A 69411-nucleotide genomic window follows, 5' to 3' on the forward strand; every position below is an offset into this window, starting at 1 on the left:
CTAATGAAGCGTGCTATCACCGAGCGGAGGCACACCAGAGCTGCCAAAACTTCAATGGGTCCGTGCGGGGCGTAAAAAATCTGGCTCCTCCTGTGGGATGGAGCGGAGGGAGACGCGTGGCGGCCCCGTGGGACAGAACCCTGGCGTGGCTTCATGGTGATTAACCCTGGGTGTACCTTATGGCAGCAAGACACACAGACACACAGACAGACAGACAGACAGACAGACAGATTTATCTCTAAGGTGAGTCAGTGCAAGGAGCTGGCAGGATTACCCAAGGACCACAGAAAAGACCGCTGGTCAGAGACCAACCTTTACAGCAGTCGTCACCCGTCACAGCGAGTGTCTCTTATCAGTTCAGTAGTTCAGTCTCACAGCACATTGGCTTAATGTCTCCAACTCTCTTCTTGCATCTCTTTTCTCTTTCTGTGTTTCGACTGTCCTCTTTCAGTCTCTCTCTCTCTTTATCTATCCTTAAATCTCTCTCCCCCCCCCTCCTCTCTGTGTTTGGTGGAGGGGCGCTGATGTGCACTGGAACCTCAGAAGGCTTGTCCGCACTTTGTTCTATTATTCACCAGTTCAGCTTCAGAACTCACTGCATCTCAGCGGGCTTGGAGCTCTTCTCACAGAGTGTCATAGATGGATGGGTAGATAAATAGATGGAGGGACAGACGGATGGGTGAATGAACAGACAAACAGACAGATAGATAGATAGATAGATAGATAGATAGACAAATAGATAGACAGACAGACAGACAGATGAAAGTTATTTACTCTGGGTAGAGCCTGAGAGAGTGAGGGTAGAACTGTAACATTCCGTTTCCATGTTCACAACAGCAGGCCCATCAAAAATAAATCAAAACTGCAGGCGCCACTCATTTGTTCTCTGACACTTCACTTGACACAGGAACCAAAGGCTGGGATGACGAACAAATGGGAGAGAATTCCTTTTACCCTATGAAATCTGTCGCTGACAGTTCTCTCACAAAAGATGACTCAAACGACATGGAAATTCTCCACATCACGGCGTCCCTGTAGAACAATCTGCCCTCAGCCCATCTGTTTTTTTTTCTGGGGTAATTTTTTACATCTCTGAATACTCTCACACAAACTGATATTTCCTCAGAATGCTCATTTGTACCAGCATAAATAGTTATTTGCGAGATAAAAGCAAACATGTTTGTTTTTTGTTTTTGCTTTTTTTTCCCTCTTGACTCCCCATAGGCATTTATGAGCACTTTGGTAATAAGGACTAGTCGAGGATTTAGCACTGAAGGAGTGGAGACGCTTTGATGTGCTCTCAGATTAAGTGAAGTCTACAGCGATGTCTACAAAAATACATATATACACAGAGAAAAACTAAACCCTTGGTCTCGACGGACCAAGCCCTTCACAGTCCCCAAAGCAAAAGCATGAAAGACGGTCTGTGTTGTGCGGTGGCAACGGGAGATTTGTATGGATCGTGTCGACAACTTCTGATAAACCAATCCTCAAAGCGAAGTAAACTGATGCCAGTCCAAAGAGAAATCTTTCCACAACTTACTTTCCTCTCCCTACAGGAATCGAGGGAATGGAAGCGCACACCAAACTTTGAGAGAGCTACTTTGCGGCGTTTGAAAACTCCACGACTAAAAAAGTGGTTTACGAATGAGCGCAACCTCCCGAGAGCCATCACTGGGATAGATGGAGCCCTCCACACAACATTCGGTGTTGATATCTTCTCTCCCCAAATCATTCAGGCCCTCTCAATGTTGAGCTTGTGTGCATCTGCAGATAAATTAAACTTAAATGAATCAAGCCTCAGTCCTCAGGAGGGGCTTGAGGAGGTGACCATGTTTGCAAACAAATATCTGAAAACTAAAAATACACTAGTGAGCTGCTACTGAAGCTGTTTTTCAGATTATACACTTCATAACAGGGTATATCTTTATTTTTTTTCATTGGACGTAATGTCACTGCGAAGTCCTCAAAATCACATTTGGAAGATATGGGTAGATTTAGTTTAGATATATAAAAGATAGTGTCCTTCTGTCTAGTTTTATTTCATTTAGTCTATTTAGGTGGAGCTAGTTTGCACAACACTATATTAATAATCCTGAATAATTGTATTTATACAACAGAGGTGTTTTACAATATATCTAAAAAGAGTAGATAAAAGAAGGCACCAGAACCATTCAGAACAAGATGTTAGACTAAAGAAGAATCCCAATGATCAATCAGTCTATAAACTGCCATTAATGAAAATGAAAGCTGTTAAGTGAAAGAAAAAACAACGGCAACAAAACAGATAGGAAGAAAGATAAAATAACTAATTTAGTATAAAAGTGTTTGGTAAAAATAACAGTATCTGTATGACATGGCAGAGTACAGTTGTGCAGTCATACTGGTTGAATTAGCAACAGTGAATGGGGCATTGCTGACCCCTTCAGGAGCAATGGTTTATAAGACTAGTGTGTGCATTTACACAGCATATACTTAGCAATGGTTTATAAGACTAGTGTGTGTATTTACAAAGCATATACTTTTCAAGTAGGGTTGATATTCAGAAGCCTATTTCAAATAGCGATTACACTGTAACAAAGGGAAGGAACGCAATATCATTATTTTTGAGTGAGTTTGTTTGATTCTTTATGCCAAATTGGTGTGAGTCCTTGCTAATACAAAGGTTACATTTTATTTAGACACAATTTATTTTCTCAGGCAACAGATCACAGTGGATAAGGATTCAGACCAAATCAAATGTCCAGGCCACCCAGCAGTGAAACCATTTAATGTCCGCACACGTTCTATTCCCTGATATGACTCTTTAAAATCCCTTAACCTTGAATTTCCTCTATTAAGAGGTCTATGTCTTCATCCAGAGCAGATCATCTTTTTTTCACCGGTTGCCCTATCAGCTTTTAAGCTCTGTTCCGCTCACCTTCTTGTCACTTATTACAACAGAACAAGACAGAACAAATACAAAAAAGAAAACAGATAAAACATCAGCAACAAAAAAAAAAAAAATAATCTAAATCTGTGCCTTTGGACATTGGCACTGTTTTGAAGTTCAGCGTTCCCATGCTCATCTAAGACTGCCCATTCGTGGTGCGTGCGCTTTCCAGGCTGTGAATTATTTAGTGATGAATTATTAATAAATAATAACAGAGGGCTCGGGGGAGCCAGGGCTCGGTCAATTAGGAGAGGAGAGTGTGAGCGGGAGCAGCAGGGGGCTGCGCGCGTTAGCAACAGCCATCTAGCCGCTCTCGTCATTATCTGCTCCGCCGTCAGACACAATTACCTTCCTTGCTCCCACCATCTCCGCGCCAGCGCAACTTCAAACGCCGGCGAACAACGGCCAGAGCACCGCACCGCAGCTTGACATCTCTCCATTCTCCTCTGCCCCCCCCCCCAGTCTATCCATTTCTCTGTCATCCTACCCCCCCTTCCAACTCTTTGGTCGTTCTCTGCATGCAATGGTTCTCCCTCTCTCTACTCTCTCCAGTTCGAATTTTCTCTGACTAATTAAGAAGAATTTGAGTTATCAGGGTTTCTCTATGATATTCTGCAAGCCTTTGATGTTCTACCTCAGTCAATCTGATATAATTAGATTTTTTTTTGTGTGTTAACTCAATGAGTGTTTGTGTGTGTGTGTGTGTGTCTGTCTGTCTGTGTGTGTGTGTGTGTGTGTATGTGTGTGTATGTGTGCATATGAATGTTTGTGTATATCTCTCTGTGCATGGTTGTAGGATTGTATTGAAAGAATATATTCAATCTTTGCCTTATTATTTACAACAAGTTGCTAAAACAGGCTCACCATTATTCACAATTATGTATACCCTCTCTCCTTTGATGCTTGCATACAATTGTACTGCTGAAACCATACTGTCTATCCCCAGCTTGCCTTTCGATGTTTTTCTTTGTTAGTGTATCCATTTTAAATAATACCTATTCCATGAGGTACTGTGAATATTACTGCAAAAAAAATCAATGTTGTTAGATAGGCACTAGATGGCCCTATCAGCATCAAATCCAGTCATCATCTTTTCATCATGAAGTAGCCTACTGCCTGTGAGAGCATTTTTTTTTCTTGTTTGTTTTGCTGTTTTGCATTTTTAGAAAAAAAATGTACACTACTGAAATATTGTATGCCATGTTATGTTTTGTTGGCGAAAACTGTGCTGTCAGCAATTTGTAAATTGAATGCTAAAGTGTGACATAGAATATGATGTCAATTGTGTGCTGTGTTCTTTAAAGTTATGTCACAGTTATGTAGATGTATGTCCCATAATTAGAGGTATAGTCGCAAAGGTGTTTGGAAATGTTGTTTGTGTGTGTAAGAGACATCAGATGTGCATATTGCTTTATCTTCCCTGATGATAATGTTATAATGTTGGCTCTGAGAGCGATTACAAATTCTTTAAAGTCACACTGTGCATCTGACTCTAACCTATAGGACTTGGATTATGGGCAGGACCATACATTTCTCCTTCACTACTACTATAAATATCCACTAGAGGTCGCTACCTGCTTGCTGTTATTTCCAAGGCCCCATTTGCTTTCAAAGAACACTCAGTGCATTACTGAATCATTTGATGAGTAAAATGAAATTGTTATTTGCCCCATTTTTCTTATATTCCAAGGGCTTTTAACAAGGTGGACAAAGTGGCCATGGCATGGAATAGTTGTGTTAAAGCATGCATATGTCTAATAAACCACAGAAGAAACCCTTCTAAAACGGAACCAAATAAACCACATTCTGTTTTATCCAGTGTGTAATTATTGAAAACAATTATTATAAAACCAAAATACAACTGATTCATTCCTCTATCCATCCTCAATTACTTCTGTCAGCTATCAGAGTTGAAGATTATTCCATTTTCTGCAGTTTGCCTACCGGGCGAACAGGTCAGTGGATGATGCAGTCAACATGGGGCTGCACTACATCCTGCAACACCTCCACTCCCCAGGGACCTATGCAAGGATGCTATTTGTGGACTTCAGCTCGGCGTTCAAAACCGTCATCCCAGAAGTCCTCCTCACCAAACTCACCCAGCTCACTGTGCCTGCCTCCACCTGTCAGTGGATCACAAACTTCCTGATAGACAGGAGGCAGCAGGTGAGGCTGGGTGAAATAGCATCCAGCACCCGGTCAGTCAGCACTGGTGCACCTCAGGGATGCGTGCTCTCCCCACTGCTCTTCTCCCTCTACACAAACGACTGCACCTCAGGAGACCCATCTGTTAAACTCCTAAAATTTGCAGACGACACATCAGTCATCGGCCTCATCCGTGATGATGATGATGAGTCTGCATATAGGCGGGCCCTGGCCCTGTGGTGCGGTCGCAACAATCTAGAGCTGAACACGCTTAAAACCGTGGAGATGACAGTGGACTTCAGGAGGAGCCCCCCTGCACTGCCCCCCCTCACCATACTCAACAGTACTGTGTTGGCTGTGGAATCCTTCAGGTTTCTGGGATCCACAATCTCCCGGAACCTGAAGTGGGAACCCAACATCAACACAATCATCAAGAAGGCCCAGCAGAGGATGTACTTCCTGCGCCAGCTTAGGAGCTGCCTCAGGAGCTGCTGATCCTGTTCTACACTGCAGTCATCGAGTCTGTTCTGTGCACTTGAATAACTGTCTGGTTTGGATCGGCCACCAAACAGGATAAGAATAGACTCCAACGGACAGTCAGGTCTGCAGGAAAGATCATCGGTGCCAACCTGGCCACCATCCAAGACCTGTACACCTCCAGAGTCAAGAAACGGGCAGGAAAAATCACTGCAGACCCCTCACACCCTGGACACAACCTATTCAAACTCCTCCCCTCTGGTAGGCGCAACAGATCTCTGTTCGCCAAAACCTCCAGACACAAAAACAGTTTCTTCCCCCTCGCCGTCTCACTACTGAACAGCTAACCCACTGTGGCACTGTGCAATATCCATGGATCAATATAATAACCACTGTACAATTACTCCCGGAATCATATTTATTTATTTCACCCTTACTGTATAACTGTCATACTCATACCTTCTAATATTTATCCCTGCACTTCTTGGACTCTCCACTTCTTTGCACTATTGTTGTGTTACAATTCACAGCTCCGGTCTATAGGCATTCCTCCTTGTATATACTTTTTTAGACTTCTTAGACCGTTGCACTGTTTGTATTGTTTTGTGTTGTGTTGTGATGTATATTCTGTGTAAGCACACTGAGAGCCACTTTACCAAGTCAAATTCCTTGTTTGTGCAAACTAACTTGGCCAATAAAACCTGATTCTGATTCTGATTTACTTCGTAGGGCTATCAAAGTCCCCATAATTGCTCAAAGAGAATGGCTATAGCTCTGAATGACACAAACAATACCTAAATTACCTTAAACACAACAGAAAAAGTCTCAGGTGCTTCGAGCCACAGAGAATGCAATGTGTGTCATAAGTTAGTAGATCATATAACAGTCATGGAAACCTTTACTTTTTAATCCTAAACATTTTAAAGAGAAAATGTTCATTCAGCTTTCTTCAACTACAAAAAGAGTACAATGTGCTTTTCTGGGATGTCTGACAAACCACTATGGCCGCTGTGTAACTGATGCAAGTATATTTACAGTAGGCCTCTCATAACAAACTAAACAGCATAGACAGGCTTGACACAGCACGCACTGTTCAGATACAAGAACTGACTGACTGCACAAAATGCACTTACCATCCGTTTCAGTAATGTCATCAGTTTTACACTATTGCAGGTAAAAAGATCTTCCCCTCCCCTACACAAAGAAACAATAATAATCAGAGATTCAAATTTCTTATCTTATAGAATTCATTATGACCTGTATTATATTCCTCTAGCTCATGTTGCCTGTCTCTTTGCTATCCCCTCTTTCTCTTTAATACTGTAATTTCATCAGCACACTGTCCTTCACGAGGATTGAGATATATAAATACTGTAATTTCATCAGCACACTGTCCTTCACGAGGATTGGCAGAGATAAATACTGTAATTTCATCAGCACACTGTCCTTCACGAGTATTGGCAGAGATAAATACTGTAATTTCATCAGCACACTGTCCTTCACGAGTATTAGCAGAGATAAATACTGTAATTTCATCAGCACACTGTCCTTCACGAGTATTAGCAGATATAAATACTGTAATTTCATCAGCACACTGTCCTTCACGAGGATTGGCAGAGATAAATACTGTAATTTCATCAGCACACTGTCCTTCACGAGTATTGGCAGAGATAAATACTGTAATTTCATCAGCACACTGTCCTTCACGAGGATTGAGATATATAAATACTGTAATTTCATCAGCACACTGTCCTTCACGAGGATTGAGATATATAAATACTGTAATTTCATCAGCACACTGTCCTTCACGAGTATTGGCAGAGATAAATACTGTAATTTCATCAGCACACTGTCCTTCACGAGTATTAGCAGAGATAAATACTGTAATTTCAACAGCACACTGTCCTTCATGAATATTGACAGATAAATACTGGCACAAAGCTTTGGCTCAGGTGGCCCTAGTCTGAGCTTAAAGTGACAGTGCATCTGTGACAGTCTGTTTACAGTGAGGATGGAAGCACTAGTGCAATCTCTATTCGTTCTTGGCTCACAGTATCCTTACAGCAGCTGGAACAGAGTCATAGACACAGAAATAACTTTATTCTCAATGTGCTGACCGCTGCCTTATTTGTTTCCAATTGTGAGCTAATAGCCAAATATCAATCTGGCCAGAGGGGCTGACAAAGCAGAGTCTGACAGGTTCCCTAAATCTAATTCGTTTCTGTGTTACCTTACTCTACTAAATAAAGAGCATTCTTTCTGCTCTCCTACCCTACCCTATGAAATTATATTTCAAACTATCCTTTACCTCTAAGCAGTGAGGTTTATAACCTGCAAAATGCAAGTAGTATAAAGTGTACACCTGGAATGTGACATTCAGACCACATTCCATCTAGAGTGCATTGGCGCCCATAACAAAAGGCATAACTTAATATCCACACAGGGCCGGCCCTAGCACATTTGGCGCCCTAGGCAAGCTTCACTCCTTAGATTTTCACCAGTATTCCTCACTTGTTGACAAGTTGCCGTGTTTGTCTTCCTTAATGGGTGTGCTATGCAACGAGTAAGATATTTGTAGTGTTGTTGCACTAGCTATTGGCTTTATCTGTGCGCCCCTGGTGTAATTTATGACTGGCTGGCCATCAATATTTTAATCATGTCTTTTTTGTATAATGTATAATAAATGGACATATTATTTTTGATATACCCGCCTCTGTAAAATCCTTAAAGAACAATGTGAAAGGGAGTAGGAAGGCTTTCAATGATAAGGTACATCTTTTCTTCTTAACTCCACTGAAGTGCCCGGGGCAATTCTGGCATTCATGAAAGTTTTGGGAATCTGGGATTCATTCTTGGCTAAGAACAGGATTTAAGGATTTTTACCTTTCTCCTTGGCACGATTCTCTTCTTCTTCCTTTCTTTTCTTTTTGAATTGCGCCCCGGATGGCTTTTGCCTCTTCATTAAGGTGACCAGATTTCTGAGACAAAATCCGGGGACATTTTCAGTTCAGACACGTTAACACCTCCAAAACATGTCATGTTTTTGTCTTTGTAATCGAAAAACGGGGACACTGACTGGGCCCATATTCATAAAAGCAGTGTATCTTACCCTTGTTCTTGTAAATCGCAAGGGGAATGTCAAACAAAGAGTTTTCTTCTTAAAACTAATCACAAAGTGGCTGAAATGAAGAGTAGTAAAGGTAACAACCTTTTGCCAGATAATAACAACCAATATCAGTGATAAGAACTTTGTTGACGTCATGCACAAGCTTCCCAGTAGGCCTAACCTCTGTGTTTGGCTGATAAGTGACTGGTCTGCACGGATGGGTGACAGGTGTTGAATGCATTGTATTCCTATAATCTGTGTGAAAATCAGCTGGAACTATGAACATACGTACAGATCAGGCCCATAGACTCCAGGATCTTTGGAATTGTTTTTTAGGTATTACTATACCAAAAGTGATTTAAGAAACAAACAAACAAAAAGATTCAAAATACAATTTCAGTAAAAAATGTAATTAAATCCAAGCAATGTCAAGGTGAGGGAGGGAGATCTGAATAATCTAAAAAATAACAAGTTCTGTGACACACTACCAGTTGACATATTTGTTGATAAAGAATATGTGAAGTTAATGTGGGAAAAAAACATTTCATTAGTGTCTTGTAAGAGACCACAACAAGAACACATGTTTTTTTTTGTGTGTTTGTTTTTAAGTAATGTAGGCCTACCATTATTCTAGGCTACCTGCAATTGTCTATCTATGTAGCCTAAGCACATGACTCATTTAAAGATTTTAGCACATTGAAACCCACTGCCGAACATTGAACTGGTGAGACTGTTTTTGCTTCCACAGAACTATCAAAGTTCAAAGTACTTTATTGTCATTGTCACACAAACAACGAGACAGACGTACGCGGGAAGCGCAACTAGATGTTACTGGATATAAGCGAGTTCAAGGAGTATTTTCTTGCTTTCAAGTGGTTTAATTTATTATTTATTATTAACTACCTCTCAATAGTAACCCAGACTAATGAAACTGAAATGTCATAGTACTGTAGTTAGTATAACTGCTAATGTTAAAAAGTTAACAAAGTTAGTTAGCAAGTAGAGCTGTGGCTGACACCTGACCGACAGATAGCTGCTGCTTAACACTCACATTGTTGCAAATTGTAGATCATAGGCTACATACATATTATAGGTTAAATAATATATGACATGGATGATAAACAATGACACTTACAATAAACACCGTTCGCTAATCGCCTATCCCAAAGCTATCCTGTCTTGTAGCTACTCGATTTGCCAGAGCTAGCTGGCTGAATGAATGAATGAATGGACGCGATCTCTCTCTGAATAAAAAAAAGTAGAAGCTAAGGGCAAAGATTGTACCGCGCTGCATATTCCAAACAAAATACTGCAAAGACGGACATTCTAGAACATCTTTGAGCTCTAGGCTAGAGCTTGTCCCCCTGGCTGCTGGCTTGTTGCTTGAGCCAGAGGCGTGTATAGGCTACGCAACTAAACATTTGGTCATTGTTTTCTTTCTTTCTTTTTTTTTATTTGTATCCCGAGTCTGTTGTTGGTCACAGTGAAAACCGGGGACATTTCCGGGGACAGCTCCAGCCCGGGACAGGCCACCAAAAACGGGGACTGTCCCCTGAAACCGGGGACGTCTGGTCACCTTACTCTTCATAGTTTCTTTCGTCGACGTTGCTTGGACACACACACTCAAACCACCCCTTCCTCTTTCGATTTTTGGCTCATTTTCCCCTTATGTTAGATTTATTTTTTTAATGTCAAAATATTGGTTGGAGATATAGAAGGGGGCGCAAAAGACTCTGCCCAGCAACAACAAAAAAAAGTATTTGAGGGGCGCCTTAGGCAACTGCCTATGTCGCCTGTAGGAAGGACCGGCCCTGTATCCACACAGGTGGAGACAGGTAACAAACTCTAGGATTCCTTACAGAAGAATTATGAAATATTCAAAAAGAAAAATCCCAAAATAGGCTGGAGATGGCCAGCTGCCCATACCTTGCAGGTTGTATTGCATGGGTATTTTGCCCAGTGAGTGACTGTATCAAGAAATGAATCCCTGTAGCATTTCTTTGCTATTGACTACTCTGTCCCTCATTCTATTAATGACAGTGGAGCTCCAGCATCATTCCTGTGGGAAAGGAGCGAGTAGACTGAGTGAGACACACACACAGACTGCAATCAGTGTTCGAAATCGTTTTGATTAGGCGTACATTCAACTGCGAATGTCACATGGCTCTTCATTTGATAAAAGTCGGCCGTAGGTATATTTTCGTATGGAAATATAATCACAACGACCTTCCGGATTTGTTAGCATCAAAGAATATACTCAACCAATAGGAGGCGCTTTTAGACTTGAATAGTGGAATCGTCACAAGAGTGCAAGAAGACAGCCTCTGTTTCAACGGCGTTGGAGGAAGAGGTCTAGTACATAGCGGCAGTATATTGATCATTGGGGCGTTGTTTGAAATAGCCATTTATACAAGGCTATATATGAACAACTGTCAAGTGCCGAACTGTGCTCGCTTCATTATGATACAGCACAGGAACTAATAGCAGAGATGGCATCTATAGGACTAGTCGCCAAACTACAGGCTGGAGTTATTAGGCACGCGATACCACTCCGCTCACTATTGAAAACAACCGCTAGTCCAGTCCACTTGACCCACAAGGTAAGTTTGTGTAAAATACGATTCGTGTAATCTACAATACTGGCTTGTCTGTACGTGCGACAGCGGGCTATTCAAATGCTTCGCTGCAACATTTTCATCTGTAATATTAGGGGGACTGTTGGGCGAGTAGGAGCAAAGTTCCTTTTGGCAAACTTGTTAATGTTGTCAGCTGCTCCTTTGATGAGACGAAAACGTTCCATTTGGCATAGTGCGCACAGGAAATGAACATAACATATCGCGAAGTTAACCGAAGTTACTCCCTCCCTCCACCTATAAAATGGTGGAATTTGGGTGTTTCAGCACGTCAGTCTCCTGCTTCGGTACAGTTAGCATTGTAGAATCTAGTACATTGTTTTTTGCGTTGCACATTAAAGCAGGCTATAGCCTCGCATTCTTTCGACTTTTGGAGTTGGCTGCACACGATGTCTTCTTCTTGCTGTTTCTGTATTCCAAGTCGGGCCAGTCGGCCAAAGTGTAACTGGGATGTGACTCGCATTACAGTTATCTGATTACACAAAACTACGAAAACTAATTCTAGAAGCGACAACAGTAAGCGACAACACAGCTGCCGTTGATGTTCCTTTTAAATATGGATAATGCTGACTTTGAACCTGAAGTTACATTAACGTTAACACCTATTTAGGAATGCACCTGGTAGGCCTCTGTTTTAGAGGCTGCTGACTATAAGCATCTAAACAGCACACAGGACTTCTGGCGAAGGCCTATCTGCGAGAATCTAGGATTGCTCTGTAAACATAACCTGTTAACTTGTGAATAGACGGGAACACATTCTTTTTCAAGCACAAAATGTTAGGACAGGCTCAAAGGGTTACACAAATGTTGACACATATTGATGATTTGCAGTGCAGAGGTATATTGTTGACTTTGCTCAGCTTACGTGATTCAGACCTAAAATCTGAATTTATGCAGCAGTGCTTTGTAATTTATGCAGCATTGCCATTTAGATTTAGTGTATTTGGGTTTAATTCTTAATGTGTTGGGCTCTGGGAATCAGTAATTGGTCTTCTAAATCAAACCAAAAGCAAAAAAGCTGGTTAAACTCAATGTTGGTCACATAAAATAACAGAATAGGCAACATTTTGTCATGGGGAGAGAAACTACGTTTGTGCCACCCAGCTAAATCCCCTGGATGATATGGGTACACCCATCCTTCCTTCTTCCTGGTGTTTGAGTGGGCTCAACTGGCTCGATTACTCCGTGATTAAATGGGCCTTCTGATCTGTCTGGAGATGACTGGGGAACAACACATGTTGTTGCTGTTATGTCCAAGGGCACATCCAGCACGGCCACACGCCCTCCATCTGGTCCTCACACCCTGTCCTTTATCTCTTTAAACCGGCAGACAGGGATAACACCATCGAGGTTGGACTAGACAGTAGTGTGGATCCGTCGGATTGCACCGTACCTGCATGCCCGACATGCTGACATGCATTTAGAGAGATTGCAGCTGACTCTGAGACAGACCTGGCCCTCACGTGCACAGATCCCGTGGGCCCATGCCGTATCAGGCCAGGTCTGTCCTCTCATTCCACTACACGCATCAGTGCTGCTAGACTTAAGGTTGGCCCGCCTGCTGTAGATGCAGAAGTGCAAGCGCATGCATTGTGCTGTGTTGTTATATAACACCACTTATGCATAAATGAATAGGCCTACAATTTTTCCTTGGAGTATGCTTCACTGGTTGCGATGGCATCACATAAATATACCTGCAGTAAGAGCCAAGATTTCTTCCCTTCCCCCAATCCTGGGACAAGAGAAGACAACGGTCGTAGTGGGGTCATATTTCACCTCTGGTAGACAGGTTCATGCACACGATTCACCTCGCATAAATCACTCCAGCCATTGCTTGGTTCATAGCACCTTGTCCTCTAGGATTGTGTTCAGTCATGTTGTACTCAATCTTGTCTATTCTGCAAGTCTCTAATGTATAGCCCATAGGCTCTGCTTAATAACAGATGGAAGTTCCTGTGATTGTACAGCTTATTTGTGCACCTCATGTTCATTCGAAAGCATCAGATGGGCAAATTAAGTTTCAGTGTTTATAATGTTCAACTGTAGTGAAATGATCCATCACTTTGCTGTTATTAATTCAAAATAGCAAATTGATTTTAATCTTCCCTTGGAGTTTTAATGTAATTCAGTTTAATAAAGAATTAAGGCCATTTTAAAGTGTTATATTATGTATCGTGGCTTCTCAGTTACCAGATCAGTTTCTCAATTGAGTTTTTGTCAGCCCCTCACATAGGCAAACTGCCACTGTTGTGTACTCATTTCAGGCACCTATTGTGGCAAGAGCTCTTGTCATCTTGGTGAGGTGGTGATTTAAATGTGTTCGGTCCTCACTTCATTTTCACAGACACGTGTGAAATAATAAGGTCTTTTTTCATCACCATCATGTTTCATGTACCCTTGATCTGTTTTATTGGGAGTGTTCCACCTTTTCATAATCATAGTTGCAAAGCTAAAGGAAGCACAGTTCGAGTCAAGGTCCCAGCTAAAGTACACGCACAGGAGCTTTGTATGGTGTATTGGCAGATAACCCACTGCAGTTTAATATTCAATTCCAGGTTTGCTTGGATTTGTGAGGATTTTGTGTTACTAAATGTATGTTCCTCAACACAAATTCAGTGGGTTGACCTGGCCTGATGCTGGACTGCAGTACGATCATCGCTGTATAGGATTCTGTAGGTCCACATTCAGAGATATCAGCCCTGTCTCTAACATTGAACTGCATGTCTTAGTGAAATCAAAGGATATGGCTAGTGTGGATAAAAGCACTTAGATTTACATTTACATTTACAAAAGCATGGTACAAATCATCTACAGTTTTCCTAATTGAATCATTTAGACATTTGCCATCTCCTATAGCTTAAAGGCACATTGCTGCACTACTGATGATATAATGGTCTAAGTTTAAAGAATAGTCATACATTTTCTCCTACATTTAATCATTAGCCATTTTAGTTTGGCTAAAAAATGGGGAACATTGTTTCCTGAGATCAGGATCCGTCGCAACCCGCTGTTCAGTGACTCATGCATTGGCATGCAGGAAAAGCAGAATGTGAAATGCACTCGAGTGTGAAGACCTCAGTGTGGTGGGTATAAATAAGCACGGGGCCTCATCCCCTTCTCCCATATTGTTATGACGGCAGAGGAGTGAGTCACAGCTGTCTGTCTGTGTCTGAGCGCTGGAGGAGGACTGGCATGGCATGGCAGGGAGCGCATTAGCACTTATCAGCATGAGCATACCAGCGTGGCATGTCCTTTAACAGGTGCACCCCCTGCCCCCCTGCCCTTTTCAGTGCCTCTACGAGAGCAGTGACCCTTATGAGTCCAGAAGTGTGACAGTGATGGTTCATTGCAAAATGAAACCAGGATGTAATGGTTCTCCTAATTCTGTGTTGTTAAGACTGGTACATGTTGAAATGCACAGCTACAGGTAGTTTAATATCCGACGGCAAGGTCCATTTACAGTTGACTGCTTTTATTCTCCTCTTCTAACCAGCAAGTGTCAGTCAGCTGTGGGACTATGGGAGTGCCTGCAAGACTGGAAGTGAGGAGAGATGTGCTCAGTTAAACAGCATATTGACTGGATGCACTCATCCACATGATCAATGTTGCACTGATGGCTCTTGCGAGACGAGTCAGATCTAATTAATTCATTTCTTTGCTGTATTGGTTTTGTGCTTCAGACAGCTTAGCCAGCATTCATGCAACTTTCCTCATCCTGGGGACTTTAGACTCTTAGTATCTGATGTTATTGTTACTGATAAATTGCTGCATAGCTGAATTAAAAGCAAAGGGTTCACTTTCTGGATTGTGTATTGTAATTTGGCAGTAAAAAAAAAGGAACTGGCACGATCACAAATGATGACACTATGGTGAGAGAAGGCTTTCTGAACACAACTCAGCATCTTCAGTCACCACCACGGGAAGCAGATAAGCTGACAGTGACTGACTGTTGCAGTGCAGCAGCATTAGTATGCTGTAAGACACTGTGTGTGAAATACAGGCTTAAAGCAGCAATAAGTAGTTCTGTTCCAAAACTGGCAAGCTAACTACCTTAAAGGCATGCAAAAACCTTGCAAACACCACCATGCCCAGTTGGCACTGATAGACGCTTGCCAGCACACTAATTGGTGTCTTTTGGCAGTATAGCTGACAATGTCATGCTGTGTAAGCTTTTCTTCCATTTTTGCAGGGTGTACCAGCCTGGAACACAGAATTGCATAGTGCATACAGTGCATATCCTGGAGGGATAGTGGTGAAAGACACCGGCGTTTTTCTTTCTTATGACCATATGCAATCAAAATTAATTTGAGGATGGTACCAAAACCAGTTGCCTATAAAACCATACCTCAAAAAGTGTCAAATTGTTGCATAGTGTTGCTTTAAAGAGGTGGCCTTGGAGGCCTGTTAGGGATTTTCGGTCATGCATTACCTCCACTTGTCCTACTGGACAAACCACTTTCATGTCTATGTTAAACACAACCCAAACAGAGCAGACAAGTAAGAACATTTCCATTGTGACCTACATTTCTTGAGGCTATTCATTTGGCCAATGTTGTTCTTCTCAGACCTGCTCTTCCACTGGCACACCCACAAGACCAGGCTCACCTCACCTTACTGTGTGGAGCTGGGCACACCCAGGCTCACCTTTGAGCCCGCCCTGTTTCCATCTACAATAACAGCAGAAGGAGAGAGGGAGTTTAGACAGATGCCTGCATGCAAATGGATTTTCACAGGGAGAGTGCAGTTGAGGCGCAGTTACCATGACCGCCTCTGTAATTTGGTTCAACATGGCATCACCATATTTCATCCAGCATGGTTATCGTGCAGTGGGAAGGGGACGGCGGGGGAGGGGCGGGCTTATCACACCAGTTTATTTCCCTGTTAGCCTCCTGGGCCGTGTCAGCGAGGAGAGAGAGCATACATCCTCTTGTCAGACTTGCCCGGGCCCCAGTGCTCACGCTGTGGCAGCGAGCCGTAATGAAGAGCCTGCGGGTGGGGAGAGTGGGGTAGGGCTGGAGGGGTGCAAGCGCTGGGGCCACGGCCGTATTTCAGCTCTGACAGCACCCATAACGGCCTGCAAGCCACGGGTGGCCAGTGGAATAAATGAGCCTGGCTGTCTGCATGATGGCTCTCATCACCTCCATGGTCACTCACTGTCAGCCCAGCACATGAGAGCAGGGCAGGCTGAAAACACAGCCTGGACAGCAGAGGAAGAACTGAGCTCTCAAATGGTGCACTGGACCTGGAACCCGGAATGGTGCAGAACGGACACAGCAGTGATGCTAATGATCCTCAATGATAATAAGTGCTGAGGAATGCATTGCAACCAGAGATGTGTCCTCAGCAGTGAATGAGCTTGAATGTGATGGTTTGTTGTTATGCTTCTGCTGACAGTCACCAAATGATTCCAATTCAATCCACAGTCGGTCACGGTCACGGCCATGGTTCAGTCTGTTTTGAAACGGGTGGCAGTGAACCACTTCTATTATGGACCAATTCCATGTTCATTTCATTTGCCCATATGTTCTCCTTCACCTCAGGTCTCGACTATGGGCTATGAACGCTAGTTATTCAGGTCCCGACTATGGGCTATGAACGCTAGTTATTCAGGTCCCGACTATGGGCTATGAGCGCTAGTTATTCAGGTCCCGACTATGGGCTATGAACGCTAGTTATTTACAGGTCCCGACTATGGGCTATGAACGCTAGTTATTTACAGGTTTGCATTTGAATGTTTCAGACCATCATCTGAAAGCTCTTCCTGTTCATAGTTCCTCATGGAAGTACATTGTATTCATTAGCAAGGAACTTTATTGTTTTGTGGGCCATCGGATTCAGCTTATTATTAAGACATTTGTGGTAGCATCAGCTGTACCGTTGAAACCTACACTATTTGTCAGCCTCTGGAATTCCTGTCTTGCGCATTTCCTCCAGTGAGTTGTGAAATGAATTCATGGTCTTTGGCAGGGAGACAAATAGCCTGGCAACCGCGTCTGATGGCACGTTTCCTGCTCCTACTCTTTCACAGCGCGTGCACCTTTCTCATTAGCATCTTGATGGTGTGTGCCACTAAACACACACACACACACACACACACACACACACACATTCTGAGTGGTGTTGTCACGCTGCACACACACCGAGCATGGTACAGAATCTAATGAGAATGCACTGAGGCAGTATCTCGCTTTCGTTCTCCAAATCTCCCGTTTCTGCAAACGAATCACCCCAGTGAACGCTCTGGCACTTTAATCAACTGGGCCGCGCATAAATAAACCTCAGTGTCTCGCTAAGTACAGCATTGAGAGGTTTGGCTACTTGCTTGTCCACTCTAAATAATAACAAAGAATAGTCATAGTTTATTTGACTAGTTGTGTAAGCTGATGTCATATTCAGTGAAGTATAAGAGCTTCTGCCTTTGACTATATGTGTGGTTCAGAACATCTCTGGCCTAATCTGAAAATATAAAGTCAATACCGTAGGCCTTGGTGTTGTCTTGCCATCTAATTTAGTTTCCTGCACTGATGAGCAGAATATTTATATAGCACAATTCATACACATTGGTAATTTAAAGAATATAGAACAAAAATAAGAGATTAAAAAGGTAAAGTGCATTAAAACAGTTTAGCCACAGAATAGCTCAACTTTGGAGCAGGGTGTTGGCATATTAATTCGAATGAAGAATCATTACCCACTCCTCCTCTGGCATCTATGGAGCCTCAAGAGGCACAGTCTGAACAACAGGAAGGCAGCAGGCCTCTGCTCTGACAGATAAAGTACAATGTGTCTGTCGACCGACGGGTCTCGGGAGGGAGGAAGTTTAGTGTTCTAACTGGAGAGCTGCTCCTTGCAGTCACTTGTGCAATCCGAAGGCACCACTCTGCTACGCCTTGCGTGCAATGCAAAGGTTTTCTATCTTACAATTGGACAAGTATAAGCATATTGTCTGTATTTTGCTGATGCCAGTCAAACTTTATTTGAACAGACTATTATCGGGATGCATAGATGCTCCAATAAGATTGTTTGGAATATGCTACAAGATGCACCACTAGTTGTATTTCCTCTAGAATACACCCAACAACTTCATTTGTTAGTGCAAGCACCTTTTTTCATCTCCTTATTATGCTTATGTAGGACAGACAATAAACGAATTGATTTAGGCTATATTTTTACCTGGCACATTTATATTTATAAATAACAATAAGGGTCCAGATCTCCCCATGATGCAAATGAGTAATCAAGTTCATTTGTTCCAGCCCGAGGTGAACCAGCTTGGGCATTAAAAGAGCTTCCACAGTCCTAGGGTCTGATTGGTTCATTAAAAGAGCGTCCACAGTCCTAGAGTCTGATTGGTTCATTAAAAGAGCTTCCACAGTCCTAGGGTCTGATTGGTTCATTAAAAGAGCTTCCACAGTCCTAGGGTCTGATTGGTTCATTAAAAGAATCCCAGCCCTCTCCCTCTGTGCCATCATAAGATGAGTGCACCTGATTGTGTGGAGCTCAGGTCTTGATATGGATCAAATGACCTCCCAGGCAGAGGACAAGGGGCTTTGCTGCCAGGTTCCACTATGTCACTGTGACAGAGGCGAGGACAGCTGCCTTATCCGCAGTGTGGCCGTTATCGACCCACCGGAATCTACTTGGAATTCAAGCAGACAAGAAAGATTATCTCCTAAGGAAAAAAGACAAATGGACCACTGCTTGTATTATTTAACGTCAAGTCTTTACCCCTATGGGAGTCAGCTAGACTCTATTTTAATTGAACAGTGGTTATTGATGCACTAAAGAGTACTATTACTTTCTCAATCGCATCTAAACCTCATCTAAAGCATAGCTCAGCAATACTCAGACCGGGGATTTATAAATTATTCATCTTACCAATTAATTTACACACAAGTGACATCTTAAGTAGTATGTGTTGCTAATATGTGGTCAGCACAGAATGCATTCTGTGGATGTGGTTTGAATGCCATGCTAAATTCTGGACGTTCCTTTTTGATGGAATAGTCTACATGAAAACCAATACAAAAATGCACTGTTTGGTGCAGTAGAAGGTGATCCTGTGATTTCTCAAAAGTACTGATTAATCAATACATGACCAAGGTAGCTGTGCATAAATCATCATTGTTTACCAGAAAAATCAATGGTGTAAATCAAGTGTTTTGCAATTCTAGACAAAATGAGAAGAGTGAAAAGATCCATCATTTGTACTTCATGTGTGAGGTTCCGTAGAGGAATGCTGCATTCTATGTTGACAAACCTGCAGAATGTACGATGGATTCTCACAAACCAGCGAACTAGGTTTACAGTGATGATCTCAACAGAGTTGGGTTTCTGCCATGGGACCACCACAGCCTCCTCCTGAGAGACATGCAGTCACCTTTAATAATGCTGGTCATCATGTCTCCTCCTGAGAGACAGGCAGTCACCTTTTAATAATGCTCATCATGTCCGTGTTCTACCCCGTCTGCTCGTTACAGTGTCGGCTGTCAGAGCTGTACGCTCTTTGAACCACCTTTGTGTTGACTCATCCACAGCGAGTCCAAGCATGCAAACACCATATCCCTACACCACACCCAAGTCAATAGGTGAAAGGTTGTTTGGATAAGATGGCCATTTTAAACTTCTCCTTTTAACAGTTGTTCATGGGGACATTCTATTGCTTCACAGAAAAACAACACATCCTGAGTAATTCACTGATTTGCAATATAACACAAACTTCCTGTTTTTGTGTCGTGCGGAGCAGAGCAATGACTCCATAAAAATAGTGTTTGACGTTGTTGGATATGGAAATAATCGTTCACCTCTGCTTTTGTTTAAGGCCCAGCCCAGACTGCCTCTGTGGAGATGCCAGCAAGTTCTCTTCTGCAGCACTCTAGCACCCTCCAGTGGTACAGTACAGTAGTCGCTTCTATCACACACCACCCACATGAAGCACAGCTGCAGAGTGCTGTTCCTTTCTGTATGAACTGTCAGAGTGCCCTCCAGTGGATCAGTCAGGAATATCCTCTAGTCTATCTGAATTAAATGAAATGCTCCTTTTACTGATCACCTATTGTTGAATGGCAAGTCCAGTATTAAAGTAACCAGTCCCCCTTCTTCTGGACTCCTGTAGACGTGTCCGTGCAGTACAAACATGGACGCCCTGTGGTGGCCCTACCACTGCCCTCCAGGAGAGAGACGTGCCTCTTCTTCCTCAGGCCCATGCTCATGACTGTCAATGACTTCATACAGGATCTGCACCGGGAGGATTCTGGGATCACAACCGCCGCTGTACTCACAACAGGTAGGTCTACACATGCACACTCCATTTTGTTGCTCAGGACAAAATTAAAGATGGTTTAATTTATCAAACAGACATTAGCACAATCAAGCAATGATGTGTATATATATATATATATATATATATACACATATATCTATCTTTTTTTTTTATACATATCAAAGCAATAGTAGGCGATGTTGGCATATGTGTGTCTATCTCAATAGGTTTCACAGATCGCACAGCCTGTTTGCAATTCTAGATATGACCAGACAAATGGGTAGAATTAAAGTATTACTAGTAGTATTAAAATCACTGCACTGGTTACCTGTTAGTTTCAGAATAGATTTCAAGATTCTCTTACTAGTCTATAAATCACTCCATATTCATGCACCTGGGTATATAACAGACGTGCTCTCAAGGTACACACCCAGTAGATCCCTGAGGTCTTCTGGCACTGAACTCCTAACAGTTCCAAAAGCCAGGACAAAGAGACCTGGAGAAGCAGCTTTTAGTTTCTATGCCCCCAGCCTTTGGAATAATTTGCCAGAATACCTAAGAATGGCTGAAACGGTGGAAACCTTTAAATGTACACTTAAGACATTGTGACGGACCGAGCCTCGGTTGCCGTCAACATGTGTGGGTTTGGCCCGAAAAGCTCAGAGACAGAGTGAGGGTTCAAATTTAAAGGTTTATTCAATATCCAATATTCTGGAGAACTGCTTAGCCTCTCAATAGCCGGAGGACAAAAAGCAACAGTCTCCAGGAATATCACCTGCTCAGCCTCTAAATGGGGTAGAGGACAACATGCAGCAGTACAAGCTCTATTAAAAATACATGCTAACTTTAACCTCTTTAATCTCGTCTATCACTCGCTGTAATATTTAGCTCTGGGAAATCTGTCTCTTTACTAGTGTTTGTAACCCCCCCCCCCCCCCCCCCCATTTTCCTTCTGTGAGTCACATTGTGTTATGAAATGCGCCGTAAAAATAAAGTTTGATTTGAGTTTGATTAGAATTAGGTAATCTTTCCTGAGCTGTGTCGGGTTATCAACACCGATCACCGATCTTATGCTAAATACAGCACCATCCTCATGATGTTCAGTGAAATATCTGACGTATGGAGAGACTGTAGGGGGCCGATAGATTATAACTCTGCTTAATGTTGTACTTACAGAAGGGGAGAAGGTTGCATGTACCACATCCATTGGCACACTCCTTAGCAAGAACTTCAAGCTGGTCATCAATGATGCTGTCTACAATGTGCACACAGCACAGGACGGTACAGTGGCCTCCTTATAATGCAGTGTTTAGTGTTTACTGGTTGCAGTAACATTTGTAATGGAGGTACATGTTTTTTATTTGCACTGTTGACTTGAAATTAAGGCTTTGTACACAACAACACATTCTTGAGTGAGCATTAAAGTAAACATTTCAAGCGAACATTGAAATGCTTAGAAATGATTCGATATTTCAAAAATGGTGTTTAAAATCAGCAAGTGAAGTCAGCAAGTAATAATATTATTATAATTATTAATAATAATAATAATACATCACATTTGTATAGCACTTTTCAAAGTTCTCAAAGACACTAAAAAGGTAAAAAAAGAAAAGGAATAAAAAAAACATGGATAAAAAAGTAACAGGAAATGGATGAGTGTGTTACTGAAAGGGCTCTGACCCATGTCTCCTACTGAATGTGCCCCATGTCTCAGAGATGAGCAGCCATGAGCATGCCATGGGCATGGAAGACGTGAAGCACATGGTGCACCTGCTCCACACGGCCCTCCACCTCCCCAGCCACCACATCCTGAAGGAGAGGGAGCTGCTGGAGAAACTGGACACCCTCAAACAGGAACTGAGCCCGCTAGAGAAGGTGCTCCTGCCTACCAGTATAGGATCTGCTTGGCATGACAATGTTTCTGTCTGAGGTGCAGAGATATGATGTTATTTCTAATTATTGTTGTTGTTTGCATGGTGTGTGTGTGTGTGTGTGTGTGTGTGTGTGTGTGTGTGTGTGTGTGTGTGTGTGTGTGTGTGTGTGTGTGTGTGTGTGTGTGTGTGTGTGTGTGTGTGTGCGCGTGTGCGCGCGTGTGTGTGTACTCCAGGTAAAAGCCCAAATAGCGCGGCGGGCGGAGCTGAGCTCCACCGGGGCGGTGTGGATGGGCCTGGGTCTGCTCTCGGTGCAGGGCGGCGCTCTGGCCTGGCTCACCTGGTGGGTTTACTCCTGGGACGTCATGGAGCCGGTCACCTACTTCCTCACCTCTTCCACCGGCATCGGGGTGTTTGCCTATTACGTCCTCACCAAGCAGGTGCTGGGCCGTCCACACACCACAGGCATTATTGTGAATGTAGCAACATTTGGCAGAAGCAGAAAGCATATAGCATATGCTTAGTATTAAAGCTACACCTTTCAGTAAAAACTTGTTTATATTATTGTTCACTGTTGTGCAGGACTATGTGTATCCGGATGCAAAAGACAGAAAGTACCTGCATTATTTCTACAAGGGTGCCCAGAGAGCTCAATTTAATGTGGAGAGATACAATCATCTGAAGGACGAATTGACTGAGGTGGAGACACTTGTCAACTCTTTTTTTATTTTTATTTTTTATTTCTACCGTTCTCATTCATTCATTTGATGTCTGGGAGCAGATGTAACTTGTGTGCCCGTGTGTAATCCCTAAGGTGGAGGGGGATTTGCGACGTCTGAGGAACCCAAATCAACTTCAGCTGCCCCTTGACCAGATCCAGCCCCCAAACTGAAGATGATTCATGGTGGATGGAACGCTTTTTTATTTTCATAATGGTGCCTTTTTCATTTTAAAGCATTTAAAGACAGCCAATATCCTATTACCCAATACATTTTCAAGAACTGGAATTATTGAAATAAAGGTTATAAAGAAACGTTTGTCTCAATATCCAGAATATAATAAAACATTGTGTGTTTGTATGTGTTGAGCAGAATTTCAAGAATAAATAATTAAGTAGGAATCTTGAAGTAAAAATCTTCATTTTTATTGCACCTCAACTAGTCAACTTAATCAATCTAAAATTACACCACATAGTACATTACCCAACTGCACTTAAAAAGAGTAAACGAAATACAAGGGAGTCTTCAAAACTCATGGATAGTGCAAACCCCCATCACCATACAGGTATCGTAAACATCGGCTTAAAGTACAGATACACTCAACATGAGGAATGATTGTGTGGCTCTGTTTAATAGTTCATTTCAAGGACTATGACTCTTAAACAGAATTCTCCTGACCAGTTGTTACCTTATGACACATTATAGCCAAGCCAAGCCTTTTCAGATTTTAATGATGCCACCATAACTGGTACCGAATATGGTGGCCTTAATTATTGCTCTGAAAGGCTATAGGAATGTGCTATATAAAAAAAACAGGACAGTAATAAATCTAGCCCTGAAATGGTCCTGAGTGGTTGTTAAATGTGTACAAAAGGCACAATCATCGGTGTATGTTTGTGTTAACTTGTGTAGCAAAAACAGAATCAGTACATCTTACTGTGGAATCCTTTCTGGTCACTATCATTTTGCTACATATAGAAAGGCTTTTACCCAGCACTTTCAATTTGGGTACCAGTGTAAATATTTGTTCCACTGAATTAATAGTAGAGGCCCACGGAGTGAGACACTCGCATAGATGACTCAGCAAAAGTGAGTGTGTGTCAAGCTCTTGTTTCAGCCCTGTGGTGAAGCAGGAATCTCAGAAGTGCAGCAGGTTACCACAGCTCAAGCCACCCCACTCCCTGAGGTACTTTCCATATTTAAGCAGTGTGTTAATGCTGAGAGAACAAGGCACTCCAGTGGAAATGAATATGGTAAAAAGGGTTTAACGCATCAAAGTTGGAGTGACAACAACTAACAGTAATTCCCTTTTTTGAAAGCACACAGTGGAGGTCCATGTAGGTACAACAGCAAATGCATGATTGGAAGGCCATGGCATTATAAAATGAACTGGTATTTCAGGTTTTGGTTCTCAAGAAATTCGGGGGTTTTGAAGCTGGTTATTGACTCCACAGGATATCTTCTACCCCACAAATTAGTGTTCATATCAGATAAATGGTCTTAAAACCTGTACATAATTAAGACCCATACGTTACTACACACTTTTAGGTTTCCCCCAAAACGTGGAGAATGTAAATCATTCACTATATGCCCCTGCTGCAACCATATGTTGGTTGCCTTGCATTCTCCTGTGCTCAATTGGGTATGAGGAAATCATGAGGTACTATGTAATATTATGAATTTGATCAACCCAGCAATCTTCCCATAATGTAGTCGTTTTCTGTGAAAAGGATATGGAGAAGAATCTTAAAATCAAAGTTTAAATTTTGCTAGCAAGGACTTTTGAACTTCACAATATTATGCACCATTGTGTCTGATTATCTGTAGCCGACAGTCATGACTTGGAATAGATGTCATGATGAGAAACATTAATAAAAACCCTTTAGAAGTCACGAACCCCCTGTGTGTTACAGACGACTGGAGACACTAATCACTCTTAGGCCTGAAGTAGAGCTTCTTGGTGAGCATTGAGGCGAAACAAGGCACCTGCTTCTTTCCGATGGCAGAAGGATCGTTGCATCGGCCAACACTGCGCCGGGACACTTTGCGGTTGACTAGTGTCAAAAGCTCAGTGACCTCTAGGGTGTGGCCGTGCTCCTTCAGGGCCTCACACAGGTCCTGGATGTACCATGAGCCATTGACTGTTTCACGGTGGGAGTAATATCCTTACAATGACAAAGAAACATTACCTTCAGTACATTTTCCTCCGGGAAACAAAATTAGTATTTGAAAATAACAATTTATTTTCAAATCTAATATGGCTGACAACATATGATGTGTATACATCTGTGTATCTAGCTTATCCAGCAGGTTCATTTTCTAAGTGTACTCACCCTCTGCCACTGAGTAGCACATGAGGAAGTCTGCCCCAGAGGGCAGAGTGTAGACAACCCCCGCGTCAACCTCTACTTCATTGGTCTTTGTGTCATGGTCCACCACATCCATGGGGGTAACTGGCTCATCATGTTTGTCCCCACGGCACGCCTAGAATCAATAGATAACCAGGTATGGTACAAAAATGAACATCTGCAGGTTCAGCTGAGATCTGCAGGTTCAGCTGTGGATCTGCAGATAAGAGTTGCTCTTGGCTATATTGTCACCTGTAAGATGAATATCTTGGGCTTCCCGGCAAGGCTTGGGCATTTTTTTCCTTTGAAAAGACCCGTGATATCCTGAATGCAAATCTTCCCATCATAGGCAAAGACATGATCATTCTCCCCATGACTCAGGAAAATACAGATAAAGCAGTCAGAGTCCGTATGATCGTCCTCGGCAGCTGTGGAGGGTAAAGTCTCAGCTAAAGTGAAAGTGAAACAAATCTGTGCCTACTACATAGTTACATAAAACCAGTAAAAATATACGTGCTGTTCAAAGTATCATTTTAGGCTACGTAACATTTTAGGAGATGGCAGATAGCATTTATTTTCTATAGAAGAGTACTTGCCTTCACTTATCTTGGTCCAAACCTCCTCCAGTTTGAGGTTATCATATGCTCTCACTTCAAACTCCAACACCTCAAATCTAAGACAACACTGTAATAATTAGTGTGCGTATGCACTTGTTTTCTGTTTGGTCACTTCTGTCTCTAGTCCTGTCATTCTCACTTCATTGTTTAAAACAGCAAATAAAGCACAGCACTACGTTTCTTTTTTTATGTGGATGACAGCTCCTTACTGAATGCAATAAAATACGAACATAGGTACAAACCTTCGGACCAAGTTGTGTCGATCCATGTTGGTGCCATTCCTTGGAGGCATCCCCAGACGCCAAAAGAAGTGCTCCTGATTGAAGATGAGGACCAGGCCTCTCTTTTTGTGGCTCATCTTGTACTCTTCGCCAGGGTCCAGGGAGACAGAGCTGGAAAAAGGATAAAATGCTTTGTTTAAGTTGTGTCTATATGGTGTTTTGAATCCTTTTCACTAAATGACACAGGAGGCTACTCTTACCTGTAAAAAGCATCGGTTTCTGTGACATTCTGGGTGACACCTGAGATGAAAATGGTTTCAATTTGACAGAGATCATTGTGCAATTGTTGTGCATGACAGCTCAGACTTGACAGGCCTGCTTTCATTCTCATTACAAAGCCATTAAAATGTCTATCTTTACCCTCTAACCTTAACCACACAGCAAGTTGTAGGTGAACTGCCTAATAGAGGATTGAGCATTTTGGCTCGGAGAGGTCAAACCTCTATTGTTCACAGGCACCTGGTGCCTGAGGGTTTCAATGGCCTGGTGACAGAGCGCAAGACAGCAGAGGGGTTTTAAAAGGACGGGATTTTAAAAGTGATGGAATGACTTTTCAGATCTTTTAAAATATTACCAGTGCATGCCACCAATGTTTCGATTTCGTATACTATTTTAGATCACAAATAGTGCATGAACCCTGTAAAATGTAGACCAGGTGAAAAACGTGAGTCATAAACACTCACCTGAAATTATACGTCCGCTAGACGTACTGTCCTTTTCAACGTTCCCTGTATGATGATTAAGAAACTCAAATGATTGCAATGATATCATCAAAACATAGTTATAAACACTTATAAAGACCATGGTACCATGGTTCCAACTACATACATGTTTAAAGATTAAATGTGTCCCACAGCCTATAGCTTTCAGTCAACAAAACGACTGCAACTACAACTAGAACCAACTTCAGCAGTCTTAAAGTGTTAAACTTAATCAAACCAGGGTGGAACACCTTCAACGAGTAACGTTAGGCAACGAGTGGTTAATGTTTGTGATGACTTTTGCCTCTGAGAAACACAGCTAACCTTCCTGGCAACAACATCAAGAAGAACCTTCCCTACAGCACTAGATAAAAGTCTATTCAAATCACTTTCTGCAAGTATTCTCATACCTGATGTATCTGTCGCATGACTCGCCATCTTAATTTCCTGCTTGCCTTCAGATCGACAAATGTTGTTAACACAACGCTGAAGTTGGACGTACTCGGAGAAATTATCACCGCTTGTTTCATTGGATAAGTCTTAACATGAGGAATACACGATTGGCTGCTTTTGATGCCAGTCAACTATGCGTAGCAACTTCCGTGTTCGTCCTTCCACCACGCGAGGGGGAAATTACCCTCTCCACGTTCCCTTGCCAAAAAGTTGCCAACAGTGTGGCCTGGTGGATGTACATTGTACACGCAAGTGGCCTGTCTTGGCCAGGTACTTTTCAACCATTAGTCCCAGCCTACACAAAATGCATCTCATGCACATTATATAAAAGTCTTGATGGCTGTCTTTGTGCAAAAAGTGCATTATGCACTAATATTTTATTTGACAAATTAATCCATAGCAAAGTACATAGCTGAAACGTCCACAAACCCGGTCATCCAAAGTCATTTTTAAGTGAACAGGTATGTCATTAAACATTCATGAACACAACATAAAAACAGCCATGTTGTGTAAGCACACCTCAGGGAACAGTGTTACTAGTAGTATTTCAAACTCGTAATACACGTTCTACTAACATTTCAGGTAACTGATGTTAACCCATATACAACTGTTGTTAACTTTTCTAAAACATAATATTTCTTTAAATTTGACAACACTCTAATCCATATACTCAATTTCATCCCTGAGATACTTCATATACACCACAGAAGTGACATCATTACATAGTCACGGAGTAGACACACTAGCTTAATCATGCTCTTTATGTCATAATGAATCAGGTTAGATCAGTGCTTAGTAGGAGGTCATCTGCTGTTTCAATCCTGAATGGCAGGCCTGGTAGTTTCTGTGTATTCCCAGGACTTAAAGGTAGAACTTCACAGATCCATTTTCTCCTCATAGTGACATATGCACGAGGCCCTCTGACTGTCCATGTAGGGCTTGCAGCCCATGTGCATGACCGCATCGAACAGGAGAGTCACCGCAGACTCACAAGCTGGAAAGAGATATTGCGCAACAAACATTAAGTCATTACATCATTACACACCTGATTTGGCATTACCACATTTGAGATTGTAGAGGGAAAATATATATATGTATATTTGTATTATTATTATTTCATGTATTTATTTTTTAAAGATCAATATTCCATTGTTTCCTAAAGGAAGCAAGAGACCATGCACCAATGGGATAAAAATGGACTAAGCAGTCACATTTGCAAATCTGTGGTTATATAAACAAATACTTATCTCTATCTAATTTTGTTTTTGTAGTCTTCCCTATATAGTGGTCAAACATGGCTCTTTATCTCATCCGGTAGCATGCCACTGCATTTATTGAACAGTTTGTGCTGTGTTAAAATAAAGCCTCACTTAGAATCAGTTTGGTTTGTTAGTATGAGTTATTAAGAGCCATTGGGCATTGGAAGCTGAACATGTTTAAGTAGGTAGACTAGCTAGTTTTGCCACTCCATGGATACAGTGGTTCTTTATTGGCTCAGGAAGGGCTCACCTTGGACACTGTGGGCCAGGCCTAGTGTCTTTTGCAGTTTCGTGCAGATGGTCTCCAGACAGTCCTGGAACTGCTCGTCACAGACATGCTTCTCCTTTGCACAGGTGTCATAGCATCTGTCATGCTGATTACAGCACTTTGTCATGGATGGGATCCCAATATCAAACTTTGAGAGACAATAGATGTAAGGTAAAAATGCATTATTTCATAATTAGTGCCTATTTTGGATATAAGATAATATGCTTATGTATTAACATTAACTGTATTATCACTGAGACCTTAAACCCAAACAGAGGTGAACCACACCCATTAGGTGGAGGAGGCTTGTAACCTGGACGCGGTATTGGTATATAACCTGTATGGAACAAAGGTAAAGATGAATGCTCTCCCACCTCAAACTAACCGGCTATCTACAAAGATATTCCAATGGTCTGAGATTGGTGCAGTTATGTTTTTCAGGATGATGATTAACCAGGTGGCTATAGCGTGGATATACATCCATGGGTCATACATAGGTCATACATTATATAGGGTAGGCCCACCTTGTGAGGTAGCTAGTAGTTTAAAATAAATGGTAACGTTACTGTGTTTTGTAAAATGTCCTCACAGGGGCAAAGTTAGCTGGCCCTTACCATCACTGCATTTGAAGTGACAAAGTCCATCATCCCCACCAAAAAGATCCAAAGCTGCATTTAAGTATGTGTCTATCTTGTGAATACCGTTTCGTATGGTTTTCAAAGTCATTCGCCAGTCTGGAGTTTCAGGCTCGCGGTTATGCTGGGATGAAAACACACCAGTCAGAAATAGCATTGCAAACGCGAAGGCGGCAACGAAGTGCATAGTAACCTACACCCGCGAAAACAATAACAAACTGTTATACAGAAGTCACATTCCGCTTAGACTGACAGAGGGAACACTGGCGTCATTTCCTAACCTCGAACTGTTTCTATAGCGCGTTTGACCCAATTATGCACTAGAAAGTAATACAGTAACTTTCCTAACAACTGACGGCTTCATAGACTGCTCCTGTCCAAGAAGTTCACTTCCGGCATTGCGTGATGTCAAAACAATAAACCAATGAGATACCTCGTGGCGTAACGTAGGTTAGCGTGGCATCCGAGCAAGGTCCAAGTAGATGTGCACCCACCCCACAATCTGTATGGTATCAATTTAGAGAAGAAAACTAATATTTAAAAGGCAGCCATAACGTCACAAACAAACCGATAGAGGCAATTTCTTTGTCGTGAGCCTGGCTACGTTTTAGAGTTAAACACTGTTTAAAAATTGCATGTTGCGGAAGAAGTCACGTGTCATAAACGCCTGTGATATTTCTAATCTCTCCTCAAACCGTCATCGCACCAGATTTAGCAAACACAACGCAGCAAGTTAAAACGCACAAAAAGCGACCTCTAGTGGCAATTTCGTGATGCAACTGAAATCAACATTAACCTGAGCTATAGGTTAGTTACCACAGGTGTTTTTAACACAACAATGGGGCTTACGATGCCACGTAACTTCTTCCGCAAAATGCGAGTTTAAATGTGTGTTCAACTATAAAACGCAGCTAAGCTAACGACAAAGCAATTGCTTGTTTGTGAGGTTATGACAGTTTTCTAAATCCTTTTGTCTCTAAATTGCTCCCATAGGACCAGCTAAACCCATCTACCAGTTTATGCTGGTTTTCAGCAGTTTTTTCCCCTAGGTTTCAAACTGCTCCTTTGATATAATTATATAAATAAAAAGCCTTTCCAGCCCCACCGGTGTATTTTTTTTAAAGCTGTAAATTGAGATTGACTGAGGTGTGATGCAACACATGATGTTAATACTGGTGTTAATATTGACCACATTCCCTTTGTTATTTTAAATCAGCATTTTATGGGTCGAAAATGGCTCAACACGGCATCTACTGTTTAAAATCATCCTATACTGACATGAGTGTGAGTCTGATTTGTATTTGCTGATCGTTCACAAGAGTTTAATCCCCTCCATCCTCAGCCCCACTTTTTAGCATAGTTAGGTTTAGAACGGGGAGAGGGTGAATTTACACTTTAATTAGCTCAGGTAAGCAAATCCTGAGTGTCTGCAGTAACAGTACATCATTAGTTTTAAATCCAAACAGTGTTGGTAATAATTTACATTTTATTCAAATGATTAGTCAAGCAATGAAGAAATACTATGTTTTCTAGAAACTTAAATTACTCCAGAAGTTTTAGACATTCAGAAAAAAGTACAATAAACATCATGAATCAGATGGTTCAGTAGTCCATTCAGCAGGATTCTCACACTAGGCTGCAGAGCCCAGGAACAAGTCCCCTTCCAAAACAGTGGCAACCTCTTCACCACCGGTATCAAAGTCGAAAGTCCAGTCTCCTCATTGAATATGGCGTTGAAAGGCAAGGAAGCATACCACTATGACGGGCTCTTCAGGGTACTAGCACTCTTCTATGGGTGTCAAGGAAAGCATCTTCTGATGGTCTGAAATTCCATCATGATTGAGAATGAAGGGAGTGTGTGTGCCTCCATCAGATTGGCACCAGGGTCTTACAGTATATTTAACAGTCTGTCCATTACTGACAAAAAAGAAATCATCAGACTAGTATCTTATTCCAGTAACTAAAAAAAAGGAAGATTTGCAAGGTTCTGTACTGGAAGATTGACCACTTCTCTGTTGGTTCCCTGTTACGCATCCAGGCAGTTCCCATGGAGTGAGTTGGAGAGTGTGTTTGAAGGGAACAACTTAAAAGACCTCACAGTATGGTTAGCATTGGTCTGGTTTTAGTAGATTTTTCCTATCTTCATGGTTTCTTAAAAACACATTTACATATTACATACATATATTCTCTCATATATATACTCTAAAATGTCCAGAGGCTCGGGCCTCATCCTCCACGGAATAAGCTGTTTAGTCTGTCAAGTTCTTGACAGTTATCCATGGTCATCTGGTCAGCTTTCCGCCGAAGACGTTCATCTCTATAAACCTTAGCAGCATACAGCAGATCTGTTTCTGAGAGAGAAAAAAACAAACAAAAAAAAGACAGTCATTTGATTGCAGTTTGAACAAGGGACCTGTTAAACATGTTTGGAAATCAGATGAAATCAGACAATTCCTGTCCCTCTCTAGTTATAAGTTGCAGTTATCACTTGTGGTTTCAGAGTGCCCTCTAATGGCGAAAGCTGAATTGTGTAAAGGTTTAAGTTATTTGGTTGAGACTTCATTTCAAGTCAGGATATTTTTGTGTTTCACTAGAACTGAAAGAAAGTTGGCTATCCACTGTAATGTTACAATTCATTTATTAGCCAGAACAGCCACAATGATAAAGCCAATTATCACAGTTAGTGCTTTTTACCAGTAACATGAAAGCAACAGAAGATTCTAGGTCAAACGTTTTGCTCCCTCACCACTCCTACCTTGTAGTTGTGTGCAGTAAAACTGCTTTGATGCTACGCTAGAAGTGTTGTAGTGAGTAAAGGCACAGCTCAATGTTCTACAAATGTCTGCAATCTTTTAAAGCTACTGACAAAATGCTGGCAATTCTTGGCAAATACACACAAATGTTAACCCACCTTTGGAACACAACACAAACATGAGACCTACCTACATAAAAGCTTTGTGAGTAAGACAGAAAGGTATAACAGCAACTTACTTGTTTGTCTCTCTTTCCAGCAGTTGTTTCGCACATTTGACACATAGTCGTCCTCTACGCCCTTTTCAATTTTCTGTAATGTTGTCCCCTTGTATTCCGATCTGAAGTCTCTGTTGACAAAGTAATCTACTTGCAGGTTCTCAGTCTGCCTCTTAATCGTTTGACCCGTTGACCTGCAATGAAACAATACACACAACAGGCCTCAGATTACATGTCTGAAATATACTTTACTCCAGGACCCTGACCTTTAGACGTTATTGTTTTGCTTTCTCTGTACAGACTTGGTAGTGACTGAGGTCAACATAGATTCTGTTACAACCTTATGTTAATAAAATACTTTAAGTACTGGTCTATTTCAGTATACTATAGAGTTCAGTACAAAGAGCTTCAAACAGGCCAACATGTATTTGTAAATGTATCAAATAAGAGTTGTGACCAGGTGGTGTTTAGGTCTACATACGGTTTGGAGTAGAGGCTGTACGGGGGCGTGGACACCATCATCTGGCTCAGGATGGATACCAGGAGCAGCACGATGATGGGCATCAGCTGGATGAACATGGAGAATCCGCCCTGGAGGAAGGAAAACACGCACGACTCATCACGGGACACCAGTAAACAACATGAATGCATTAAGGTCACGGTCGTACATAAGGTATGATGTGAAGAAAATCCAGACATGAAAGTATATTTAAACAAGCTTTAAAGTGTAACTGCTCCTTAAATGTGACAAAATTTGCATTTTCCTAAAATATGTTATGGGTTGAAAATGGCTCAACACGCCATCTACTGTTTAAAATCATCCTGACCTTGCAAGGCCGATGTTCATGTAGAGTCACCCATTTGGGACTTATCTATGTCATGAAATGACGCCCATTAGAGTGAGTCTCATTTTCATTTGCTGATTGGGGCTCATCATCACAGGAGTTTACGCCCCCATCGCAGCACCACTTGCTCACAAATGCAGTGGGTGGAGTTTCACTTTAATTGAGTTTAGATATCGCATGACAAAAAAAAAAACACCTAACTGAAAACTACAGCTGCACAAAAACTACTACTAATTCAGAAGAGAGAAGAGGAAGGCGAGTAAGCGGAGCAGTGTGGTCTCAGAAGGTGCAGTGTGATGGCCAGTGTGATGGCCAGCATGGCGCCCACTCACCTCTCCCCTCTCCTCCGCCCGCTCTCGCCGGGTCTGCTCCTGGGGGCTGTAGCGTGCCCTGCCGTTGGTGAATGTGTGTGGGCTTGCTACAGACAGAGCGGAACACACAGAAGCCATCAACATCACTTGCACAAAAAAATCCTCTTAAAATACTAAAAGGTCCATTATGTTACTTCGATGCAAATAAAAATAAGTTTTGCAACACATTTTATTGCCTAATGAAACAGGGTCCTCGGAACTACCTAAAAAAACAAAAAAATCCCTCTGCAATTCCTGAGCCACCATTAGCGCAGATGAACAGAAACACAGCAGGGTGAGAAATGAAATAGGACCCATTTTGCCTTATACTGCACTGCAGAGAACAAAAACTACATAGTATTCCTTTACACATTCACATCAGTATAAAGATGATCAGTGTTTTCATCAGGAGGATGTGTTGTGTTTGGATGATGACTCACTAATCTAGAACAGGAGCATGACTGGTTAATTGGGACACTTGTATTCTTAGACTGCAGGTGAAGAGCGGAGGCCTAAATTCCTCAAATAACCACCATCACACAATTCTGTATATCAGGCAATGACCGCAATAGAAAAGGGCCCTCTGGACCAAGATACTTAGCCTTGCTAAAAATGAAAATGGCCCATTAGCTTTCATGGCAACACAAAATCCTCAGTCTTTTTGACCAACTGTCAAAATGTCCCAAACATTTTAAATGTCCCAAAATACTGACACTAAGCTAATTAAAACACACTCTAGAAAGCACTTTCAAGTGTCATGTGAGAAACATAAAGATGAAGTTAGGAAAAGTGTAAAGTGCTTAGAGCACTTCACGGAAGGTTTGATATGACACAAGGTTCAAAGACAGCCACTCACAGGTGAAACCTCCGCCAAAGAACATGTTGAAGAGGTCTTCTGGAGTGATGTCTGCCTCAAAGCCGCCATGTTGGAAATTGAAGTTGCCGTGTCCCTGCCCTGGGCTGCTGGGCTCCTCCCCTCCTGTGACATCATACTGCTTCCTCTTGTCTGGGTTGCTAAGGACGGCGTAAGCATTGCCAATCTCTGGATGAAATAACACAGGAACAAACGCGTGTCAAAACGCAGCTCAAAGCGGAGTGGTACATTTGCATGGCACAGTTTTAATTGGGGCTGTCTGTCGGACAGGAAGAGGTATTATTACTTTTGAAGGCTTCTGTGGCTCCAGGGGCATGGTTTTTGTCTGGGTGAAACTTCAGTGCAAGTTTCCTGTAGGATTTTTTCAGGTCCTCATCATTAGCATCCTTGCCAACTCCCAGTACTTCATAGTAGTCCTTGCATGTTTTTATCCTGAAGGAAACGGAGAGGAAAAAAAGACAACAACATCTGTATCTTCAACTGTAACGGGTGAATATAAGACCATGACATTTATATTATTAAATGTTATCAACTGAAGCTATATAGCGCCATGACTAATATTAAAAACATGCACAGACATTCAAAGTGTTAGCGATATACTAGAATTAGTAAAAGTATAAAAGAATGGTGCAGCGGATGTAATATGCACATGAGAAAACATCTTCCAGGTGCAAAACATTCCGATTGCGATACGATAGTGTAACCATCACTACAAGGGCTTACATGATAAGTACAAAAGGTTAAAACAGATTAAGTTTTAAGACTGTTTTGAAGACAAATACAGTATATCAACACAACACACAACCCTTGTATCCTCCCTGTGTTCTTTCCTGTCCTCTGGGTACCGTAAACTCACCAGAGAGCAAATTAGCCCTCACTTAGGCTGAGGTGTGGAATTCAGAGGTTTGATGAACAACACAACACGCTGTCCCAAATGATCAAAGGCCATGTCCTCAAGGATGGGCTGAAATAGCTATCCGACTGTCTTCACAGACTTACCGTGAGTGAGTACAAAAAGCAGTTTAAAGGGGTTACTCTTCCACACATCAGTGCTTTTCAGGAATGTGCATCTCTCCTCCACCATATCCCACCCCTTCTCTGACTAAATGTGTTGGCCGTCCAGCAAACACAAACACACACACACACACACCTCGTCCCTTCCCCCAGTGGCCTCATGGGCACTCAGCCAAGTATCAAGGGTTTCCATGGCAATAGCAGGGTGAGTCGAGCATTGCAGAGACCGCAATGTCCTGTTTGAAGGGCTGATTAAAAGGCAACACATCCCTGCAAAAGCAGTCGCATCAGCCAATGCAACACACAAGCCAGAGCAGAGCAGTTTGTGACGAAGCCACAGTGCCAGTTCAGCCCCTAGCTGACGCAAAACAAATGCAAAATGGGCGCGACTTCTCCTTGCCAATCTTATTACTTATCTTCTGCATAATTCTATTGAGCTCCAATCTTTTACAAAGAAGTCTGGGGTGGAATACATTTTTTTACACATGTGCTCCAAAGAACATTTACATGTCTTAAAAGTGGTTTGGTGTGAAAATGTGTGAACCTACTCTGGGAGACCTTCTGTAGTCATGTTCCAGAAAACAGTATTAATAGTTATACAATAGATGCTGCAAATAAAAGTTATATTTTTGACTATGAGTACGTGTTTATTTGCCCGTCTTCTGTTTGAACATTTGGGTTGTCTGACTGGGCTGTGGACGTGTTGTGTATTTCCCTCTCTACTCGTTAGTGTCCCATTCACTATGTTTGGATACCTGGCCTTTGTTTATATAGCACAGTTTATATTGTCATGTGGGTTGTGATTTTCCATGAGAAGAGATTTGTGACTGTGGCTGATGGACTGAGGGGCGCCATCTTCAACTATCCACCACTCTTCTAGCCTGTTCAAATCCTCTGTTTTAATGCCAGCAGTAACTTAAGGAAATGCTGTATTTGAATGACCACTGAGCCTGGTGTCATTATCCTTTGTCACACATCTCCAAGGGCCTTGGAATTGTAGGAGCAGCACAGCTCTTGGCTTCACCTATATTAGCAGGAGACACTGAGCTCTGCGGGAAGGGCTCCATAACTCTCACATGGGTATACTGATGCAATGCTGAGACATGACGAACACTGCACTCTCAGAGCATCCACAGCGCCCTTCCAGAGCCTTCACTGTCTGCACGACATAGCGAACTTGGTGTTGCCTAATGTCTGCTTACCAAATGCAAAAACAGTAGCTTTGTTCTGTTAGAGATTCTTATCATTGGTACTGGCAAATGTGGGTAGAAATCCTGGTCAGATATGGGAAACTACAGGTAAATTAGTGTCTTCTACATGGTGAATGGCATTAATGTGGAATTCCCAGGTTGTAGGTACTTACCTCAACTGCATTGCAAGAAGTCTTGTCTTGTCTCAAGTGAGAAAACATTTATGGGAAGAGTGCATAGACCCAAACCAGAAAATCAGACACGCATCATGAAACGATCATTCAGTCGTTTGTCCAGTCAGAGTCCCAAAGATACTTGCATTATGTAAGCGCCTGTCCGGGGTTAAGTGCAGAACATGCTTTGGCGTGACAGTTTTTGATATCAGTAGAGAGATTCCCAAACACGTCGTTTTTTTTTTTTATTATACAGAAAAGATGCTAAAGTCCTTGTGCTACTGGTTGGGGAATTCCCCATAGGAACATTACTGAGCTGAAGCGTCCATTTCACAGATGATGACTAAATCAGCTGAACTGCACAGGAGCCCACAAACTAGGCCATGGCAAAACTCAAATGATCTCTCTAGCGGAAAGGGTGCTACCCACTGCCACAGTTTTTCACCATCAGCTGCACAGAACTGGGACACAGGCCCATACCAAACAGAGGCAGCATTAAGGGGTCTTGAAAGGGTGAGCGAACGTGTGGAACCTGCCATGACCATGGAGGTATACAGTAAAGAAATACGGAGATCTGTGCTCAGTGGGAGGACCGTAGAAAGGGGGAAAAAATGGAAGAAAGGATGGGTGGGTGAATGAATGAATGAATGAATGAATGAAGAGAGCGACAGAAGAGAACATTTGGCTGCTCCTCACCTTCGTACCCCCTCCGTCTGATCCTTGGTGAAGGGCTTGGCATGCTCTCCTGCTGCATCCTGGCCAGCTCTCTCCGACCGCTGGTTAGAGTCGCTACTCTCAGAGGGCCCCCTGTAGTGAGCATTGCCATTCCCTGCAGAGCTGCCATTCCTCGACAGAGCATCTAGTAACACTGCCACACACACACACACACACACACCAAGTCAAATACTCTCCTCTTTCGACCACACACTTTGCCTAATCAGTGTTGTGAAATGACTCAGGGGCTAAGATTAACGGGACGTACCAAATATCTAATAAACACTTTTAAATTTCCAAGAGTCAAGCGCAAAACTGCTACCACACGTTAAGGCCAGTTTGAGGCACAACTCCAGCAAGGCAGCTGCAAGGACTCAGCCTCGGGGAACCATGACTCTGCGGTCCTGACAGCCTGCCTGAGCACTGTTAAGCTGCCCATAGAAACTTCATGGGTGTCAGGGTCAAATTATATGTACACAAGGGGTTTCAGTTAATCCTTCTTCAATTCTGTAAACTAGTGAGGTCAGCTAAAATTCACTTTAATAAAACAATCTCTTTTTGTGAAGATTAGACCAGGTCTAAGTAGTCCAGAACAAACATGTTGTCTAAATGATCCATTATACACAGCAGTGAATTGTAGTTGGAAAATACAACTCTGATATGAAGGGACAACAATAATCAAGGTAACTGAGGTTAGGCTAGCCAACAAGCAGAGACTGCATCTCATACCTGCAAGATGATTGGCAAATCAATCAAACCTATGTTTTGATGACGAGTGCCAGCTGGATTCAGTTACAGAGAGCCACAAGCAGAGGCTCCACAGAATAATGAATCAATTTAGAATAGCTGTGTACATGGAGTAAAACTGGACAATAAAGGGGGTGTGTGGATGCGCATACATCATGTTGTTTAATATTTTTTTCTTGTTTTGTCCATTCCCTTTCCACTTTCTTAAACAACAGACAGACATGTTGAAGGTAGCCCTTTATCTCTTTTAGAGTCAATCACTTTATTGGAGGATTGTGGCCAAGCCTAATCATCTCTTACTGCTTCCAGTGCACCCCATTACTACCCCATGTGATCCATGCTCAGTGCTTACCTACTGCCCTATATCCCTTCAAATCCCCTGAAGATTAGCCAGACACAAAAGCATGGTCTGCACATTATCATAGGAAGGAGCCTGATGAGGCCACCATAAAAGGCAAACTAACTAATTCAGCAGACAGAAACCAACACTTTAGACCACACACTTTGTAACAAGTTTTCTCCTCTTAGCTAGACTAATAGCCGACTGGTGGTCATCATCGGGGTACCAACCACACTCAATGGCCATTTTATTTAATTTTAAGGCCATTTGCACCAGTCAGGGGGCAGCAACACTTTGATATACTGTGTTGAATAGAGGTGTTAATATTAGATGTTTGAAAATCAGAAAATCCCGGCAGTCAAATGACAACGTCAGTGAAAGCTCAGGCGGCTAAACTTCAGTCATTGGATGACATGACTGACATTATCGAAACCTGGCACGTTTGGGAGATTGAAAGACTGAATCCCTTTGCAAGACCTTGTATTTCCCTACCTACAAACTACCGTACGTTAGCTAGTTACATTTTATATAATAGGCCATTAGCTACGACTGAACATAACGTCAACCAGCGTTGACGTTGCCTTACACAAAGCTCACAAGTTTAGTGGGAGTCTAACATTTCAACATAACATTTACATTATGAACAATCTTTCGTTCAAGCTAGTTAGCAGTCATTTCTTGAAATATCTTCTGTTTCGAGGTAATGGTAGCAATTCGTAAGATGTCTGCATAATATCCTCTGTTAATCATTACCAGCTAGCTAGCCATGTTTTCAGTTAGCTATCGATACCAAGACCGAAAACCTCGACAGAGCTTCTATGGTACTCGATAGATATTATTAGCGACATTTTGTGGTGGCACCAGGAGATGACGGTGTAAAGTAGTTATTTACCGACAGTAGGAGGTTAATTGTCACTGAATATTCTGATCTGACCTGGTCAGTGGTCATCTAACTGCTACGTAACATTAGCCCAGACCTAGCAATGAGGCTAACGTCAAAGGTTAGGTAGGTAACGTTAGCTATCATTAACACTGTCAATTTAACACGACTGCAAAACTGACACATTGTCATACATCATTAACCAACAGTTCGGTTACTGGGTCATATTAACGTTAGGTTAGTTAAAGAAGTTCACCATGCGATTCTGTAATAAAGATATCATCAAAATCAGCTTCTGTCGTTAGCTAGCTGTCGTTACCTATTGGTACCTATGTGTGTAATCCTGGGAGGGTTCGAAGCTAAAGAAATTCAAGTTAGCCGTGCTACCATACTATTTTACTACAAGTTAGCTTAGCATGTATAAAGCTAGCTGATGTTTAACATTAGCTTACAACTCGTTAGCTAGCTAGCGAAAGCCAAGTTGAATTAAGGTTAGCTTGTTACCAAGATGACTTTTAATCTTACCTTTCGCTTTGTCTGTTGGATAGAGCTTTTCAGCCTTATGCAAAAATCGCACTGCCTTTTCCTTATCTCCTGCTTCTAAGGCTTTAGTGGCAATATTTATACATCTTTCAGCTTCGTCTCTGTTGCCTTCCATCTTCCTTCCTCTTCCACCCCCCGCTCAGCTGATACCTTCAGAGGCTCAAAACCGCAAAGCGATGTATTCCATGCTTTTGATTGCAGCACATTCGACTGTTCTGTTTCTGGACAATTATAGACTAAGACCTTATTAAAATAACCGGAAGACAATATTCTTTTCACGACAAGTCATATTTGTAATGACACGTTTTGAATTTTGAATTTAATTTCGATATTTACCTAAGAAGCTAAAGAAGGATCTAGTCAATTCCACATCTTATTCATTAATGTAGGTAGCCTAGCCTACCAAAGAAGGTTGATACATTTAGTTTCATAGGCTAGTTACCGACTACTACCTAGGCTTACCCGTTTTTAGGCTAGCCTGTCCTTAAAAGTATAATAGCTTCCTTCAATTCTGAAAGGCCATATCAGGACACCAAAGTGCCAAAATGCTAGGAGATCAGAGGAAATATTAAATCATACAGACATAAAACCACAAAAGTCAGAATCTCAATGACAGAAATGAGACAGAGACAGACACTAAATATTGTATTAAATGGAATCTGCCTTTAATTTATGAGTGGCATCCAATGATGACACTTAATTCTTTTTTTTTTTTTTCATTTGCACTTTGACCTATAGGAGCTCATAGGGACGGTGCAGGCAGGCTGACATGCTGCTGTTGCATGGTGCCTTCCACAGGATGGCCCATACTAGAAAGTGCTGCATGAATGCGGAAGTGCAGTCTTGATTCCATGGAGTAGTCCTTGTAGTTCATCCTGCAATGCAATAGATTTGGGAGTAATTTGTTCTTTGTACAAATAAGGGGTACCAACTGAGTACTTAAGCACACCATCGCTTACAGTATTTACAAAAACAATTATGAATTTTATGCTGTATGTAATTGGCCTGGATTGTGTCATTATTTGTGGAGTAAATGGGGACATAAAATGGTTAGAGATACTTTACTCTAGCCACTTTTACTGAATAAAACATCAGCTTTGTAGGTTGTCAAGAGAAACACTCACTTTGCATTTTCAATGTATGTAATGGCTTTCTTAGTTTCTCCTTGCTGGTTGTAGAGGATGCCCAATTCATACATGGCGAATGGCACCAGGTAGTCATTATATTTAATACTCTTCTCACTGTGGAAGCAGAATATATGGTTAATTCAAGTTTCTCCACATGAACTCACCTTCCTTTCTATTCAACAGTATGTGTAACTCTACAGGACAATTGTAAGGACTGTATTCCTGCTGCTTCTTAGAAAAATGTGGAAGTGATTTCTCTTGGCATCCTGTTATGTGCTTATTTCTGCTCTCACTTTGAGATGACATGAGTGAAGCAGCTCTCAGCCTCAGGCAGGCGGCTAAGGTGCCTCAGACACAGGCCCTTCAGCATCTGCACCACACACTGGTCATCAGCAAGGTACTCTGACGGCGCTAACAGAGAAGGGAAAACTCCAGTAAACACCTCATTGGTAAGTCAGTTGAGTCAATCAATAGTAGTGTGGATATATAGCAAGGCAGTGCCAATGTCAATACCACAAAGAGAGCATCAACTCACTAGGATCGTTTGTCAGTTGCTCCTCTGCTGCCTTTATGGTGCTGAGGATGCTCTCTGTCAGTTCAGGCCTCTTGCCCACAATAGAATAGCCATTCCACACATACATCATTTCCTGAAATAGACAGAAGATAGGGATGTACACAGATCTGTATTCCTGCATGTAGGCTATTGGGAAAAGTATATGTGTGGTGGAGTGCATCACATGGTGATGGATGGACTGTGCTAACCAGTGCTGGAATGACCAACTTGGTTGGCTCAGGTTTACTGTAGCGACTTGCTTTCCGTGCTGCAAACTTCTCAGTAGGGACAGACTTCCCAGCAAACTTCTGTCGAAGACTGTCTACCTGTCTGAAGAATAAGGACAAACCGGTATTAAACAATTACACCAATGACATACTCACTTTAAACAAACACACACACATTTTGTTGAGAAAGGGGTTCTTTCTTCAAAGGCATGTGGCGAAAATGACCGTACAACTTCAGCTTCTCAGGTTCTTACTCTTGCTGCCACTCACCTGAACAGGTCCTCAGCCTTCTCTCCAGTTTTACTCACTTCCTCCTCTGGCATCATGCTCAGAATGGATGCTTTCTGAAACACATAGGTGGCCTAACAACCCCACATGTGATTATGAATTGGCATGCTAAGATGACTGGACTACACCACGTTGTTCAGAAAAGAAAAATGTACAGACAAATGGGAGGAGAGTGGTTGTTGAAGGGAAGACAGGCAACAGCAAACAGGATTTTAAGTTCACCAAAATACTCTGTACCTGGGACCATTTGCTCTCTTTACAAAGCAGGTCTGCATAGCGGTAGGCCTCCAGCCAGTTCTGCTGGTATGAATAGGACCACATCAGCTCCCAGTAACACAGGTGGTGGACTTGGCGCCATTCCTGCTGAACAGCAATGCACTCCAAAAACTTCTCCTGAGCCTGTGAACATGAGCATTTGCAATATAAACATTTTGTTTATCAACTGCATTTCAGTATGAGCAACTCAAAGAAGTATTTCCCTGTGCCTTGTGTCGTATGCAATGGCAAACTCACCATTTCAAAGTTTCCTTTGAGCACTGCAATTCTGGCCGTGTAGAAGAGCATGAGAGCGCCCTGATGGAGGAAACATAGATTAGAGTTGAAGGAGGTTTAGAGATTTTGTTGAGGAGAGAAATGCATGAAAACGATTGCTTACATTGGGAAAGTTTTCAACATATGGCTCCAGTAGGGCTTCAGCCTCTGCAACATTACCCTCACCAGTCCCTAAAAAACAAAAATACCAGTTTAACGGTCTCTCAAAGGCTCTACAGTATTACATACTCCAACCACAAGAGGGAGCACCCACACACCACTTACATTAACACTCTGATCAAGGCTCCAAGATCCCCACATTTCAAACAATACATAGTTTCACTCACACATGGCCTTGTGTCCCCATGTTTGTGAGGGTGAAAATACATTTTTATACGGCGCACTGTGATTATGATTGCTCTCTAAGCACTTACTCAAAGCCAAGAGGCGAAAGCATGAATGAAGTGTGATTATTGAAAAGTGTGGCTAGTGTTTTTCCATCTCAATCTCTCTCTAACACACACACAAACAAACACACACACATGTAGGGTCTCACCCAGTATAACAGAGATGTAGGTGTGAAACATAAGGAGAGTGAGCGTGCAGAGAATGGAGCGAAGGCTACTGCTGGATGCTCCTTGATGGAGCTCGGACAGCCCCACCTCCTGGTGAAGGACAGGAAATGCAAAATTTGATGAGAACGGTTTACTTTTACTGCCAACAGCTATTTATGCAAGTAGGGCCTCCTGGATTTAATAGAAGTCAGGACATGTGATAATACTATACTACATTATCCTTGAGGTGGCAAACTCACTCTATTTCCACCAAAACCCAGGAACTCCAGTAATCTAAGGACTCTGGCAGGAGCTAGAGACAGCATCTGAAAAAAGTAAGACCCATGAGCTGCGCACGGAAAAACGCAGACACACACACACACACACACACACACACACACACACACACACACACACACACACACACACACACACACACACACACACACACACACACACACACACACACACACACACACACACACACACACACACCATACCAAGTTAAAAGAGCCAATGCCCATGTTGACTCCTCCAGCAAAATGTTTGAAAGTGTCACTTTCTTCAGGCTGGTTCTGATACAGGTTTAACTGTTCCTTACATTCTCTGTTAGAAAGAATGAAAAATAGAATAACAGGTCAAATCCTAGGCTGATAAGAGAGCAGTTTAGATTTCATGACATTTATGCCACACATTCACACACATCTGTACGAGAACAGTATTAATGTGTCAAAAATGTAGCAATTGTGCGTTTCAGGTAAATCAAGGTACCACCGATGAGGTAAAAATGAAAATCACTCACTTGTATATTTGATAGCTCTCTCGCATTTTCATTCCTCCTTTTAAGAAGCCAATCATACTCTCATCCTAATGTGGTACAAAACAGCATTTAATGAATTACTGCATTTATGGGACTCAAACACATAATGTAGGCACAAATCACCAAGCAATACAAATCAAACAAGCAAGAGTTTAAAGTCTTAACAATGCAGTCCAGTGCTCAATAGGTAGGTTTGTGGTACTGTACCTCTAAAAAGCTTAATGCAGCTCTTAGGTATAGAACATCAGCATAGCACAGTTCAGCATGCATCTCCTCTACAGGGTATAAAAGTCAGGTTTAGGATGACAAAAGGAGAGCAAAGAAACAACAGTAGAGAATGACCACACACAAAGAGACAGTGCAAAGGACCTTCAGTCATCTGCCCTGGGTCCCGCCTGTAAACCATGTTTGAAAGGACTTCAACAAATGTAACCTTCCTTCTGAACCTGAGGCAGGGGGGAGATAGCACCCATGTCATACTGTGGCCATACACAAATATAATAACATGAGACATTCAGGCTCTGAGGACCTGGGAGCACCTTTGGCATGTAACAAGGGCCTCCTGAAGTGCGGTCAAGGCAGTCTCCATGTCCTTTGGGTCAAAGGTCATCCCAGCCTGCATAGTCAAGATGCTGCTGTATCCCATTGCATGATACATGCTGTCATTCCTCCTGCAAGTGAGAATACCACACATAGCAGCAAGCACTGTAAAGGGTTAAAATTATGCTTACACAATAACTCAATTGGGATGGAGAATTGAGTAATTATCCAAATCATGTTCTTGCATGGTGTCCACATACCATGGTCTGAGGATGTCAAGCGCCTCTAAAAACTTGTTGTTCAGGAATAGATTCAGTGCCATAAAACTCTCATTTAATGCCACCTTAAGGTCCATCTGGGTTGGCCTGTGAAATATAAGTTCAAGCTTCAGACATGAACCCATAAATAGCCATTACAACAGATAATGAATCAACCAAGTATCAGATAAGCCAAAATAAATCCAGTCATGGATCATCTCTGTGAGAGCCATTGATAAAAAGGTTACAGAAGTTTATTATTTGGGAAAAAATATCATAAAACGGGGATATGCTATGAGGTAAAGTGCTATGAGGAGCAACAATTTGCCATAGATTTGTCTTGCCCTTCGTTTCACTTAGTTTTGCATATATTTTGTCTTTCTGATTCAAAGCAAAGGCTAAATATCTAATCTTACAGATCATGTGATCCATGTTTAAAAAAACTAATAAACAACAACAACAAAAAACTCCTTAGAGTCTAAAGTCCTTAGATGCTCATACAGACTTACATAATGCTAACCAAGTCATCTTCATCCTGAAAGACAAACAAACCAAAGATGATCAATCGTCAACATAGCACTCACAAAATAAAAACATATCCTACACACACTGTTTCATGGCTCCCTTGCTGTTTGACATACTTCCAACATCAGTTTGAGTTTGCCCCTAAAATTTCAAGGGCACTTCATCTTCTACTCTATCAAAAAAAAAATAATTGGAAAACAAAACTCCATAACTCACAAGCTCACTCATTATCACACTCTTCTCCTTGCAAATATCATGTGCGGACACCTGATGTGAAAAAGAACACTTCTCAAACAGACGCACACCTGTTCTTGTCTTAAACTTACAGCTAAAGTTTTAGCAGATACATTTGTGTGAAGCAACACTACATTCAGAACACATATACACCTGAGAATGGAAATACAAAATAAACTCGCCTTTCTTTCAGGACTTGTAATTTCCATTTGATCCATGGCAGCCTATTTTAGGTTAGAAACAGGCTAGTCGAGGCCACACGCTCGCCCTCGTTTGCAAAAGCCAACCACACCGGTATAAATCTTACTGCACTAATTGACCTACGTCGCTGTCTGTGACCAAGTAAGTTATTCTTCAGTGTGTTCTTCAGCATGCTTTTAACGCTTGTGCAGAAGTATAAAGTTCGTCATTTGGGTAACGCCTTCTTGGCATATTTTAATTCAGCTAATGTAATACATGCCTTGGGTCATTATGCTGTTTGTTCAAAGTACAGGCTCCAAGAATTAAAACTATGAAAGGCGCTTTTACGCCCTTTGCATTCCTATTTTTTTCAGTGCATTTGTCACAGACTATGAAATTAAATAATAGGTTCATACATGAGGTAGGCCTTTTCGGATCTATATTAATTATATCATAAGGATTCATGAAAATTCTTCTGATTAGCGTTTTCATAAATGTTAAAATACTTTTTTTGTGAAATGTAACATCACAGCAGCATGTCCTAATATTGCTGAAATCAGTGTACAAATAGGGTGGAGCTAGCACTTGTTAGCCAGCCACCTGGCTTTTAACAATGGCAACTGTGCATGTTGATGTTTGCAAGTTAGCTGTGTTAGCTTGTGTTTTAACTCATTACTTAGGCTACCTAATTTCACACATAAAAATTTTTTTCATTCAGGTTAGGAGTCAAGCTAGTCAGTGACCTACATTTCCCAGAAGCACTAAGTGTGATGACGTAGTTAATCAAGTTAGAAGAAACATGGCGGCGAGCAACGCAGATGGAACGCTAGGTGAACATGTTCCTAGATATGAATCTAATGATTTAAACTCACAGGTAATTCATATCGGGTCGTTCAGAAATTCGTGGCTAGAAACACTGCCACCCGATTTGTATTCCTACGAGATAAAGTCTGAAGAAATTGAGATTGCTCAACTCGCAGAGGTCTTACAAATACCCACAGAGACGTTAAACGAGCTAAAAGACATCTGCAGGTTTGTGACCCAAACTTGGATTTGGGTTGGGTTTGATTTGTTAATGTTGTAAGTCTTCTTTTGTTATTAGTCACTGATATCAGTTTCATGCTCTTTCTATGTATCTAGTGTCGATTCATTGAAGAGTCACCCTGATGACCAGCCAGTTGACTCAAATGTCGTGCCCCCAAACCCTGATCTCGCATGTTTGCGGTACGTACTACTAACGTTATGTGACGAAGTTTTTCTTCACTTGTTATTTGTCTGTTGCAGAACGGTCTACATATCTGTCTTGGAATTATATCTTGGCTTTCAATGTCTAATTGCAGGCTTCGGAAAAAACGACAAGATTACAAAAAGACTCTTGTTAGAGACTTAGTTGGAAGACACGACACCTACTCTAATGAGATGGTTAGTTCAATGCGATTATGGATACGACTTTACTAGTAACTGATTAAATGTAAGCAGACATGTATCCTCAACTCAGTTGTCCTTAAAAGGATGGTGAATACAATGTAGGATTGGAAAAGCCCATTAAGAACCTTGTACATCTATGAGTGGACCTGATTCATGCCAATGTCCACATGTGAAATGCTGAGTTGATGAAACTTCTAGACATCAATGTATGGAACATGGACAGAAATATGTTTGCTTCTGTATAGTCCCACACATCCATGTCAAACACTCTCTGACACTGAACACTGTTAACGATCTCTAAAACTATGATGAGAAAACTGTCTAGTTTACATGGCTTATCTACCACTTAGGAGTCCGTACACATGGGGTTGATGCCAGAAGACTCCACCAGCGTGGTCCCTGAAGGCGAAATAATCCTGAGTTTCAACATTGTCTACCCCATTCTATTTGAAAGGGTACGAGCTTCTTATGGTTTTTGTATCATCGTAAGAAAGCTGAGGATACTTAGTCATCCAAAACTAATGATTGAATTAAAGTTAATAAGCCTCTTTTGCTGATGTTACCTCCTTTGTTTTAGTTCAAGCATGTGAGGGCCCATCAGACCATGCAGGTGCTTGGAAGCCAGAATCTGACAGAGCTGAGGGATGCTATCTGCTGTGTCAGTGATCTGCAAGTGTTTGGGGAATTCAGCAATATGCCTGATGCCACACCCCAGTACATCAGCAAGGTCAGATACGGATGAAAAATATGTTTAGTCATGGAGGCTTATGACTGATTACATCTTTTGTTGTTTCAACTGTGACATCCTCATGTAGGTTTTTGTTGTGATTGTGTACTGGCCTACAAAGACATCTAAACAGAAACCTCTAATTTTCTAGGATCACTACAAGTCTGCTTTCTTCTACTTTGAGGGAGTCTTTTATAATGACACGAGATATCCGGAATGTCGAGACATCAGCGAGTAAGCCTTTTATTACCTCTTCTTTCTTCCAAAGACTCTTCTGATAACTAAGTGACTAAACTGATTACACCAGCTCCTGTAGGCATAAAGCCATGTAATCCATTTGTTTTACTCAGGCGTTACACAGACCTCTGTGTCTTGTGAGCCATCAGTAGAAATCGATTCAGAGATGCACCATTTTCTCACACACACAAAATGTCAAATGTATCACAAGGCAGGCCTGGTGGCTTTTGCAGATATCTGTGGTCCCTCCATAACAGTCTTCCTGTGTAATTGTACCAGAAATCTCCACAGCATGAGCAACTGTTTAATTGATTGCTAAGGTAGTCCTTAATCCATTGTGGTTTCATAATGTTAGCCATTAGTAAGGGTTTTGTGCTCAACAGCAGAGTCTCTAATGATGCTATCATGATTTCACAGGACCACACGCGAGTGGGCAAAGACCCGTGACTTCCCAGAGTTCAAAACCGCCAAGATGGAGGACATGACATTCTATGACCTGAGGATGAAGATTGGCTACCCCTACTTTTACTGCCACCAAGGAGACTGCGAGCATGTGATGGTCCTCACTGACATAAGGTGTGCGGTTTAATACCATCCAAATGACACATAGTCAAGATATATGGTATCTATGTAGCAAGCTATGGAACATGCTCATGGGCATGAATCATGGCAAGGTGCAAGACCTGGAAAGCAGTTGCAGGTTATAATTTCTATTAGAGCGCCAGAATCAGTATCCCAACACTCGTTATTGAGGTGAGCTTGGTGCAGGCCAATGAAGCTGTCTGAAAAACTGTGAGGACATATGCCCATAGAGCCATGAATCTCAGCCCTGCTCCAGAACAGGAGAAAAACACGACTCTCTTCCCCCCAGACAGATCACTCTGGCTCAGCCCCATATATACTGACTGGCTTACATGTGTTGCCAAGCAGGTGACAAGTAGACCATGTAATGTCATTGCATTTAATGGTCTGCGCAGATTGTCTCTCTGCTCTGTGCTTTAAAACTGTCTGGAAGAGAGGCAGTCAATTAATAGAGTCTACAAGCAAACTATCCTATCCAATCATTATTTAAAGCAGCAATAAGTAGTTCTGCTCCAAAACTAGCACACTAACTACCTTAAAGGCATGCAAAAACCTTGCAAACACCACCAACAGCCCAGTTCCCACTGATAGAAGCGTGCCAACACATTAACTGGTGTTGTGGCAGTATAGCTGGCAATGTCATGCAGTGAAAGCTTTTCTTCCATTTTTGCAGGTTGTTCCAGCCCGGAACACAGAACTACATAGTGCATATCCTGGATGGCTAGTGGGAAAGACACAGGTGTTTATCTGTCCTTCACATGACCATATGCAATCAAAATGAATTTGAGGATAGTACCAAAACTAGTTGCCTGTAAAACCATACCTCAAAAAGTGTCAAGTTGTTGCATAGTGTTGTATAGCACTGTTGATTTCTTTGTGGTCGGTTTTAAAGGTTTCCCTTATCAAGTTATCAGGCTCATCTTAAAGCAATATTATGCGACAATTTGCCACTTTCTGAGATATGTTTTTATAGGCAGCTAGTTTTGCCGTCATCTTCAAATTAATTTGAATGGTATATGCCTCATGCGAAGGACACACACACACACACACACATATGTGTTATTCCCACTAGCCATCCAGGATGTATTCACTATGTAGGCTAGTTCTGTGTTCTGGGCCGGAACACCTCAGGAAAAAGCTTTCACAGCCCAACATTGACAATTATATCACCAAAAGACACCGGTTAGCATGTTGGCAAGCGTTTATCAGTACCAACTGATCTCAACCATTTTAGACCAAAACTCCATACTGCAATACTGCCACCAGCTTAACTCTAAACTTGGTTGACTCCAAAGTTGAGAGTAAAACCTGGAATGCCAGCTGGTGTCTCCAAACTTGCTTTAGGCTGGGTGTTACTAAGATGGCATTGGCACATGATGGCATTTTTATAGAATAAACTACTTAAGGAGTCTGTGAAGTGAGTTTAAGCAGAGATGCCAGAGATGCCAAAGATGCTTGGCGTTGGTGCTGTCAAAAAGCTAAAAAGAAAAATGGTTTGATCATGAAGAGTAATCAAGACTGTGTTTATGTATTCAATTATATATGGTAGTCTGTACAACTGGAAGAACCCTTCCCTGATGTCCTGCTGCTAATTTACCATATTGCTCACCTTCTTCCTCCATCTCTGACCACAAGGAGGTTTTCCCTAATCTTGCCAATACCTGAATCCTGAATCAACATTCTCAACACTTTTAAGATGGGAGTCTTTAATGCATGGATCAGATAACAACTGGCCATGCACCTGGTCCTTTGTTCCACCGCTGTCTCCTCCAAATTACACATTCCTCTTTATTAACATTCCTCCTTCCGTCACGTCTGCAACCCCCAAAAACTCAGCCGTTTGTCCCACTGTCCCTGAAGCCATCTTACAAACACAGCCGGAAGAATGGCATTGAAAGTAATTGAAAACTATTTGGGGTAGATGTTAGAACTTGTCCTACAGATAATTTTCTGAACGTAAGGGGAATTTGGCATGTGTTGCATCTATTACTGCATTCCAGTGCAATCCTCAATCAGCAATTCGAACCAGGATGTGATGTTCTCAACAGAATTTATTGTAGGATTTAAGCCACAACAGAGATGGATTTCGAAATGGATCTACAGGATAAACCTGCGCCACATCATTTTAAAGTTTATCTAACACCTCCCACCTATGCCCTGTTTGGTTGACCCCTTCAGCCACTAAAATGTAACCTCCCGTCTGACCCCAATCAAATCAGAGGCCGATCCGTATCTAAATAACACACCAATTATTCTCCCTTGGGTCAACTGGGGTCACACCCTGTTTTTGTTTTTTAAGCTTCATAGTGGGATTTTTATGCCTTTATTTGGACAGGACAGTGAAGTTGTATGACAGGAAGCAAGGCGGAGAAGAGGTGGGGAGAGGACCGGGAAACGACATCAGGCCAGACTTGAACCTGTGTCCCCGCGGGCAATGAAGCCCGTAAATGGGGGGCTTGCGCCACAGTGCCCCCCTGGGGTCACACCCTCTTATTTCAAATTCCAACGGTCAACTTGTAAACTCCATCTAAATCTAGCCCAAATCTAAACCTTAAACTAATTCATTGGGTATCCTGTAAATCCTTACTTATTCATACAAAAATATTCCTACACATGTTTTATAACTGGATTTCAAATCAAATTTTGACAGGTTGATCCATCCCGACGATTGCAGAGACAGGACACTGTACCCACTGCTCAGCCACAAGCACAGAGTTATGACGCGGAAGTGTTGTGTGTGCCACCTGTACATCAGCCGGTGAGGCCCACATGCACAGTATTGGTGCTGGATTTGTCATATTTTACAGATTGCTTACTTGTTGACTGTGGCTCTTCCTCAATATCCCCAGATGGATCACCACCAATGACCGTCTGGCTCCCATGGACCCCTGCCTGTTCTGTGATAAATGCTTCCGCATGCTCCATTATGATGCCCAGGGGAATAAGCTGTATGACTTCCAGGCTTACGTCTATGTGGATCCTGGAGTTTTCAACTAAGTCTCACTTTTTGCTTTATTCACTTTTGATTTGATAATATTTTGTTTACATTGAGAGGACCCATACCTATTTTTTTTATTACGAGTAAATATGTACATACATTGACAAATATATTTTATTTATTAATTAAAGTGTCACCAATCCTCACTTCGCTGTCGAGTCAAGTTCCTATTGGCATTGACGTCGTTGAGTAAAATAATTACTTCAGACAATAGGCCCTAAGTTCATTGACGGGTAACGAGCAAAGCAAATTAAAATAAAAAGCACAAAACGACGATTGACGACATAACTTTTTTTTATTGCCAAGGCGCATTTTTTTTTCTTCAAATGGAACAATATATTAAGTTTAAAGTATACTATAAATATAAATAAATACAAAACACTTGGCTTCAAAATACAATTTCAAACTTTTTAACTTCAAACTATGAACAATATATTAACTGTTAACAACAGTTTACAGTATACAAAACACAAACACATTCTGTACACATACGACAGCTTCAAACTTCAGCAATTCTTTTGCAGAAATATGAGCATATGAGTCAAAAATGTATTATTTTGTTTGCATTTATTTCATGAAATTTCACCATTTTCTGATTTGTTTTATATCTATCTTTTCTATCTTGTTTATACTTAATCTTGTTATTTGAACATACTGAGTACGTGAACTTGTACTGCCCCTTTAAGAGACTAGGGCTGGGTTGCACCAACAAGGAATAACTCTTAAACTAGGATTAAACCAGGTTTGTCTTTTAATCCAGTTGCACCAACCTTTAAACCTAGTTTAACCTTAGTTTACAATTAATCCTGGGTAAATCTAACCCTTTGGCAATCTCTGTTTAATTTCCATTTAAATCTAGATTAAAATTAAATCTCTTGTACCAGTCATTTAAAACCTAGTCTAAACCTAGGTTAGCAGTTATATTTAAACCACCCCTGGAGAAGGTTTATCTATGTTTTATTGACAACATGGTTGCATATCTTCGCTGGATGGGGTTAGAGGAAAGAGTTGCTCGCAGGAAAATTAGAGATAGGCTAAACCCAATTGAATTTTATGACAACAGCGAGTTTTCACAGCGGTATAGATTCACAAAGGAGTCCATCATATACCTCAATGGGAAGGTTGGACCAGCAATCAAGCATGGAAGTGAGAGGAACTCTCACTGCAGGGTGTTTTCAGATGGTTGATGGGGATCTTTTCGGAGTTCATAAATCCACAGTCTGCAGAATTGTCAGCAGAGTGTCCAAGGCAATTGCAAGTTTAAAGGCTCAGTATATACACTTTGAACCAAGGAGAGAGAAAACAGCTGGATTTTATGGGAGTTTTCCGGGAGTAATTGGGGCTATTGACTGCACCCACATTCCGATTACCAACCCAGGTGGTGAGAATGGGGAACTGTTGACAAGCTACATGCTCAGAAAAATGAAATTGGTCATCAAATATAACTCTCAAGTTCCGTGCATATTTATTTAGTTGGGGGCAATGAAAATGAACTGAGGTGGATGTTAACATATTTTGTTGGATAGCCCGGTTGGCTGTGAATACGATTTCAGTTTTTGAAAGGTTGAGCTGAAGGTGACAATCCATCACCCAAGCTGAAATATCACTAAGGCATGCAGAAATTAGAGCCCATATCGTGGAGTCATCCTGGGAGAAAGACAAGTGCAGTTGATCCGCATAACAGTGACAATAAGTTGGTCATCCGCATAACAGTGATGGGAGAACCCTTGGGGAAAAAATGCTCTCACCTAAGGAAGTGGTGTAAATAGAAAAAAGGAGGGGCCCAAGTATGAATCCTTGAGGTACACTAGTGCAGTTGGTGAGATGTTTACACTTGTCCCTGCCATGACACACTGAATGAATGTCCACTGAGGTACGATTCAAACCGACTGAGTGCTTTCCCTGAATTGCTTATTTGGATGGCGTAGAGAGGAGGATGTCATGATGGTTCAATGTGGCAAAGGCTGCTGGCAATTGTAGTAGAATCAGAACTGATGACTGAAGCATTGAGAGTAGCGAAGGCCTATGCTCAGTCAGTAAAAGAGCAGTTTCAGTAGAATGACCACTCTTAAAACCAAACTGAGGATCTAGCAAATTATTCTGAGACCGGAAATTCGGAAACGTGCTTGAAGACAACCTTCTCAAGAATCTTTGACAAAGAAGGGAGACAGGTCTATAATTCTGCATGACAGAAGGGTTACTCGAAACTTTCTTAAGCAAAAGAGTAACCCAATCTTGTTTGTATAGTGTAGGAAAGTTTCCCGAACTGAGGGAAGCATTGACGGCATGCGACAGGTGAAACTGTAGACGAGATAGACTGGAAAAGGGTGGTTGGAATGGGGTCCAGGGGATATGTCGTAGAACTTTCAGAATAATAGAGACGCCTTCCTCATTGAGACGGGAAAATGAATCCAACCATGCTCCAAAATCACGAGAAGTAAATAACTTGGCAAAAATGTTTAGCTAATTTAGTACCATGAGCAAGATCCGAAGTTCAAGAACCCGAAACAAGCCTGTCTACTAGCCTGTCAGATAGCTACCGGTAGTGCTAAATCTCTAGAATGATTAATTTATTGTTTGTTTTGTTGCTGAAAAATTATTTATATGAACACTTCTCCAGTGACCAACCAAACGCAGCAAAACCTGATTATAAAATCGAGCATAATCAGAAAGTCTTCATGTCAGTCTTCACATCTTACCTTAACATGTCATATAAAGCCCCTTTGAGAAGAGCTACATTTTGAATTACATTAGGAAATATATCATTCGATATGTAGTCTTCTCCAAATTCTCCTCAAATTCCCTTTTAGGTTCTGGGAAAGAAGGATCTGCCTTTCAATCCATAGTTTTAGCCCGCGCATGCAAGCTCTTTGTGGAGCTCTCTGCTGGGAGCAGCACTGAAGGAGTGTTGGAGTGGAGATGGAGTATTGTTGACTTTTCCAATGGCAAATGTCCACTGGGGACTAGATACACTATACTTTACAATAATATAATTTTGGTAGTTTATGAGGACTGAAAAACATACTGTATAAATGAGGCTGTTGATAGAAAACAGTAATATCACTGCCGTGATGAACTCCAGTTTGTTTTCTTTGTTCAGACCATAAAAAAGAAATGTTGTGTTTCAATCTTGTAAAGCTCCAGAGAAAATACAACTTTACTACCCCAATAATCCACTAAGGGAAAAAAGCACATTCTTCAGCTTGAGCTGTAACCACTGCTTTATTAGTGAGAACAAAAGTGTTCCTCTTTAAGACAGGCACAAAAATACTCTTATTTACAGTACATGAATGCCAGTAAAATGGATGAGCTGTAAAAAAAAAACTTGACATGACACAATCTGAATGAAGACAAAACAAGCAATTCCTTGGTGAAGTGAACTTTGGCACGCCTACCTAGTAGCACTTCTGAGACTCAGAGTACTTCAACAAATATGTACATCTACACTAGGAAAGAAAACACATCATACATTGATGAACCACAGGCAGATAAACAGTTCAATACACTATGAGGGTTAACACCATCCGACTATTTCACTAACATACATACAACTAACTGGCCCTGTATAGCAGGTTGGACATCATGGCAAGGAAAGTCAAATTTGAGATATCCAGTGACCAGAAAAAGAGGCAAAGGTACAGACCAGGAATGTCAGTGACGGATTTCACTTCAAAACTTACAAAAACTGCAAAATGGTCCAAACTGAAATGGTCCAAACTACTTCTGTAATGTCAAGATCATGCAGTTTTTTTTTCAATAAAACAAAAAGGCACAAAGAGGAGAAGATATGTGCATAACCTTTGAGTGACTTTTAAACTGTTAAACTTCGGCGCACATTCAGCATAACATAAGGGTGACTATCACTGTTTTAAACCCTTCAGCAGGTACCGTCATGCCAGTGTGTTTAGAATGTTGAAGAATAGATTGGACGTTCTGAATAATGAATATCTAGGCCAATCAAATAAAACATGGAATCTTAAAATCTTACGTTGTTGAGGACCGCAATTTTTATATTAGAATTCCTAATAAACTCCCATGCTGAAGGGTTAACATCAAATTCCTTAAACTTGGGACAGATTTCTCAGATATCTCAATCTTTTTGGGGCTGGTCAGGGAACTTCAGACGTGTGCAAACAGACGATGCTGAGGATGAAACCCTGTTCAACTAGTCTTTGACGAGAGGAGCTGTGATCCCAGTGGAGACTCTTAGTGCTGGAGGGTGACAGGTGCCTGGAAGATCCCTGAAGGCCGATTCTTCTTCTTCTTCTTCTTCTTCTTCATCAAAACAGAAGCAGTTTGTTTCAACTAGATTCCTGTTGGGCTACTGGAGCACTAGGGGGGAGAAGAGAGATGGATTAACAGTCTTAAGGTCAATTTTCAGAACTCAGTACACATCCTGACACTTACAGATAACTATGCTCACTAGCAAACCCACACCCCATAGCTCGCTGACTGGTCACTCAAAAACCTCATGGACTAGGTGCTTCTCAGTTTCCAGTCTATACACCAAAAACCCTTAACTGAAATACAGTCTAGCACAACCAAGCTGAGGGGAAAACTAGAAAAAAAAAACCCTGACCTGTTCTCCACAGCTTGACTCTCTTCAGCCGCTTTGCTTTGCTCGGTCTCGTGCTGCTTCACCTCTGGGCTGGAATCTCCATTCACAACCTGTCCCTCTGTGGTTCACGAAAAACATCAGAAGACTCTCAATGATTGTGACACAAAAACCTGACACAGAGTAATGACAGTGGGAGCATTTACATTTATATTGAATGAAATGCTTTCTGACAAGGATGCCATTAAAGGATGTCACTTTAAAAAAAAAAAAAAAAAAACCTCAGGTGAGAAGAATGGTTGACATAAAATGTAGTGTGATGCCCTTGACAGGGCTGTAGTGTGATGTGATGCCCTTGACAGGGCTGTAGTGTGATGTGATGCCCCTGACAGGGCTGTAGTTTAATGTGATGTTACTGACAGGGCTGTAGTGTAATGCCCTTGACAGGGCTGTAGTGTAATGCCCTTGACAGGGCTGTAGTGTAATGCCCCTGACAGGGCTGTAGTGTAATGCCCCTGACAGGGCTGCCTCGTGGCCTCCTCACCTATGCTCTGCTCTTTGGCTTGCTCAGCTTTCTTCAGTGCTCCTTTCTTGGCCTCCTCAAACTGCCTCTGCTCAGCCAGAGACTTGTTGAGAACCTGGCTCAGCACAGAGTCTCCCTCACCCACCAGGAACATGGTCTTGAACTTGTTGTACAACATGGAGGCCTTGTCCATGATGTCCTGGCTGGCCTTAAACCTGCGGATCTGAGGGAAGTTTTAAATTAAGTTTCATAGAGAGAATTACGAGGCAGGGCATATTTCAGCCCTGTAGAGAGTGCCTGTGAGTTAGTCAATGGGATAGAGTGACGCACGAGTTCAGAAGGAATGGGGTTGAATAGAAGCTGTTGTGAGTCTGTACCTTTTTAAGGGTGGCTATCAGATCACTGTGCTTCTGTAGGTGCTGGGTGGTGACCTGCAGAGAGCCCAGCTCGTCCAACGCAACCAGGCATTTCTTCACATCCTGGGGATAAGCATTATAAGGGTGCTGAACGCTTTAGCAAATACCACTTCAGTTCATAAAGGAACAAACACACAGTTTCTCTGTCTCTCTAATACACAAACGGTCACACACCAAGACTAGGCAAGCATAACGCCAGACATACACAGAGGGAGTTTTTCATTCATTCCAGAGCAGCCCCAGGCACTGGTGAGAGGAAAGGACAGGCCTATTTTTAAACAGTTAACTCTCAAAAAGATACCGTTTTAAATGACTGGACTCAGAAACTCACAGGGTTGTCTATCTTCAAAGAGATTTTGATTTCTCCATGCAATCTCTGTAGACGTTGCTCTGTAGACATTTCTGGATTGTGTGAAACATATTGACACAAATGAAAAATGGGGATAAGAACTTCAAGCACACACACGCATGCATACGAGACGAGTCATTCAAGGTCAAATGAGGTGCAACTCTTTCAGAAATGCACAAGAACCTTGGCAGCTCCCAACCAGAGAAATACTTCTGAAATTCACCTTTCCTACGGTCTCCTTTCCGCTCATCCTTCTTTCCATCTTCTTTTCCTAATCTACAGAGAGAAACAGAACAAGTGGACAGGACAGTCTCATCACTGACAAAAGCAGCAGAAGCAGCCGGAAGGCCTCCACCCAGAACACCTGATGAAACACCACTCCAATCTTAACGTTAAGTACTTCTCTCTTTAAGCAAGAAACCATCCCACAGACTAAGAATATGTGATGGCGCCCTCATCAAGACCTCTCATCTTTCTCTGTGATCCTTGAAGTGTTTTCAGCACTGCCATTTCCAGCCCACTGAACTGAGATCGGGCGGCGGCCTAGACTCACTCTTTGGTCTCGTCTGCCTTGCGGCGGCGGTCGTCCTTGTCCGACTCTGCAGTATTCTGCTGAGCTTTCAGTGGGTTGCGTTTCCTGCCTGGTCCACTCCTCTTCTACAGGGGGGGGGGGGGGGGGGAAGGAACACAAGTAAAGGTCATCACACTCACTCTCACTCTCTCCACATATTCACTTGCGTATCGGAAGAGGACTGCTGCGGTGCTCATGTCTACCTCCTCATCCTCAGAGTCAGATGAGCTCTCATCCTTGGCGTTCTTCCTTCTCTTGGCCTCTGGCTCCTTCTTCACCTCCTCCTTTCTCTTCCTGCCATCTGCCCTCCTCTCATCCTCCTCCTGGTGTTTGCTCTTGTCGTCAGATCCTCGTTTCCTTTTCCGTTCAGAATCTGCAGTGGTGTCCCTGTTAAGTCGGCACCACACAGAAACAAGTGTGTGAGTTAATGAATCTCACAAAAATGCCCCCCCCCCCCCCCCCCCTCACACACACACTCCACAAACCACTTAATCAACGACAATATTGTCACATAAAACCACAACACACCTATTTCCGTTACCAAACAACAAAACTCTCTCACGCACACACCACACCCCCCCCCCGCCTCCTCACACACACACACACACACACACACACACACAGTGGTACTGGTGGTGATGAGAGAAAGCTGGTTACATGTCACTTCCTGATCCGTGGGGGTCTTGTGATGCCTGCTGCTGCTGCTGCAGGAGGAGCAACTTCTCTGCTTTGGGCTTCCTGCCACGACGCTTAGGCGCAGGTGTGTCTCCACCTATAAAATACAGGCAAGCACACACACACACACACACACACACACACACACACACACACACACACACACACACACACACACACTCACTCAACATACAGTGGTAACTGTTGTAACGGTAGTCTGATATGAGAGCTGTGATGGTGCATTGCCTTACCAGGTGGACTTGAAGTAGGACTGGCAGCAGCCTCCTCTTTTTCAGAGTCCTGCTCCGTTTCACTCTGAGAAAGGACGAGCAGAAGATTAAGTGGAGCCATGTGGGCCAGTACTGAAGTTCTGATCACACAGATGCCTGATGAATAGGGTTACCTTTTTCTTTCGTCCTCTTTTTGGCTTGGATGGGGTGTCTGTTGATTCCTTAAAGGGGACAAATATGTATTTATTAATTTACCAGGTTCACAAATATCAGCTATTCAAAAAAACTCTACACATTTTGAACTCATATCTGGGAAATGGTGTTACTGAGAAAAGTGCATGCAGTCTTGAGATTTTTTTTCCTGCTGAGGTAAGGCATCATAAGTCCAAAATAAAACTGACCAAACAAATGTCTGGCCTTCTCCTTCATAATACCACACCCAGTATAGCATCGCATCATGTTATGAAGTACGTCACAAACAAAGAGTGTAAGGACATCATCTGATGTTGACCTTGTGATTGTGGTGACAGTGAGTTAGCACACTCATTCCACTGGTCCTATGGTTCGTGTGAACATGTGGACATATCAAGCACTAGGAGTTGTACCTCTCTGCACTGGAGACCTCTCCTCTTGGGGGAAAGATAAGAGATAAGCCCTGACCAGCCTGCCTACTGCAGAGAGGTGTAATGCCTCTCCAAAGAGGATATAGTGGGGATAGCAGCAGAGGAGTGGAAGAACCAAAGGGTGAATATCCCTCTCTTCGTCATCACCATCAACACTACCACGTCCAGGTGGCTTTGCCACAGGAATAGAAACCATATGGGAAATGAAGAATCCAAAAGCAGCTTAACTTTCCAACACCACATGCAATTCCCAATCCCATTCACCCCCCATCATAACTTAAACCAGAACCAAATCTTTCCAGCGGCCACCGCATCCCCTCATGCAGTGGACAGTACGTACTTCCTCCAACAGGGGCCCCTGCCCTGACACCTCCATCTCCCCTTCCTCCTCATCCTCCTCCTCCTCATCCTCCTCCTCTTCCTGACCCGCTTCACTGCCAGACACCTGGGCCAAAGACACCAAACACAAAGGGCCCACGGTGCAGGTGTTAAACACAGGGCCTAGCTCGCTAAAGGGACCCAGCAGCAGTACACTGCTGCTCCGCCGGCAGGCTCAGTGGCAGGACTTCAGCCACGGAGGTCACCCTGCCCCGAAGACCTGCACTGAGAGGCACCTAACCTTGGGGTTTGAAAGAAGTTTTCAGGGTGGGTAAACAGATCAGGATCACAGAAACACCACAACTTGGATGTGCAAAGTCAGCGAGAAGAACCCACCGAGGACTTCCTCCCCTTCTCCCCATCATCGCCTTCATCCTCTCCCTCGGGGCCGCTGTCTGAGTCTTTGTCTTCCGCTGACTCAGCCGACATCATCTGACAAAGTAAAGAAGATTTTGAGACCATACCCATCCAAAAGAAATACATCATTTTTTTTATGTTTAAAAATTGAGGGCATTGTCAAATCTCAGCTCAGCTAATCGAGAGGGGCTCTCATGCGTGTCAAAAGGCGGACACCATGTAGAGCAGTGGGGAGTGGGAGGTGCAGGAGTGTCTCTGCTTTAGACTAAAACTGAACATGTACCCTCTCTCCATCTAGCTCCACCTTTGGGTTGTTGTCGATTTCCCACAGGCCTTCATTGAAGCCCTTCCTCTTATTGGGTTTGGCATACTTGTCTTTGTTGGGCAGATATGGGTATATGTCTTTGGGACCAAGGAATGCCCTACAACAAAGAAAATGACAAAGGAAAGCCATTCGAGATATGTTGACAAATTAGCAGGCTGAAGTTGATGAAATAACCTATTTTGCTGGAGATTTCCCATCCTACAGCACATCCTATTACTCCCCTATATTATAAATGACAATCCATCAGATGCTACTGCACATCCGTGTTACTCCGCTATATTATAAATGACAATCCATCAGATGCCGCTAGCCAGGCCCCTCAGGAGCAGTAGGCTTTCTTTTGCAGGACGGCTCAGAGGTGAACTCACGTTTCATGGGTGCCAAAGAAGAAGATGGGAAATTTGATATTGGCTGGTTTAACAGCTCCATCTGGAACTTCATCGATCTGCCAAACGAATTTACAGAGAACAAAAAAGTAAGATGTGTCACATCACTGAAAGGCATGCTTTTATTTACACACCCAATACTGACTGATTGTTCAACATTACTCCTATTAAGTGGTTATGAGAGAGACATGAGTCTAATGCACAGTGCTTACCCTTGCTGGCCAATGGGGATAACCCTTCATTTTTGCAAAGATCAAGTCACCAGGTTTGAAATCCCGTGTCATGTTTTTCTTCTGATATGAGGTTTAGACCTTGAATGTGACAAACATTTTTAAGTATTATTATACAAGTTTTAGTATAATTATTTCATGCTCAAAGTATATTCTTTAGTTAAACAAAATAAGCCTAATAATAAATCACGCCAACATAGATGGTTTAAAAAGAAAAAATGAAAACGAACTGCATCAACACTGTAACTTTGAAACTTCACTGACATGCATTGAAGCCAAACATTAAGCGCGTGAGGAAAACTCAAACCTTTTGGGGTGTGGAGGGGTCACGGTGGTGTCCGCTGACCCCTCCCCCATGCAATGCAAACAAACAAATAAAACGTGTATTCACCCACGATTTGTTGGTGCTATTTTAAAAGCAACCAGGCAGCATGACTGCACAATACTCCTTGGCTGCGTTCACGTGGTGGCAGCTGTATCAAGCAAGTCCGAGCTGCCCGTGCATTTCAATGGATACATTCGGTTTCAGTAGTTAGCAGCTCGGTTTGCATTTTCAGCAGACAAACCTGCTGGTGAGCTTTAACTATGACCTCTGCTGTCAAATTGCTATGGCACATCTTGGCAAGGTGACTGAAGTGAGCCATGAAGCTAGTTGTATGATGGAAGCATGTCTACCACATTCACATTGTAAGATATCTTAATAATAGACACCATGCTTACCGGAATTAGCCTTACTCGTTAGCAACACAGCCAGGCAGCAACCCCTTCCACTAGCAGCCTCTACTCCCGCGCAGCCGAACACAGACTGTACCAATTGAGATTTGAAATGGGGGGGAGAAAGTAAGTTCAAACACACACTTTTTCCTTTACGTTGTTACATTAAATGAATAATACAGAAACATAAACATGTTCATAGCGCGACAGTGGAAACAAATGACCAGTGTTATGGAGAAATATCGCGACTGTGTCATGCTCATGACTGCGTCATGTCAACAGGGACGCTAGGCCTAAACTTTTAGACGGTCGTTCAGGCTTGGAACATACATTCTAAGCATCCTAGCCATTCATTACCGACATTATTAATTTACCATTAATGGTTAGAAATAGTCTTATCCACAACGCACCGATGCATTTTGTTCGTTCTACACGGTAGCATATTTTAAAGTATTCAAGCACTGTTATTATTATACTTCCTATTATAAGTGTTTAAGCCTCTACATTCTAAATTTCAATTGTAAAATGCAAATGCTAATTACTATATCACTAATCAAACATCCTACAACAGTAACGACAAAACATCAAAACAAAACAAAAGTTACATATTTCAAGGACTTCATACAAGTTCTTACAAGGGTGCCATCTGGTGGGAAAAATACAATGTTCACAAAGCAGATGTGCTAAAGCTGGGAGGAATTCAGTCGTTTAGCTCCCTCTAGTGGTGGCACATAATCGTTTCATTATGAATACTTGTTACGAGAAAAGAAATACAGTGTATAATTAATTATAGCAATATTTTATAACCAAATCTCTCTCTCTCTGTATATATATCTCCCTCCCCTTCTCTCTCTCTCACTCTAGATGGGGTTTTACACAAAATGGTTCTGAACGTGAATAACAAAGGTTAGAAGTCTTTGTATTTACTATGCTAATTGCAGTGATGATAGAATATTGCAATAATTAGCAACATCATCTTAATGTACCTTGCAGTACACCTTAAAGGGGAATTGTGTGTGTGTGTGTGTGTGTGTGTGTGTGTGTGTGTGTGTGTGTGTGTGTGTGTGTGTGTGTGTGTGTGTGTGTGTGTGTGTGCAAGAAGACACACATACTGGTCTCAGAGAGGGGTAAGACAATAGGGGCATGTGATCGGTGTGAAGGACAGGCCATGTCAGCCGCGAGGGTCCCTGGCGAGGGCATTCATGGAGCCAAGAGCGGTCTGGCCCAGGGAGGACTCCCCGCCCAGCCTGTGGGGTGAGACCCCTCTTTTGGACAGGGGCCAGCACTGTGGGGGTCTCGCTCAGGCGGATGTCTAGAGTTGGTAATCAGGCATCTACCCTTCACCTCGACAGACGAGTAGTTGGCATGGTATCTCATTCACAGTCACTCTCTCTGGGGCCTGGGTGTCCTGTGTCCTCCGCATCTAACTGTCCTCTTCTTTTCCCTCTCACTCTGTCTAGCATCCTCTCTCATGCTGTCTCACTCTCTCATGCTGTCTCACTCTCTAGCATCCTCTCTCATGCTGTCTCACTCTCTCATGCTGTCTCACTCTCTCATGCTGTCTCACTCTCTAGCATCCTCTCTCATGCTGTCTCACTCTCTAGCATCCTCTCTCTACTTCTCTTTTATGTACACTTTCTCTCCAGTTCATTTTCTACTGACTTACTTTTAAAGTGTGTGGCACATCTGCTGTGGGTCCTTCCAGTGGCCCAGCCTCTGTGATGTATGACTGCAGTTAGGACTTGGGAACAGACGGAGGCGCTGTTTGATTGATGTGCTAACATAGAAAGCCTGGCACTTCTGTCCTTTTCGTTGTGGACACTGACTGGCACCCATATTGAGTATGAGGGGACTATAGTTTATGTCGGGGGAAGGTGGCACATCCACGTTGGGGTGGAAAATCTGAAATATTCTTGGAAAAAGGAATTTAGACTTATTTAAGCTTAGTCAGTTCCAAATAAACACCCAGCACTCACTGTGCTCTCCCCTCAACTTATGAATGACAACCTCAAAATGACTCAGAATTGGTGGATGTAAACACACAGTTTCATACAGGAACGAATGAAGAATATCAAAAACATTAAAAATCAGAATGACTCAGAAGCCCCACAGTCCTTTCAGTTTGAAGTCAGTAGGTGTATTGTGTTATGATTCATAGTAGTGTATCATCTATCAGTAGGTTTCAGAGAAAATACGTTTTTCTTTGAATATATATGGAATACCAGTATAAATTGAAAACAAGGAAGTTGAAAAAAATACATTTGTTGAATGTAAATGCATTGTTCTGCCAATAACAAAAGCACCCCTGCACTTGAATTTCATTTATGTGAATTCATATGAATTTATGACAAATACACACACACACACACACACACACACACACACACACATACACACACACACACCCCAACAGACACAGACATGCACATAAATACACCCTGTGTCCAGGAGGTCTTGGAGGTCTGTCGGGTGAAGAATCCCCCGATCTTGTCCTCTTCAAGGGCACCTTCCCAAAGTTGAGTGAGCGATGGTGTCCTTGAGCCGTCGGTGTGTTTGTGTCGATTGGCATCCTTCCCCTCTGTTGCTGGCAACCCTACAGCACATTGGGGGGTGGGGGTGCCATTGGAGAATGATAAAGTGGTCGCCAGGCAGGTCAGCACCTCCATTAGAAGCCACAACATGTTCTCCTGCTTTTCTTTCTGTCAGGCAGTGTTGTAATGTTGCAATGTTGTAATGTTGCTTCAATGTTGATGCTTACATTTAACAAACATTTGATGTTTTTTATTTGAAGGTCAATCAGTCTATACCTCCAGAATCATACTTCAGTCTTTGTCAATTTGTGTTTGTAATTTAATCTAATTCAGATTCAGATCAAACACAGAAATAAGCTGGTTCACAACAAACAGAAATTGAGACAGTGTGGTAAATGTAAAATGATGTTCTGAAGCGGGGAAATTCTGCATGTTTTTTTAGCTGGCAGGAGAAAGTGGATTTGATTGACTGGCGTTCATGCCTGGTTTGTGTGCTTGTGGAAGGTGGAGATACAAGAGCTTTTCTCAGGGAGGCGCAGGAGAGCTTCAGATTCGTGGCTGTGGTGGGGTAGGAGGGAGGGAGGGAGGGAGGGAGGGAGGGGAGGGGAGGAGAGAGAGACAGATACACTGCAAACAAGAGTGAGAGAAAAAAAGAGAGAGCGCGAGAAAGTGAGGCAGTCAGGGCCTCGGACAGCGGGTGAGTGTATAAAGGCTGAGGGTGGATGACAGATGCTTCTGTCAGCTCCCCAACAGTCACCGCTTTGTGGGAGCACCACAGATGCCTTCCTCCTCCTCCTCCTCCTCCTCCTCTTCCTCCTCTGCCTATCCCCCATCGCCTCTCAACTCTCAGCTCTCGACAGGCGGCACCGAGGATGACAAGACAGGCGTGGTCCTCTCAGCGTGTGGAGTGACCAGGCTGGGGGTGGAGGAAGGGGCCCGGTGATGGAGCTGCGTGGTGGGGCCTATAGCACCGCACACACGCCCTGCCTCTGCTGCTGGGCTGGTTATAAATGCTGGGGTCAGCGTGTGAGGACAGGGGAAGGGCTCTCGCGCTGGGCTGTGGCCCCAGCTGAGCTGCGGGGTCCGTGCGTCCCGCCCCGCAAGGGGAGCAGATGTTTTCGCTTGGGGCGAGCCAAATTTCCATAGCAACCTTCAGCTGCTTGGAGGTCAGGCCTTCAATAAGGTGGGCGGCGTGGGGGGACATTTCGAGAGGCGAGCGCATCAACTTTGATACAACAACATATTAATTATGGAGCTAGACCCAGGGCTGGAGGGCTGTAGTGGAACATACCACCCCACTGCTTCAAGCTTCGGTCGGTTGACATTAGCCAAGGTGGTTGGCAGATCCTGCAACCTGCTCTATAATACATTTTTTCACAGTAAAATAAGGGAGGGCTCCCTCCCTATCTCTCACCAGAATGACTGTTCCGAATGCTGAAGTACAGTCGGATTTTTGTCCTACTGATGAGGCTTGCATGCATGTTGCTCCTGATATAGATTGGTGGTCTGCCATATGTTGTGTATTTGTATGTGAAGAGCTGGATGCTAGCCGTAAGAAAAGCCCATTCCCACAGGTGCAAATTGAGAGATATGGGAAGATTGTCACTCCACTTTTAGTAACTTCCTAAACAAATGAGCGCAGTGCAGCTCACCCGCTAACAACCTCCGCATTGATTCCTTTTGAAAGTGAAGGAGCAGAGGATTACCAAGAGAGCTGGTGGAGAAGACCCAGCTTATTGGCCCTTTTTATATTTGGCAACGGGTTTGACAAAGACGGGGGGAAACAAAATCTAGGGGCTTATGGCTGTTACGCGGTCCCGAGGAAAACTTGAAAGACTTTTTCTGGTGCTGGGAAGAGAAGAGGAAGAGAGGAGGAAGAGTTGACTCCTCAGCTCAGGGGCGGGGGGCGGGCGGAGGGGGGCACAGGAAATGAGCGAGAAACGCTACGGCACAAACATAGCCGGGAATTGAGACGTTTAAAACCTTAACAGGGGACTCGGTGATCAAAGGGGCCTCATGATTCTCATTCGGGTGTGAATGGACCCATCAGCAGGAACAGAGGGGATTTATCGTGTGAGGGATCATGCCGTGCGAAAGTGTCAAATAAGCACATTAGCTTTAGAAGGCCCTCGGAATAGAAGACGATCCAGATCATTATCCTCCCGGGGGCGCCGAGCCCTTGCCGGGGAGAGCCTCATCAGCGGAGAGGGCTGCTCTGGGTGCGGCTGCTTAAACTGCCTTCACTGTCAGCGAAGATCCTGGGATGGCCACGCACCTCTCAGCTGAATTCAGTTCAACACAGGTCAACTTATTATAATCAATTTAAGTACATGACCATGGCTCACGTGGGACAGTGGCATTAAAAGTCGTTGATTTACATGCCATTCGGAAAGAATGATTTTAAATGCTCTAAATGGATGACTTGGCTGCTGGACTGTTATACTGCTCCCACTGGAGACTTCAATGGCCGTACGATATCAACATGCACCGAAGGGAAGACCTGCTTCCCTCCCGTCCTCCACCACCCATGGAGATTCACCCAGCATGGAGGTCACGTTCCTTCTCTGTCGTGACTTTCCCTCAACCTCTCCTTTTTACTTCACATGCACCCTTAAAGCACCTCAAAAGCCCTCACAAATTGCCCTCTCTCGCTCTACAGGCCAGTCGCTGGTCTAATTCTGAGGAATGTTTTTTTCATCCCCCAGCACCAGGAGCCATACTGAATTATAAATCAAAGCAGGTTTCCTCATGTAGCCACTGCTAATTGCACCTTCTTTGCCTCTCTGTGTCACTTTAAACCCGTCTGTGAGCCACGTGTGAGGTAAGGCTAAAAAAGAGCGAAAATATAACCTGGAAAACGGCTCCCAAAATGGCCAATTTCTGTCTGAATGGCTGAAATCTAGCACTGACCACTCTCTCACACTTTGGTGCCCTGTCCTTGAAGTAGGTGACTGGTCTCTGGCTGATAACCCAGAATCTTGTTTCTTTTTTGTCTTCCTTCAAACAAAAGTGGGGCCAGGCCGGCAGCTGTGAGGCCGCTCACACCTCCAGCACCTCTCTATCTGTCAGGTATTTTTATCTGGTAATTCGGCTCACTTTATTTGTGACTTTTCCTCCCACTGTGTCCTCTGCATGTCACGCTCCTGTGCTGGACAAGGCTGGGCCATTCATCACGCCGACGGCCAGCGCTCCGCCCGCCCGCTCGCCCGCTCGCCGCTGTGTTAATGAAAGGGGCCACGTCCTGTCCACTCCAGAGGGAGACGGGGGAGCCAGAAGAGCCAGCGGAGGCCAGGCAGAGCCTGCAAGCCCACTATGTAATTACCTCTCTGGAAAGCAAGAGGTGAGGGGGACCCTTTGCACTGGCCTGGAGAACCCAGGACCCACTTATGTTTTTTTGTTGTTTGTTGTTTGTTGTTTGTGTTTGTCTTCACCAAACAGCAATAGAGAGATGGTATAAAACACCACACCCCTGGCATGTCCAATAGCCAAACATCCCGCCACGCATGGCAGTGGGTGGGCAGAGAAAGAGGTTGGTGGACTCTGCAGGGTCCTGGCGCAGGGGCTTGGGGAAGGACCTGTGCCAAATATTGTGGAGGGGCTGTTTGAGTGTGTTGACAGGAAGAGGAATGGACTGTCAGATGGAGATGAATAACGAGAGAGAGTGCTGGCCGCCGGTGACCCGCTACAGGGATGCTTGGTAAGGACAGCAACTGGCTGACCCCAGGTCTGTGTCATGCCGGTCATCCCGCCTGAGAGCCCCAAAGAGAATAGTGAGCCACTGACCCAGAGCCTGTATCGCGCTGGTTACTTGTGTAGAGAACCCTGAGAGGCATGGCATCTGACTGACCTCAGAACTGTTAGTATAACTTCCAGTGCTTTGGTCGGGCACTGGCTGTGTACTGTAACTGACCCTGCAAACTGTGTCCTCTGTCATGAGCATTTAAAGTGGCAAATGGACATGTGCTCTGGTGATGCTCTTCTTTCAATGTGGAGTCACAAAAGATGGCCCTTGTCATATATCCAAATGGAAGACCTACAAAAATCACATCATCTCGACAAATGTGTAAAATTCACAGTATTAAAAAAGCGGTTGTATGTTTAATGAGGTCACAGATGAGGAACCACAATGTCAATGATAAAGAATGTGAAATCGTCTTGAAAGAAAAGAAACTGCTCTTCGTGAAAACATGTCACCTACTTCTTCTGTATAGAGTTTGACCAGAATAAGATGTTCATCAGCTCATCATGAAGAGTAATAACACAAATAATAAATATAAAATATAAACAATAAATGTGTCTCTGACAACACAATCAGTAACCTGAACATCATCGATTCCAGGGACCAAAGGAACTTTTGGTGCCCATTCATATCTGTCACGTGCGATAGGTGCCC

General features: G+C 42.7%; 7 protein-coding genes across 9 annotated transcripts; 2 read left to right on the forward strand and 5 right to left on the reverse strand.

The window, feature by feature from the left end:
* The first annotated feature begins 10967 nt into the window (after positions 1-10967).
* On the forward strand, positions 10968-23459 carry LOC105904000 (calcium uniporter protein, mitochondrial). Its single transcript, XM_012831816.2, has 8 exons — positions 10968-11260; positions 20115-20184; positions 20409-20579; positions 21732-21836; positions 22270-22430; positions 22663-22866; positions 23009-23125; positions 23241-23459. The coding sequence occupies exons 1-8, from the start codon at positions 11150-11152 to the stop codon at positions 23316-23318; spliced, it is 1017 nt and encodes a 338-aa protein (XP_012687270.2). The 5' UTR covers positions 10968-11149; the 3' UTR covers positions 23319-23459.
* Positions 23460-23548: 89 nt separating this feature from the next.
* LOC105903883 (caspase-6) lies at positions 23549-27822 on the reverse strand. Its single transcript, XM_012831684.3, has 8 exons — positions 27503-27822; positions 27075-27119; positions 26592-26631; positions 26353-26502; positions 26090-26166; positions 25746-25921; positions 25479-25629; positions 23549-25310 (listed from the first exon to the last, which is right to left on the reverse strand). The coding sequence occupies exons 1-8, from the start codon at positions 27528-27530 to the stop codon at positions 25072-25074; spliced, it is 906 nt and encodes a 301-aa protein (XP_012687138.2). The 5' UTR covers positions 27531-27822; the 3' UTR covers positions 23549-25071.
* A 68-nt stretch (positions 27823-27890) lies between these two features.
* On the reverse strand, positions 27891-30297 carry pla2g12a (phospholipase A2, group XIIA). The gene is made up of 4 exons (XM_012831818.3): positions 29687-30297; positions 29333-29409; positions 29055-29220; positions 27891-28539 (listed from the first exon to the last, which is right to left on the reverse strand). The coding sequence occupies exons 1-4, from the start codon at positions 29892-29894 to the stop codon at positions 28421-28423; spliced, it is 570 nt and encodes a 189-aa protein (XP_012687272.1). The 5' UTR covers positions 29895-30297; the 3' UTR covers positions 27891-28420.
* An 878-nt stretch (positions 30298-31175) lies between these two features.
* Positions 31176-40683, reverse strand: dnajb14 (DnaJ heat shock protein family (Hsp40) member B14). The gene is made up of 8 exons (XM_012831874.3): positions 40330-40683; positions 37820-37991; positions 35033-35178; positions 34729-34914; positions 33855-33940; positions 33159-33268; positions 32699-32871; positions 31176-32058 (listed from the first exon to the last, which is right to left on the reverse strand). Exons 1-8 carry the CDS (start codon positions 40460-40462, stop codon positions 31934-31936), a joined length of 1131 nt encoding a protein of 376 aa, XP_012687328.1. The 5' UTR covers positions 40463-40683; the 3' UTR covers positions 31176-31933.
* A 290-nt stretch (positions 40684-40973) lies between these two features.
* Positions 40974-46415, reverse strand: LOC105903884 (tetratricopeptide repeat protein 39B-like). 2 transcript variants are annotated; one of them, XM_031560406.2, is made up of 20 exons: positions 46186-46415; positions 45986-46036; positions 45754-45779; positions 45248-45352; positions 44987-45118; positions 44817-44893; positions 44655-44722; positions 44430-44494; positions 44128-44233; positions 43888-43953; positions 43630-43738; positions 43198-43265; positions 43056-43115; positions 42780-42941; positions 42525-42616; positions 42237-42357; positions 42010-42121; positions 41768-41885; positions 41472-41588; positions 40974-41222 (listed from the first exon to the last, which is right to left on the reverse strand). In XM_031560406.2, exons 1-20 carry the CDS (start codon positions 46219-46221, stop codon positions 41090-41092), a joined length of 1824 nt encoding a protein of 607 aa, XP_031416266.1. In that variant the 5' UTR covers positions 46222-46415; the 3' UTR covers positions 40974-41089. The 2 variants fall into 2 exon arrangements, with proteins under 2 accessions (XP_031416266.1, XP_012687139.2); XM_012831685.3 differs by lacking the exon at positions 45986-46036 and having other exon boundaries at positions 46186-46413.
* A 486-nt stretch (positions 46416-46901) lies between these two features.
* Positions 46902-52280, forward strand: snapc3 (small nuclear RNA activating complex, polypeptide 3). Its single transcript, XM_012831845.3, has 9 exons — positions 46902-47215; positions 47324-47407; positions 47524-47605; positions 47962-48066; positions 48189-48338; positions 48490-48572; positions 48993-49151; positions 51808-51915; positions 52007-52280. The coding sequence occupies exons 1-9, from the start codon at positions 46983-46985 to the stop codon at positions 52152-52154; spliced, it is 1152 nt and encodes a 383-aa protein (XP_012687299.2). The 5' UTR covers positions 46902-46982; the 3' UTR covers positions 52155-52280.
* Positions 52281-55345: 3065 nt separating this feature from the next.
* Positions 55346-62578, reverse strand: psip1a (PC4 and SFRS1 interacting protein 1a). 2 transcript variants are annotated; one of them, XM_012831842.2, is made up of 17 exons: positions 62494-62578; positions 61756-61854; positions 61526-61602; positions 61116-61254; positions 60812-60907; positions 60438-60542; positions 59648-59695; positions 59496-59559; positions 59227-59341; positions 58773-58956; positions 58552-58655; positions 58222-58274; positions 57981-58051; positions 57611-57712; positions 57255-57456; positions 56735-56831; positions 55346-56487 (listed from the first exon to the last, which is right to left on the reverse strand). In XM_012831842.2, exons 2-17 carry the CDS (start codon positions 61825-61827, stop codon positions 56457-56459), a joined length of 1560 nt encoding a protein of 519 aa, XP_012687296.2. In that variant the 5' UTR covers positions 61828-61854; positions 62494-62578; the 3' UTR covers positions 55346-56456. The 2 variants fall into 2 exon arrangements, with proteins under 2 accessions (XP_012687296.2, XP_012687298.2); XM_012831844.2 differs by lacking the exon at positions 60438-60542.
* Positions 62579-69411: the final 6833 nt, after the last annotated feature.

The sequence above is a fragment of the Clupea harengus genome, chromosome 22 (genome assembly GCF_900700415.2).
Source record: "Clupea harengus chromosome 22, Ch_v2.0.2, whole genome shotgun sequence".
In the NCBI taxonomy this organism is placed as follows: domain Eukaryota; kingdom Metazoa; phylum Chordata; class Actinopteri; order Clupeiformes; family Clupeidae; genus Clupea; species Clupea harengus.

Excerpts from the sequence above, each read along its gene's own strand:
- pla2g12a (XM_012831818.3), bottom strand. The coding sequence starts at position 29,894 with ATGCACTTCGTTGCCGCCTTCGCGTTTGCAATGCTATTTCTGACTGGT. Across the intron at positions 29,410-29,686 it reads TCACTTCAAATGCAGTGATG|GTTATATACCAATACCGCGT; the intron begins GTAAGGGCCAGC and ends TGTTCCATACAG. Across the intron at positions 28,540-29,054 it reads CCTGGCCCACAGTGTCCAAG|CTTGTGAGTCTGCGGTGACT; the intron begins GTGAGCCCTTCC and ends ATCTCTTTCCAG.
- psip1a (XM_012831842.2), bottom strand. The coding sequence starts at position 61,827 with ATGACACGGGATTTCAAACCTGGTGACTTGATCTTTGCAAAAATGAAG. Across the intron at positions 59,560-59,647 it reads AAAGAGGACGAAAGAAAAAG|AGTGAAACGGAGCAGGACTC; the intron begins GTAACCCTATTC and ends GTCCTTTCTCAG. Across the intron at positions 58,052-58,221 it reads GAAAGGAGACCGTAGGAAAG|AAATGTCTACAGAGCAACGT; the intron begins GTGAATTTCAGA and ends CACACAATCCAG.
- dnajb14 (XM_012831874.3), bottom strand. The coding sequence starts at position 40,462 with ATGGAAGGCAACAGAGACGAAGCTGAAAGATGTATAAATATTGCCACT. Across the intron at positions 34,915-35,032 it reads AGCCACAGAAGCCTTCAAAA|AGATTGGCAATGCTTACGCC; the intron begins GTAATAATACCT and ends TATTTCATCCAG. Across the intron at positions 32,872-33,158 it reads TACAGCCTCTACTCCAAACC|GTCAACGGGTCAAACGATTA; the intron begins GTATGTAGACCT and ends GTTTCATTGCAG.
- LOC105903883 (XM_012831684.3), bottom strand. The coding sequence starts at position 27,530 with ATGGCGAGTCATGCGACAGATACATCAG. Across the intron at positions 27,120-27,502 it reads TCATGCGACAGATACATCAG|GGAACGTTGAAAAGGACAGT; the intron begins GTATGAGAATAC and ends ATCATCATACAG. Across the intron at positions 26,503-26,591 it reads GAAACCGATGCTTTTTACAG|CTCTGTCTCCCTGGACCCTG; the intron begins GTAAGAGTAGCC and ends TCCTTTTTCCAG.
- LOC105903884 (XM_031560406.2), bottom strand. The coding sequence starts at position 46,221 with ATGGATCAAATGGAAATTACAAGTCCTGAAAGAAAG. Across the intron at positions 45,780-45,985 it reads GTGTGATAATGAGTGAGCTT|GATGAAGATGACTTGGTTAG; the intron begins GTGAGTTATGGA and ends TTTGTCTTTCAG. Across the intron at positions 42,122-42,236 it reads AGTTGGTCATTCCAGCACTG|GAAATGATGTATGTGTGGAA; the intron begins GTTAGCACAGTC and ends TGTCTATTTCAG.
- snapc3 (XM_012831845.3), top strand. The coding sequence starts at position 46,983 with ATGGCGGCGAGCAACGCAGATGGAACGCTAGGTGAACATGTTCCTAGA. Across the intron at positions 47,216-47,323 it reads GAGCTAAAAGACATCTGCAG|TGTCGATTCATTGAAGAGTC; the intron begins GTTTGTGACCCA and ends CTATGTATCTAG. Across the intron at positions 49,152-51,807 it reads ATGGTCCTCACTGACATAAG|GTTGATCCATCCCGACGATT; the intron begins GTGTGCGGTTTA and ends AAATTTTGACAG.
- LOC105904000 (XM_012831816.2), top strand. The coding sequence starts at position 11,150 with ATGGCATCTATAGGACTAGTCGCCAAACTACAGGCTGGAGTTATTAGG. Across the intron at positions 21,837-22,269 it reads TGTGCACACAGCACAGGACG|AGATGAGCAGCCATGAGCAT; the intron begins GTACAGTGGCCT and ends CCCATGTCTCAG. Across the intron at positions 22,431-22,662 it reads AACTGAGCCCGCTAGAGAAG|GTAAAAGCCCAAATAGCGCG; the intron begins GTGCTCCTGCCT and ends TGTGTACTCCAG.